This window comes from Musca autumnalis, unplaced genomic scaffold, assembly GCF_047663935.1.
Source record: "Musca autumnalis isolate F117 unplaced genomic scaffold, ASM4766393v1 scaffold_3, whole genome shotgun sequence".
In the NCBI taxonomy this organism is placed as follows: domain Eukaryota; kingdom Metazoa; phylum Arthropoda; class Insecta; order Diptera; family Muscidae; genus Musca; species Musca autumnalis.
Window position 1 is genome coordinate 256,164,774 of NW_027411866.1, and position 72,089 is coordinate 256,236,862.

A 72,089-nucleotide genomic window follows, 5' to 3' on the forward strand; every position below is an offset into this window, starting at 1 on the left:
AACTTTCAAAAGTGTGATGCGTTTAATATGAAAAGAAATATTGTTTTTTATGTGTTCAGTTGTTCTTGTAAGTGAATTTTCATTTATATTTTTCTCTGTAATGGAAGCATTCAATAGAAAATCTAGAGATGAGTGGAATGGCGGAGAATTGGCCAACGAAGCACCTCAAATTTAGAAAAAGGAAATCTTGTATCCTAACAGCTTGGAAGTACAAATTGAATTGCCCATAGTTTGCTGTAGAACTGCAAAAATTAAAGGTAAGTTAATGTTTAGAAAAACAGATAAATTACTTAAAATTTTTTGTTTTCCAATTTTGCTTTACAGATGACAACGCCCAAAAGGATAATTAACTTCGCTGAAAGTAAGTATGAAGTGTTTAATGTGAAATAAAAAAATCAAATATTGGTTAAACTATTTTTTATAGTTTTTATGTCTTCTTTTTTTTTTGTTTTTTTTTGTGTTTTTTTGGCGATAAAATGAATGAAATCTTACGTTACATCAATGAAATATGTCATTGATTTTGAACCAACGTATGGCTTCATTGCATAAATGAAAAAGTTTCATTACAACAATGAAAGTATTTCATTGCATTAATGAAAAAGTTTCAATGCATCAATGAAGGATTTTCATAGCATTAATGAAAAAAATTCATTGCATCAATGAAGGATTTTCATTGCATTAATGAAAAAGTTTCATTGCATTAACGAAAAAGTTTCATTGCATCAATGAAGGAGTTTCATTGCATCAATGAACAAATTTGTTAATTTTACTTCTATGAAACTCAATGAAACTTTTTTCATTTATTCAATGAAGCTCTACGTTGGCTCAAAATCAATGACAAATTTCATTGATACAACGTAGGACTTCATTCATATTACGTAGCTTTTTCTTTCAGTGTACATGTCTTTGTTTTTTGTGGCTTTTGGGTTTGTATTTGTTTGCACCTAAACATATAATTTGTTTGCACCCAAACATATAATTTGTTTGCAAACAAATATATGTTTGTTGCAAAATACGTTTGGGACATATGTTAGAGAGGCTTTTTTCTGTGTGTACAAAAATTTGCAAAATGATTAGTTTTATAGTACGGATTTTCCCTTTGCAATAAAAGTAGTAGGTACTTCTTATTTTAGTCCGTATTTGTTATAAATTGCAAAAAAACTTTGTATATTTTGACGGAATTTTGTTTTAAGGGCCAATAGCAAGAGATTTACGCAAAAATTCGTATGGTTTTAAGATAATTTGTTGCCTAGGAAAAAATATAAGAACCAATCTTGTAGATAACTTTCACAGCTATATGATTTCCTCTGGTCCCATTTCGATAAGACTTACCGTTTTCAAGCACATCGTGAAAACCTAACAAAAAACCTAAAAATTTTGCCTGAACTCCTATATCTCAAAAATGATAAAACCTAGTAACAAATCATAAAGGTCAATCCTCTAGAGACTTTTCGCAGCTACTACATTTTCTTGTTTTTGGATTTTTCTCATCTGTAAACATTGCTGTTTCAGAATCCGCAAAAACTTCCCAGGTGTAAGCGGTTTTTATTTAAAGTTAGTTAAGGCGCACCGTACATAACATTGTTTTATAAGGAGGCGATATAGTCAGTGAATTGTCCCTCTCTATCTCAAAAATGGTAAAACCTACGAAAATGTCATATGGGTCAGTCTTGTAGAGAATTTTCACATCTACAATATTTTCTCTAATCCCATTTCGATATTAATTGCGGTTTCCAAGCAAAATTGTGAAAGCCTAAAAATATCCTACAAATGTGAACTTTGACCGCGATTTATTTTAAAAGCGCTCCGGCGATTTTTTTGTTTTGTTTTGATTTTTCTCACCTATGAACATTATAGTCTCCGAATCCGCAAAAACTTCCAGCGTGTAAGTTTCTTTCATTTAAAATTGGCTCAAGAGCACTGTGAGACCCATATTGATGGTTTTTTGGCTAAGCATTTACTGAAAAAATCAGATCGATCCGACGATTGGAAATACTTTTGTCGCACCTTCCCATACAAATGGGACCACTGTGCATTCTATACCCCATACTTACCTTTATCTATACCACCCACCAAACAGACAATTTTAAAACAATTAAAAACATAATTTCATTACATTATTTAAATTCTTTTTTATTTAAATATTTTTGTCTTTATTAATAATAATCATAATAAAAAATCATCATTATAATTAGTATGTATATAATTTACATATATACGTAATACGTATTAACAAAATTGTCAGCATCTATTTATTTTTGTTTTATTTTTTCAATTATTAATTTTAAGCAAACATACATTTATATCATTTTTTGTCTTTGTTTTTTTGTTTGTATATTGTGTTTTTCGTCAACAAAGGACAATGACAACAGTTGTGTCCAACACTGGAACGTGGCTCAGCATCATCAGCAAAATATGCGCAAAGGAACGAATAAACGAATGGTTGGTCTATCGATGGTGATGGCAATGATGATGTTGTTGTTGTTGTTGTTTTGCAAAATATTACAAAAATATACGTTTTTAAACATTACAAAATATATATTTGTGTGTATGTATGTGTGGTATGTTTGAATTTTGTAATGTGTTGGTGTGTCACTGTGTATGTATGTCTGAATAAAATAAATGTATTTGTATTATAAAATGCAATTATATTTAAACTTAATTTAATTTATAAACTATATAATAAGTAAAAGATTGAAAAAGAAAATAAAAACAGTGTTTTTTTAATTTACATATTTATATATATTGAAAATGATTATAATGCCTGAACAAAAAGAAACAATTTAGTTTTACATAAAAAATACTTATAGAAATGCAATTCGGTATAAAAAATTATTTATAATAGCATAAAATATATTAAATATTATTTTTGGATTTTTTGTGTTTTTCTGTTTAATTTAAAAAAAAAACATATACAGGCTAAACCAAGCAAGTTGTGTGTGGGTATGTGTGGGTGTTTGAGTGTTCCATTGTAAGTTAGGTGCATTTATGTGAAAGGCTAATGAGTTATGATTTTTTGTTGTTCGTTGAGTGTAAATAGTAGCAGGCTTTGTTTTTCGGTTTCGTTTTTTATAAAATTTTGCACTTTTGCATAAAATACTATTTAATAGTAAGCTAAAAAATAATTTTCAATTTCTTTTTGTTGTTGTTTTTTTTTTTTCTCAAAAGATTTGTACACAAAAGCACAAGTATTGTTGTTTTAATTAATAATGATGACAATGATGAGTTTGGTTTTTTTTTTGTTTTGTTTTTCAAAATATTTCAACAAATTTTAAGACACTACATTCAAGGTAATTGCAGACATGCTTTGATCAGAAACTAAAGCCAAGTAAAAGCCCTGGAAAATCAAAATTTCCCAAAAGCCCCATCATGATTAAGGTAAAGCCCATATACATACATATATCGATACTTATAAGGTAAATGTTTTCTAAATACTATAAGGAGAAGGTTATACATTTTGGCTATCGTTTACATACTACTAAGTACTTAAAGATTTAAAGTTAGAAGATTTAAGTAGTAAGTGGGACTCTATATATACAGTTTCCAATTAAAGTTTTTGTTTCGAGTTTGTTTTTCTTTTTTGTTAAATTTAAAAATAAATCTTTTAAGGCTAGCAAACTAAATTTAATTGTGAATTACAAATTAATATTTTGTATTCAAGTTTGGTTTTCTGTCTTTAAAAAATAATAATCTAAAACAAGTTGTTCTTAGGTCTATCAGGTACTTTGGCTTATTTATTGTTAAGCTTAAAAGAAACATAAATCTAAAACTAATTTTAAAAACAAAAAAATACTATTTTCGAAAAGAAAATCCTCTAATAAATTGTTTCGTTTATCATTTCGTTTTTCTGTTCTGTTTTGTTCAATATTTTCTTCGTTTATCTAAGGCTAAAATTCAACATTTCGGAAAATTAATGGCGAGAGGAAGGAGAAAAAGAGCGGCAGTTTTTGTTCTATTTATTTCAGTTATTTTAACGGACCGGAAATGCCATCAAATTCTTGTTGTATGGCTTCTAAAGAGAGACATTGTTTCTTACAAAATTTCGAGTTTTAAGTCTTTGTTCAGTTTTTCGTTACAAATTTAGTTATATAGGATTGGTTGGTCATCATCGGGGCTTGGTAATGGATTTGAGCATGTGTTTTTTGGTGAGTTGGGAGATTTGAAAGGGAATTACCTTCTTTGGGCGTTATTAAATGTTTTGAATTAATATTAAATGTCATTACGACTAAAAGGTCAGATTTAATTACTTCAAGCAAAATCAACATTGACTCAAATGTCTTGAAAGAGATATCCCCTCTTTAGGCACCAGTTTTACTATGCCCCTGCACCTTTGTAAAATTCGTCATTCTAATCAATTGCCTTTGAATTAGCAGTCGAATCAAATAAAAATTATCTCAAAGCATATAAACGCTTGAGCTACTAGTTGGGCGCCATTTTGTTGCTATTGTAGTGCAGCTGATTTTTTTCATTTAATATACGTTTCTGAAGACATTGAGGTAGTTTCGAATTCTTTGGAATCAAAACTAAGCCAAATCGTGAATAAAAACCCGTATTTTAAAAGCTGTTTTTTGGGAGTGGAAAAAGTCAGCGGGGACTGAGTCCGGTGAATACGGTGGTTGAGGCACGATAAGGGTTTTTTTCCAAACACGAACGCACAACCATCGATTTGTGAGCAGGTGCAAAATACATTATTGGTTTTTCCACAATTCTGTGCCTTTTCGACAATCTAAACAACCTTGACTTTCAACAAAGACATACATTTCAAAGTCTAAATAATGTGGAGGTCACATTGGGCGCCATTTCTTCCCATATTCTTAGCATGCAAACTTCGGCAGTATTCAATGGCCCAAAAGTCTACTAACTTAGGCGTAGCGTTGGGTGCCAACGTAGATACATATATAAGATAAGATATAAGCTTTGTTCCAGAACTAAAAAGTTTTTATAATTTTTACGACTTTTACACATTTTACCCGAAAAACTGTTCCTGTACACAAAAAAGTTGTAAAATGTTCACTTCTCTTTAAACAAAATAGGCGCTGAATTACGCTCTCTTTAAAAACTTTTTACTCGACAAATTCGAGCGTGTAAAAAATAGTAACATGGTTGCCGGCGTCTGACTGGCTGGTACGCCGACTTTGACATTTGTTCCAGTTTTTTCCATTTTTCCGTTCCCGAACTATTTCAAAAAAGTTTTGTGTGAGAACAACTTTTTTACATTTCTCTCTTTTACTAGTTTTCTTATTAAAAATACGGGAACGAAGCTATAATTTTCAAGGTCAAAATAATGTGGAGGTTACGTTGGGCGCCATTTCTTTCCACATTATTACCATGCAAATTTCGCCAGTATTCAATAGCCCAAAAATCTACGTTGGGCGCCATTTATTCCTACATTCTTACCATGCACATTTCGCTTCGTGTTCTATGCTCTAAAACTCAACGTTGGTCGTCATTTCTTTACACATTCTTACCATGCAAATTTCGCCTGGTATTCAATGCCCTAAATCTCAACGTTGGGCGCCACATTAGGGCCTAAATTCCACTCCAACTCGGAGGTTGCTAATTACCAACAACTCAAACGCCAGTTAGGCTTTCACCACCTTCCTTCGAAGTTTTTCCCCTGGTCACCACAAAAAATGTCTCAATCAATCCAAGCATTCCAAAACCATGATGACATTTTGTTTGTCTACTTATGTCTGTAGTTATCGTTGATGGATGCACACGTGTATATATACAGAATTTCAGTCTTTGTTCTACACTTACTTTCAATTTGAGAAAATTAAATCATACATACATACAAACATAAATCCTAAATCTCTTCACCAATTTGGTGGCTTTTTACACAGCTGTGGGTGGTGGCAACAGCGATGAATTCGATGATCTTAAATATGGATTACCATAAATGGCACTAAAACGTGGATCAACAGCTGATGCTGGTGGTCCTCCTGCTGATGAGGTAACAACATGTGTTGCTGTACTTTGATTACTACAGCTGCCATTGGGCGATGAACTAACAACAGACGCCGTTGTCGACTGTAGGCTAGGAAGTCCATTATCTTGTCGTATATCACGTGAAGTAATTATGCTACCAGCTAAACTACTGCTACCATTAACATTTGTTAAAAATGTCATGGGCAATGTTTGTTGGTGTTGTTGTTGCTGCATTTGTTGTTGTAAATGATTTTGATGATTGTTTTGTATAATTGTAGAGCTACCATTCGATTTGGTGGAGCATGTTGTGAGGTATTGGGGCGGTGGAGAATAGTGTGTAGTATAATCACCATATGGTACATAGCCACCGGAAATATCAACTTTGAGATCACTATAGTTGGAGGTACGATCACCGGCTTCCATTTTGCAGGAGCCCACACCGCCATTCTTGGTAATTTGATGTTCGCTAATGACATCGGCAGGTGGCAATTTGGAACGTTTTTTACACTTGAAATAGACAATAACTAAGATTGTAATGATCATAAGCAGGGCCACAGCCGAGATGCCGCCAACAATGGTCATCAGGAGAGGGACGCTTTCTGTAATATAGAAGGAAAGAAGGAATAGAAAAAATTGAAATTAGTATTTTAAATGAATTATGGAAAAATAACTTTTAATAAACGTTTAAATCTAATGCTGCAGTATTCAAATGTTGCTAAACATTTGAAGTGAAGTGTCAACATTCAATATGTTGCCAAAACATGGAGAATGTTGAAGCACCATTACAAAATGCTGATGCAACATTGAAATTTTTTGATAAAAACGACGTTTTATTTTAAATTCGGAAAACTAAAAATTATTTCAAAATGTTTATTTGTTTTTTTCCTTTCATTTTTCTTTACTTACTTTGAGCTTGTAAATTAATTTCCGCCACATCATTGCCATAGTCATTCACCACTGTACAGTTGTATTTGCCATAATGATAGGATTGACTATCGCGTATAATCAAAGTTGATTTGACACCACCGGGAACGGCATCAACCAAAATGGAATAATCATGACCCATTTCAGAGCTAATTTCGTGGCCATTAAAAGTCCAAGAGACATGGCGGGCCCGAGGAACAGATGTTGCAAAGCACTCAATGCGGGCGGTGTCGCCCATTAAACCATACTGGGTGCGGGCCGAGGAGATGGAGGGAGATCCCTTCAAATAGACATAGGCATCGGCAGAAATTTCAGGATAACCGGGTACATTTGCCTTGCAATAATAACGACCAGCAGTTTCATTGCTAACGCTGAAGGTTAAATTTGAACTGGAGCCAACAACCTAAAAACAAAACAAAAAAGAAATATTTTAAAACTTCTGCATTTGAACAAGTTTCCATGTTTCCAACTTACCCTATCAATGGGATGTTGAATCCAAACAATATCTGGTGTGGGATTACCATCAACTTCACAGTTCAGTGTGACAATGCTGCCAATGTCGGCCTCAATTGATCTGGGTTTCTCTTTGAAGGTGGGGCCATCTATCAAAGAAACAATAAAATAATATTTTAGAAACTGCTTTCAGTTACCCTCTAAAAAATTGTAATACTTACAGCTAATATCCAATGTCTCGCTGTCCTCACTTTTGCCAATGGAATTTTGTACCTCACACTTGACAATGGCATCATGGAATTTCCTTGTAACATTTCGAATAATCATTTCGGTTTTTTGCCCTCCACTAATAGGCTCATCATTAATGTACCATTTGTAGCGCACATCACTGGGATTGGCTTCTGATTTACATTCCAAACGCACCTGAGAATGTTCCAAAATCCGACCATTACCCACAGCACCACCAATGACATTCACTGTAACCTTGGGGGCATATTTGACATCAATTCGTATCTTGGCCGAACGATATGTACGATCGGCGGTATTTTGAGCCTGACACGTGAAGGTGGTATTGTGATGCTCCTTTTTCGGTGTCAAACGTAATACAGATTTGGCAGTAAATCTACGCAAATCAGGCATGGGTATAATGGTATAGTCAATGTTATCAGTTATGACATTACCAAAACCATCTATCCAGGTTATTTCAGCTGCTGGTTTACCACCCACCGATATGCATTCAATGTCCACCTTGCGATCTTCTGTGGTGTAGATCACCTCACCTTGGACAATTTTGGGTGCTTCTGGCGGTACGAGAACGGTAATTTTGGCAAATGTGGAACGTACTGCCGGTTGGCCTTCAGGACCGGGACTAACTTGACACTGGTAACGGGCATCATCATCCAGCATGACGGGATAAATTTCCAGGGAATAATCACCCTCTTCATCACTGCCAATCATGCTGTATCTTTCAAAACCGGCCAAATCCCGAGAAGTACCCAAACCAAAATCATCTTTGGTCCACTGGAGGGTACCTTGTTTGTTTATAACGCGGCAAGGTAGTGTGACACGAGCACCCACCACAGCTGTTTGATCTTGAGGTTCCATGGCAAAACGTTGATTTTGAAAATGTGTAAAGAGATTTGAAGATTTACTTTCCGCCGAGCATAGCAGTAGCGAGATGAGGAGTAGAGAGTGTAGCAGCAACATGTTGAGAAAGTTTTGAGTGCGTGTAGAAGTCGAAGAAGAAGACATCTTGATAATGGGGTGGTGTGATAAAGATTGTTGTAGACTCAACTCCTGTTAGTAGAGGTGGAGATGAAAGTCCTCTGAAACAACGGGAGTTGACCTTTGTTGAAATAAAGTAACTGTAAAGAGAGAGAAAAATCAATTAGAGGAAAGGTTAACATTGGTTCAAAATAAGTGAAAAAAAATAAATTAAAAAAGGGGGGTACATTTAAAATTTGTCTATCTAAAATCTGGCTAAATTATTCAAAATGTCACAGTTATGGGCCATATAATTCGAAATTCATTTGTAAATTATAGCAACAAAATCGCAAATTCCTTTCAATTACCTCCATATATGGGGTCTGAAACAACACATGATCAATGCAATATATATATATGGGGTCTCATATATGGGGTCTGAAACAACACATGATCACATTTTGGAAAGCGAAAACGGGCTAAACCTTTTAAAGTATTTAAAATCTGGCGTTACAGATATATTTGATCTAAACAATATCAGAAAATGTTGAGGCAACCAATTTCAACATTGAAATTTGTTGTCTTAACATTAATCCAACATTTCGAATGTTGATTCAGCGCTGAATGTGTTGATTCAACATTAGGAAATGTTTATTCAACATCGGGTTTGTTTATAAAACATATACAAATACTGCTTCAGGGAAAACTAAGAGCCACTCGGAGGTTGTAAATTTTGACTAAAGGCACAAATCTAGAAAAAACTTAATAAAAAAAAAAAACATTTTTCCATGTTGAATCAACATGTTCCAACGTTGAGACAACATGTTCCAATGTTGAATCAACATTTTTCAATGTTTAATCAACATGTTTCAATCTTGATTCAACAGTTTTCAATGTTCGATTAACATTCCAGATATTTTTAATTCAAAGTTTAATAATGTCGATTTCACATTGAAAAATGTTGATTCAACAATGAGAAATGTTAATTCAATATTGAAAAATTTTGATTCAACATTGGATCACGTTGATTAAATATTGAAAAATGTTGACTCAACATTGGATCACGTTGATTAAACATTGAAAAATGTTGGCTCAACATTTAACACGTCCCAATGTTGGAACTTGTTGATTCATCATGGTGAAATGTTAATTCCAGATTTGTGGATCTGAAAACTTGGAGGTCGTATCGGTTGTAAATTTGACTAAAACCACACATTTATGGGATATATGCATGTTGATTCGACGTAGAAGTTTTCATTTAATATTTGGAGATGTAGATGCAACATTGGGAATGTTAATTCAACATTGGGAATGTTAATTCAACATTGAAAAATGTTGATTCCAGATTGAAACATGTTAGGTAAGCATTTAAAAATGTTGATTCAACATTGCAACATGTTGACTCACCTTTGAAACATGTTGACTTAACATGGAAAAATTTTGATTAAATATTGGAACATGTTGATTCAAGAGTTGTGGACCTGAAAATAGGGTTTTCAATAGCTAAACATGAAGGTTTAAAATTAACTGGAAAAAACTACCCAATTTATGAACTGCTTGCCGTTCAGAACATCACTAAACAAGATATATGTAAGCATAAATTAAGTGGAAGCCTTGAGGAACATTTTTTCAAAATTTGTTGTTTCCAACTTTGGCTATTTTTTGTCAAAAACTCCGCTTAGCTTGAAAATGGTTTATATTGTTCCCTAGTTTCGTGAGAATTGTTTGTTTCTTATTTTCTTATTACAAAATTATATCCAAAATACGCTTACAAAATATTAAGTTTTCTATGCCCTTCAAAACACCAAGAATTTTAAATTGTTTTTCTCTTGAAATAATCCAGTTCTATGTTCACATGGAAAAACTGTCTGAAAGCTCAAAAAATGATTACCTTGATATGTGTGAAGATATTCCCAGAGATTATGGCGACAGGTTTTTTAGCTGGCCACTTTTCCGCCAAACTGTTAACACACAGTTAGTTACACTGCACCTGATGATGGATGCATTCCTAGGCAGTTTCTTTGTTACCAAAAAAATAATAAAAACAAATAACTTCTTGTTGTTTTATTAAGGTGTCTTCCTTGGTTTTATGGCGGGTTTCCTGGTATGAAGGCACACACACATACACATCGAGAAAAACAATTACCCAGTCAGCATTTTTTTAAAATTTTAATCAAATTCGAGTCTTTTTTGATACGACTGCACGATTAAAAAGCTAGAATATGAGCTCATTTTCTGATCATAAATGACTCCTTTGTCGGTAGGAAAACATAACCTCAGGCGACTCTTCTAAACAAATCACAAATGAGTCTTTTTCGAGTCGTATTTCAATCACTTATTGGTGTTTTGTTGATTAATTTCGGACCCTTTTTCGAGTCTTTTTAGAGTCATGTTTATAATCATTTATGAGTCTTTAGCGAGTCATTTATGAGTCTTTTTGTTAGACGAAATAAATTAAAAAATTTTCGTTTTATTCTTCTTTGTTTCTTTCCTTTGTTTTATAGTCTTTTCTGCTTTGATATGTCTTTTAATTATCCTTTATGTTGCTTGGTGGTTAGTATACTGCTTCTTCATTTGACTTGGCAAAACCTGTTGTGTTGTGTTTGTCTGTACCTTTAATATTATACGTTACATTTATATCAAAATTTTGTAGAAAGTGTATATGAGAATTTTATTTTTTTATTTACAACCAAATAAAAATAAAACAAAGCAATCAGTTTTTAATCACCTAACTGTTCAAAATATGATCAGAGTATACATAATTATAATCACTTTTCAAACACCTGTATGACCCTTTTTTGATTAAGCATTTTTCAATCTTCCAGATGATCAAAATGTCACAATAAATAACAAAAAATTGTCACATTTTAAACACCTCAATGATTTATTTGTGATTGCTACACATTTGTTGTTGTATTTTCAATTGAACTCTTTTTAATCATTACAGGGAGTCACTTTCGAGTCCCTTTCTGATCACACAAGCGACTTAATCAATTTTTGATCACCAAAAGGACTCTAAAAAGACTCCTCAATGTGATTTTTGAAAAAACAGTCTTCTAAATGCTATCTGGGTAATGTTTATTAAATGTTATTACAATTACACACAAACACAGTGGGGTTTTGATTTTTCTTTTTGGCCCACTGACAGACAATAAGCCGGCAATCAAAGTTTCTGGAATTAATATGGCCAGCAGGGGGGCTACAATAAAAACTATTTTGCTTTCCACTTGTGGTGCGTATAATTGTAGTTTTAGTTATTATAATTGTTTTTTTTTTTTTGTTTTTATTCTTTTTTTTTTTGGAAGGAAATATTTATTTTTGAACTTGAATCCCCCCAACTTAAGGGGAGCTATCCAACAAACACACAGGTGTTTTGCTGAACATTTTTTCTCACGCACAACAACAATTTTTCTAGTTATACCACATTGTAACTATTCAAAGAAATTTTCTTGCTGGCAATCAAACAATAAGCTGTTTTTTTCTCAACATTTTTGCTCTAGGTTCTATTTCAAATGACCCCATGACTTCCGTGACAGCCAAACAGCCACCTAGAGTAGAGCGGTAGCAGTCAACAATACCAAGAAAATATAATAAATTACCTTAACTCAAAATCTTTTGCTCTGTTTTAATGTATCAATCACAGCTATCCATCCCAAGCATTCATGTATGTATGTATGTATGCGGGATTGCATCCCATAGCCATACCATCCATTTTCAATTCTTTCATTCATAGATTTGTTACGCCGGCAAGCTGATTCATACAAAACATTCCTTCTCATACCGGTTGGTTGGTTGGCCGGTCTTAAACGACAACGACAATAACTTGGTTTCGATTAAAAAGCCACATTATTAGTGGGCTTCCGTTTCAGGTTTTTTATTTTCTCTGTTGCTAGCTAGCTAGCTGTCGAAGTAGAAAAATCCAAAAGGAAACAACAATTCAATAAGGAAAACGCAACACAGCCTAGCAGCTACTAAGATGAAGCTGAGACTCCCTGGCTTAGCTGGTTGACGAACAATCTTGTTTTTGTTTTTTCTTATTTTCTTACTGAAAATTTGTTATTTCCGTTGGTGTTTGTCGAATTCCTATCACCAATGATGGCGGTGATGATGATGACGATAATGATTGTGGCTGAGAGTTTTCTTTTACTTTGAAGTTGTTGTTGTTGTTTGGTGGACCCATGCGATAACAACAATTACTTACTATTTTAAATGTGTCTCTACCTTTCTATTTGTCCACCTGTCTACTTTTGCCACACACTCTCAGCAACCAGTGAAGTTTTAGATAGGCATGTGGGGGCCCAACAACAACAACGAAACATAACTCTAAAGAAGAAGAAAACTTTCAGCATAAACAAAATAAGTGTTGAGAAGATAATTATGTCTTAATGTTGAATCTTTTGTAATGTTAAAAAAATTCCCAAATTTTTTTTTCACACAAAAGAAATTTGAACAAAGTTTAATTTTGTGTGTTTAATTGTCATTTACAGTAATACCCAGATAATGGCAACTAATTCTTGAAAACAATGAGGCAGACCTTGACTCACTACCCAGGGGGGAGGTAAACTTTTTTGTTTTCTGTGAATGAATGAACGACTAAACAGCCCACATATGAGGTGTTGGTAATTTAGGGCTGGACTAATGAAATATGGTGTTATTGTCGTCTTGGGGCACAGTGGCATTAAATCGTTTTCCGGTGTTTTGTGTTCAACAAATTATATTATTTAAACAAAAAAGAAATATGAAAAATACCTCTTGAAGAAAGTGTAACAAAAATCTAAACACTTATGGCCATCGACACGCATATCTCTTCTATGTGAGAATAAAAGAAGAAAGAGTGGGTAGATGATGACACAAATCCAACAATTAAATTTTGATTTTTTTTACTTGTTTCTTTGTTAAAGGAATTTTTTGGAAGTGTTAAAATTTTTATGAGTGCGTAATAATAATATTCCTTTGTTTTTGGTTTTTGTGGGTCACCTTCTTTAAACCTTTCTAAAAGAAAGCTTGACCATTAAACACCATGATATTTAATGTATGAAAGCAGAGAAAATTTGTGAAGTTGCCTAAAGCGGAAGTGTTTTGTCCAAGGAAATGAAAACCTGAATCACTTTTTAATGTCCTCCAAATAAAAGACAAATGCAGTTTAACGGAAATATGTGGTCCATAAAATGTTCAAAATAATTTTTAAGGTTTATTGAAAGCAATATTGTTTTATTGAAATTTAAATCGTTCATGCTGCGATTTTATGGTGTGAAAAAGTTAATGTTTCTTATGGCTTAACGGTTATTTTGCCTAAAGTGATTGGATTTGTAAGCGAGTTGAATCATCGCTGAATTGTATTAACACCACCAAACCCAAAATCAGTAAAACAAAAAAAAAAAAACAAAATAATAAAATAATAAAATAAATAAATAAAAACTATTCTATATAAATAAATATATGGACATTTCTAAGTGAAATCGGACACTTTTTCAATTTTTTTTATTTCCTTTATTGTTTGATGTGGTGATTAATCGAAGTTAAATACAAACAAATTTCAAGAAAATCGAAGAGTACAATTATTGATGAAAATTGATTTTAAATATTTAATCTATTTTTATGATGAAAAAATGTACAAGAAAATATTTTTTTCTATTTGTGCCAATAGTAAAGAAGTTATGAGTAGTTTTTACAGAATTATACTTTTTTAAGGCGTGATATCTCTGGAACCGCTAGTAAAAAAAAAACTCTGAAAATATACTGAAATGTTTTGCTGATGAACAGCATAGCAAAAAATAAAGGAAATCAAAAGCCCATTTTTGCAAAAGTGTTCGATTTCACTTAGAATTCCCCATATTTATAGTCTTTAAAACTAAAAATTCTAAAATAAGTTGGCCTTTTTTGATTAATTTCATAAATTCTTAACCCAGTTTGTTTAAAGAATGAAAGCTTTTAAAACTTTTGTTATAAGACTTTGCTCTATTTGGACTATTAATTTTCTGAACGAAAACCATCTGCACCAAATCATTTTGATGAAGTTCTCTTCTAACGGCAGCCTGTCATAAAATTTATAGCTCAAAACAAGCCATTGTAAGCATATCAAACAGAGATTTTGATAGGTCCATTAAAATTATCGCCTTTTGCCTTATATAATTCGTTGGTGCCTTTCTATATTTAGTATTATTATAATTTTTTTATATTTTTTTTTCGTTATATGCTGGTGCTTTGGCCAACCAATTATGGTGAAGATTAGGCGCCAGATCAAAAACGAAGACTTATTTATCGATAACAAATCAATAAAATATTAGACGTCTACGTCTCGCAATATTGTTTGGTGGTGAATAACATTTCACATTTCCTGGTAATCTGATTATTTATGGGCCAGCAAAATTAGGCATTTATACAAAAGACAAAAAACTAGTTTTACAAATGCCCTCTTTGTTTATGTTATATTATCAAATCGCCAAAATAAAAAACGATGATCAATTTTTACAAGAAAAAGGTTTCATTTGATTGAAGAAAAAAAAAAAACATAAGTGAAGTGTGTCACCTTGTGCTTGTGTGGCTCGTTAAAATGTAAATTAAATTCACACTTTGACCGAAGAACTAATGTCGACATTTAACAAAAAAATATCATGGCTCTACAATCATAATAATAAAAGAAAATGATAAGCAATGCTGTTAATTCATTCAACCTACGCTTAAATTGTGGTTAGCTTTTTTTAAGCTAGACAAACAACTAGCCAGCCATCCAAGTCAATGATGTTTAGTGGGCATCACATCAAAGTAACATGTTGCTCGACCTGTCTGCTGAGCTGATGGTGGTGGAGTCCTAAAATATTTGTGTGGGCGTTTTTCTTCTAGCAAAGCAACTAACATTGAATGGCTGCATATAATTTATGTTTATTGTATCTGTTTTCATTTTGATTTTTTTTCGAAAATTTGTTAATACAAAAATTAAAAATTAATGAACAAAAAAAATTCATAATAACTTGAAATGACACAAATGACATTGCTTGAGCAACGCCCTTAGCCAATGATCGTACATATTGACATTTCAGCAAGTTTTTTTAATTTTAATAAATTTCATATTAATAAAAATAAATTGTAACGTGGTTTATTCGAAAAATGTTTAAACTCTAGGTTTTGTTACACAAAAATTAATTTAACATTTAAAAGGAATTTAAATTTAAGCATACTAAAAAAATTAAAATTTCTGTATACCAAGGGTAAAATAGAAGGAAAAAAAGAAGAGGCAGGAGAGAATTGAACTGGCTGAAAAAACTTCAATATTGGGCAGGCTACCAGTATGAAAGAAGTGTGATTTTGGCTGCAAGAAGTAGAGATGTTCATGTCTGTATAATGCCTATAATATAAAATTAAATATTTCAAGACATTTATAAATTATTGTATAATCATAACGGATAACGGATTTGTAAATAAAGAAGATAAATAAAAAAAAATATTTTAAAAAATGGCAAATATAAATCTATCTTCCTGAAGTATACTAAATAAATTAATATGGAAATGGTTCCTACAAACTGATTATTACATTATTATAGAACATTATTGAATAAAATCCTTTGAAACAAAAATATACAGATTTCTAAAAAAATATATATTTTATATATATATTTATTTTAAATTTATATTTATTTATGTTAACCCAAAAAGCTGAATTTTCTTCTCCCCTAAAACACAAACTAAAACCGTTACTTTATATCCTTTAAATTATATTAGTGCATAACTTAAGGCTCCCCACTATTTTAAATTTATATTTATGTATGTTAACCCAAAAAGCCGAATTTTCTTTCCCCCTAAACACAAACTAAGACCGTTACTTTATATCCTTTAAATTATATGAGTGCATAACTTAAGGCTCCCCACTAATTGGTAATACAAGAAATCTACCGAAAAGATCTTTACAATCCCTTTATGCAATTTGATCATCTTTCAAAATCATAAAAAACCCAAATGTCCAGTCTTTTATTTTTTCTTTTTATATTGAAGCTAAGAAACAGCAACCTACATGTTTCTTTTTATTAAAATAACATCAAAACAGGACCAGGACAGACATACATACATATTGAAAATAACATTGAGAGAGACCCCTTACATTGGATGGTGATGACCCTTTCCTTTATGGATGGTAAAATAATATTTTAAAACTTGTTTTGCTAGTATTAATGTAATAAAATCATGCATACAACAAATCCTGGCCACACAAGGACCTGTTTTAAAAATCTCCCCTAATTTTTTGATTTTCTTAAGATGAAATATTTATTCTCGCCTTTTGGCTTAAGGAAGAAATAAAAAACCATAATAATTAATCCTTTAATGATATATGGTAGACTATGGCCAGCTAGGCTACCTTACAGACACCACAGTCAAAGCAACAACAACACCACCACAACCATCAACTTCATAACCACTACCAATAAATACATTATTGTTATTATTATCATAAATGCCACAAGTACTTCGTACCTCGAGAGAAAAAAAGGGGAGAAATCCTTGTTTTAATGACTTCCAAACACAACCACAAGAAACAAAATATAAAACAACAGCAACAACAACAAAACCCAGTCACTGGCGGCGCGACAAAAAACAATAACTACCTTCAAGAAAGAAGACCTAAAATTAAAACTAAAAAACACCAATCTCTTTAAAGTGAATAAAAATCAAGTTTTGTTGAACACCTGAACACAATAAAACAACAACAACTAACTTTTAACAACTACAACTTGAAGAACAGAAAAAAAACTAAAACAATCCTCATCATCATTGCCGTCAGTGACTTAAAAAAAGCAAAGATCGTCGTACAAAACTGATTGATATATGTACGACATATAGGACGAATGCGTACAAATTCAACATTTTACTACTAAATACACGCACCAAATACACATGTACATACATATGTACATCCACTTGTTCACGTATAGTGGCGGTGGCGGCGACAAGCGAACGCATTACCCACCATTATCATCATCGTCGTCGTCATTCACTCACTGACAATTCATGTTCGATAATTTATTTCAAAAACTGTTGAAGGGGAGAAGTTAAGGCTAAAAGGTAAAGTGAGTAAAAAAACTACGTTACGACGTAGACACACAAAAAAACTCCAACAGCTCCAAACGTCAGCCGCCAGTTGGTAGTAGTAACTGAGGCAAAAAAAAAAAATCAATGAAATGAAAATGAATACTTCTTTCTTACTGGTGCATTCAACGCTGCCGCCGTGGTCATTGATTGCATATTTTTACACACAACTGAACTGAACTCAACTTGTATGTCCAAATGTGTGTATGTATTAATTCGAAGAAAGCAAACCTCACAACTACTTGTAATTGTTAAAGCTTTAAGAGTTAGTGTTGCCAAGCATAAAAAGGATTCTAGGATTCAAAGGTCGCAAAATTTACAAAATATGTCTCCAAAAGCAGCAGCAGTAAACGTCATCTACTGTAGCTAGGAAACCCAAAATGGTCGCACTGCACCGCAGACCACACTTGCGTAGATGAAAATATCCATAATTTACTCGAGAGAAGATGTTTGTGGTCTATTTTAGAGTAGACAAATATATTGGCTACTGTAGCTAGGTAACTCAAAATGGGCGCACTGCACCGCAGACCACACTTGCGTAGATGTAAATATCCGTCATTTACTAAAGAGTAGATGTTAATATTTGTGATCTAACTTTAGAGTAGATGTTCATATAGATTATCTGCTGTGTAGAAGTCATCTACTGTAGAGTAGATGTCCATATTGCTCATCTACTGTAGAGTAGATGTTCATATTGGTCATATACTGTAGAGTAGATGTCCTTATTGGTCATCTACTGTAGAGTAGATGTCCATAATAGTCATCTACTGTAGAGTAGATGTCCATATTGGTCATCTACTGTAGAGTAGATGTCCATATTAGTCATCTGCTGTGGAGTAGATGTCCTTATTTTTCATCTACTGTAGAGTAGAAGACCTCAATGGTCCTCTGCTGAATGAGTAGATGTCCTTATTGGTCATCATCTTTGGAGTAGATGTCCTTATTGGTTATCTTCTGTAGAGTAGATGTCCTTGTTGGTCAACTACTGTAGAGTAGATGTCCATAGGGTAATCTACTGTAGAGTAAATCTGGTCATCAAATGTAGAGTATATGTCCTTATTGATAATCTACTGTAGAGTAGATGACTTCAATGACCATCTATTTTAGATTAAATATCGTTATTGACCATCTTATCTAGATTAGATGTCCTTATTAGTCATCTACTGTGTAGTATATGGCCTTATTCCTCATCTACACTAGAGTATATGTCTTTATCAGTCATCTACGATATATTAGATGTATATTTTGTTCATCTTCTGTACAGTAGTAAATTATATGTAATAATTGTTCATCTACCTTGATATAGATTCATAACATTGTTTATCTACATTATAGTAGCACTCCACATTATTGATCAATGGTAGAGTAGATGTCCATATAAGTCATCTATCACAGAGCAGGCAACCATCTACGATTTAAAAATTTTTAAAGAATATTTTCTGTTAAAAAAATCACTGGAAAGGTTCCTACTACCTTTTTTCGTAGCTCGGAAACTTTTCTTCCACATCTACTTGGCAACTCTAGGCTGTTAATAGCTTACATAAATACGCACACACACCTAACTAAAAGATGATTAAAAGCAAGTAGTGGTGGCAAAGAAAGAAGACAACAGCGCAACAAAACAAATTTTAACAACAAGAAAGAAAAAAAGGGTTCTTTGCTGTATATAACTTGTATTAAATTACGGTAACAAAATAAGGTCGTAACAGCGCCAGCAACAACAACTACAACAATGAACCGTAAAACTTCCTTTTTTCATGCTCTTAACACTTTGCAAACTAAAAATGAAATTACCCTAATATTGGGGAAACATCTATGAACGACTTCTGCTACTTCTTGGGTTTCTTTTTGTTCTTTTTTTTTGAGGATTTCTTATCTGGGGCAATGCAAAACAAAAGAAATCGACCGCTTTAGCTGGAAGACTTGAATATCCTTAAACAACAACAGCAACAACACCAAAGAAAAAGGAGCCCTAGCCCACAAAAATTTAAATTATCAAAAGGGAGCCTTCTTTTGTGTTGTGCACTTTGAGGCAATGAATGGTATGAGCCACTAATTTGTGGTAATATTAATAAAAATATATATTTTCTCCCGTCATGGCAATAATGTGTTACACTGGCTTGATATGTTCATGCATGCAACACAACAACAGCCAACAACAAACGACTTCAGAAACTTAATTTGTGGTCATTTTAATCAAAGGGTTATGTTCAAGGGTGTTTCGCCGGCTTCCCCTGTTTTTTTTTTTCTTTAGAATTCCAACATTTATTGGTAATTCTATTTGTCCAAGGGCGTCAAATTGTATTGTATGAAGAAAGGATATCCGGCAAAAGGATAATAAATATAATGGGCATTTTCGAGAGTAATTAAATGAGATTTTTCTTGGACTATGTGAAGGGAAATCGAAGAAAGGGGTGGTTAAAACAATTTTTTATATAAAATTTTAATGAAATATGAATGTTTTACAAAAAAGTTTCTATTATTTCCGGCAACGGAAAATCTAGCATTTCTGGAATATTTATTATTAAATAAATTTATTTATTATTAAATAAATTATTAAATAAATTTATTTTTATTTTTTTTATTTTTTTATTTTTTTAAATTTATTTTTATTTTTTTAAGATATTTTTATAATTTGTTTTCTAAGAATCAAACATTTATAAAATATTTATATTTATATTTTTTTAACAAATATTTTTTATTTTTGTAATTTATTTACTATTATTTTAAATAAATGTTCCTATTTTTAAATTTTTTATTTAATTAAATTTATTTTTATTTTTGAAATATTTATTAATATTAAAAATCATAATAAAAAATTATAAAAAAATCACTAGCAACTAGGGCTATCGGCCTTATTTAATTAAATATTTTAATTGTTTAAGAGAAAATTTTTAAAATTTATTGTTTTATGATTTATAAATGCATATTTTCATAATTTTATATTTTGTATTATAATAAAAAATTACTATAAAATTATTTAACATATAGCACCTAATACTATCGGCTAATTGTCAATAAATTTTATTTTTTTTGTTTTTTATTTAATAAAATATTTGTTCTAAGAAATAAGGCATATTTTTTATGTCCTTTTAACTTTTTTTATAACTCATTTTTTATTATTTATAAATAATTTTTAATGCTTTTTATGCTTTAATTGATATATTTTTTTAGAAAGGCACCTTTTTAAGATTTTGTTTTATTTTCTGTTATTTAAAATAAAATTGTAGAAGTTTTTCCCATGTTTTAATTATGCACTATTTTGTTTTTTTAAGAAATATTTTTTATAATCTATTTTTTTATGATTTATAAAGGGATATATTTATAAAGTCATAAATTAAGAAAAATAGATAGTCCTAAGGTCAACAAAAATTACATTAAACATTGTCATATTTTTTATAATTTATTTTCTGTGGTTTTAAATACATTTTATCAATCTTTGCAATTTTTTTTTTGTTTAATAAAATATTTTATTTTTTAAGAATTGAATTAGAAAGTAAAATTTTTAAAGTACATTTCTTATATTTTATATTCTATTATTTATCAATAAATTTTATCTTTTTCAATATTTTTTATTTTATATTCCTTTTAAGAAATAGTTTTTGTACTTTATTTTTTTTCGATTTATAAAGGCATATTTTTTTATAAATTATTGATAACTTTTTAGTTAATTTATTTTTATTTCATGACTTTTTGACTTATTTTTACGAGATATTCTCTACAATTAGAAAAGCACATTTTGCAAGATATTTTTTTACAAATTATATTATTTATTATAAAATTTTATATAAATTTTAATTTTTTATTTAATACAATATTTTATTTTGTAAGAAATATTTTCTATAGTTTATTTTTTAAGATTTATAAAGTGATATTTTTATTTAATAAAATATTTTAATTTTTAATAAATATTTCTTTATAACTTATTTTCTATGATTTATTAAGACATATTTTTCTTTTTTAAAAAGTTTATTTTATATTTTTTCCACTATATATTTATCTCAATTTTTTATTTAATAAAATGAAAACAAATTTTATTAAATAAAAATAAAAAACCTAATTAATATTTAAAAAAATCATTTACCTCTCAATCCCCCGGACAATCATTAAGCACTTTTGTTTTTCATAAGACTCTTTTTCGAATTTGTAATGACACATTTTTCCATTAAAATTAATGATTTCTTCTTTTTAACTTAAAGCCAAAAAGGTTTCCCCTTCGCTCCGCTACGTAAGTTTGGTTAAGAAAAATCAATCACCCACTTTGACCAATCGGTTCAAAGAGTCATTTGAATCAGGTTGTCTTGTCGTGTATCCAATAACCTACGTACTAAAGAAGACAAAGAGCTTTGTCTTTATTTCCCTTTTTTGTCTTCGTTTGTTGTTTCTTCAATTGTACATTTGGTGCCAAATCCGATTATAACTAATTATGATACGAGTACGCTTTAAGTCACCTGTACCTATAGTACATAAAACCAAATAGAAGACAAGCAGATAAATATGTATATACATACATATGTATGTACAATTGTGGTAAGTTGATACATCATGATGTGTAAGTTTACACATGTCCGTATGTAGCAATGTACGTCTCAGACTGTAAAGGGACCAGCCATAGAGAAGTCATATGAGGTCACCAGTGTTATTATGTTGGAGTATGTAGTTGGGCGGTCGAAGGGTTACATTTGTGGGACAACATTATTCACAAAATTAAGGTGACTATTTGTTATGGAAGGTATGTACAAAACAAATGAGTTAATAGTGAAACAGTTGGGCAGCAGTTGTTGCTTTCAAATGAAATGAAAATGTCCCCAAATTAAGAAAATATTTCAAAATAAGGGACAAAATTTCTTCAAGAGTCTGGAATAATTCTTCTTAAATTTGTCTTCAATAAATATTGCTTTTGTTGTTGTCCTTGTTTTTTTATGTCTAATTGCTTATGGATACTTTATTGCTGTTGTTTACTTTACCATAATTAAAATTATTAAAATTTATGAGTTTTGATAGCTTTCAGTGGTGGCAATTTTAAGTACCTTAACGTGTTTTTGTTTTAATATTACATTTTTATTGTGATATATATAGTCATGGTTTTGTTGTTGTTATTATTGTGGATATTTTAGTTGTAGTTGTTATCGATTTCTTGTTTGCAGTTTGCTTTTCAAAACATAAAAATATATTTTTTTCGAAAATTTAAATACTTTCTTGGAATGAGAGGGAGAGAGTGAGACAGGTGGAGAATAAGAGAATGAGCGCAAGGAACCATAAAATAAAATTAAGCGTCGATTTATGTTAGGTGTATGCGAACTTTCACGGGGAATGTACAGTGGGCCTTTTTAAAAACAGAAGGCAATACAAGGGTCTTCTCTATACTTAGAAGACATTCTGAAGGTATTTTATACAACTAGATTACAAGGTCGACTTTCCAAAGATATTCTATAAACCTCTGGTAACAGCTCCTTAGTGACATTTGTTAGGAGCTCACCTCCCTTTTAATTAAAATTTATAATGTCTCATTTTTGTTTATTCTTATGTTAGCAAACGTCCCACTGTTTATGCATAGTTTTGCCATGGCATTTCATTTCACTAAATAAATGTTCTTGTTTGTTTTCCATAAATGTCTGGTTAGTCTGCTGCCGCTGCTGCTGCTTTTTCCAATAAATACTAAAACTCTTTTAGTGTGCCCCACCATCATCACACTAGGCGCCAGGCGGGGAACAAATAACAAACAAACGTTATAAACAAAACATGTCATATAACCAGAGCTGTACGCTTTCTAGGTTGGCGGCTTGGTTGGTGGTTTGCTTGGCTGGGGGCGGTGGGAAGGATATAAGCATATCAATGCCACCCCCAAGGCAAGCAGTCAGCCAAGCACACAAGGAATCCACTTACCCACAATATCCAAAACAAAAAGCGGAAAAATGAATAACTGTAACTGCTTTTATGATTTAAGTAACGAAGAGGCAGGGGGTTGAGAGGGGTTCTTAGCATACATAAATGGATGGATTGGGTGGTAAATGTTTTAAAATAGTGACCCCAACTGTCTTTTAGCACAAGTGATGTTGATGGAGGTGGTGGTGGTGGTGATTTTACTACAAGACACTTTTTTTATCAAACTATGTCTGGCAATTATGATGGTGGTGGCCTCAATGGAGACAGACCTTGTGGGTGGTGGGCCCATAACTTATGACTCATACTTGACAAAAAATTGATTGAGAAAACATGATTTCTTAGACACAAGACAACAGAGCATAACAAAGAAGAACAAGAAGACGGAGAATTCAAACAGAAATTCAATACCAGCATTTGTTTTCAAATCGACTTGCAAACAAAATTGCTTAGCAAAAGACAAAAAATGTTAAGAAAGTCAGCTGCTAAAATTCACACACAATAACAACAAGGGCTTAAGCAAAAATTTTATTTTCTACTGTAACGCCGTTATGGTGTCGCCCCCCTTTCCCATTGTAATCAGTCTACAAGGGAGGACGACATTTTTATCAATAAAATATAATTAAAATATTATTTCAATGAATATCATTTGTAATGGTTGAGTTATTATGAATAGGATAAACAAATAATATACATACACACATTTGAGGGAGTTTTCATATTTCGTAATTAAAATTATAAGGATTACAATTTGAAAGTATTTCAAAGTGGCGAAGAGAGAAGAGTTTCTTTAAAACTGCTTACACTAATAGGAATATCTACATATTTAATAGAATAATATATTTCTAGTTTATTATAATAGTGAGAGTGTACTCGACAAAAATTTGGTTAAGGGGGGAAGGGCTGGCATCAAACTTCAAGCGAGCATAGGTTTTGGGGCCTACTTATAGCACATTTTTAGATGGACTATGTATGACGATATCACAATATTTTTTAAGCCCATTTTTGTGTACGAAATTGAAGACCTAAAGCTCTTTTATAGAGAGATGACCAAAAGCTGTTGTTTACTTAGAAGTCCTAAAGCTCTTCTGTAGATAGAAAACCTAAAGCTCTTCTATAGATATAAGACCTAAAGCTCTTCTATAGATAGAAGACCTAAAGCTCTTCTATAGATAGAAGACTTAAAGCTCTTCTATAGACTTAAAGCTCTTCTATTGATAGAAGACTTAAAGCTCTTCTATAGATAGAAGACCTAAAGCTCTTCTATAGATAGAAGACCTAAAGCTCTTCTATAGATAGAAGACCTAAAGCTCTTCTATAGATAGAAGACCTAAAACTCTTCTATAGATAGAAGACCTAAAGCTCTTCTATAGATAGAAGACCTAAAGCTCTTCTATAGATAGAAGACCTAAAGCTCTTCTATAGATAGAAGACCTAAAGCTCTTCTATTACATAGAAGACCTAAAGCTCTTCTATTACATAGAAGACATAAAGCTCTTCTATTACATAGAAGACCTAAAGCTCTTCTATTACATAGAAGACCTAAAGCTCTTCTATAGATAAAAGACCTAAAGCTCTTCTATTACACAGAAGACCTAAAGTTCTTCTATAGATAGAAGACCTAAAGCTCTTCTATTACATAGAAGACCTAAAGCTCTTCTATTACATAGAAGACCTAAAGCTCTTCTATAGATAGAAGACCAAAAGCTCTTCTATAGATAGAAGACCTAAAGCTCTTCTATAGATAGAAGACCCAAAGCTCTTCTATAGACTTAAAGCTCTTCTATTGATAGAAGACTTAAAGCTCTTCTATAGATAGAAGACCTAAAGCTCTTCTATAGATAGAAGACCTAAAGCTCTTCTATAGATAGAAGACCTAAAACTCTTCTATAGATAGAAGACCTAAAGCTCTTCTATAGATAGAAGACCTAAAGCTCTTCTATAGATAAAAGACCTAAAGCTCTTCTATTACACAGAAGACCTAAAGTTCTTCTATAGATAGAAGACCTAAAGCTCTTCTATTACATAGAAGACCTAAAGCTCTTCTATTACATAGAAGACCTAAAGCTCTTCTATAGATAGAAGACCAAAAGCTCTTCTATAGATAGAAGACCTAAAGCTCTTCTATAGATAGAAGACTTAAAGCTCTTCTATAGACTTAAAGCTCTTCTATTGATAGAAGACTTAAAGCTCTTCTATAGATAGAAGACCTAAAGCTCTTCTATAGATAGAAGACCTAAAGCTCTTCTATAGATAGAAGACCTAAAACTCTTCTATAGATAGAAGACCTAAAGCTCTTCTATAGATAGAAGACCTAAAGCTCTTCTATAGATAAAAGACCTAAAGCTCTTCTATTACACAGAAGACCTAAAGTTCTTCTATAGATAGAAGACCCAAAGTTCTTCTATAGATAGAAGACCCAAAGTTCTTCTATAGATAGAAGACCTAAAGCTCTTCTATAGATAGAAGACCTAAAGCTCTTCTATAGATAGAAGACCTAAAGCTCTTCTATTACATCGAAGACCTAAAGCTCTTCTATTACATAGAAGACCTAAAGCTCTTCCATTACATAGAAGACCTAAAGCTCTTCTATTACATAGAAGACCTAAAGCTCTTCTATTACATAGAAGACCTAAAGCTCTTCTATTACATAGAAGACCTAAAGCTCTTCTATAGATAAAAGACCTAAAGCTCTTCTATAGATAGAAGACCTAAAGCTCTTCTATAGAGAGAGAATCTAAAGCTCTTCTATAGATAGAAGACCAAAAGCTCTTCTATAGATAGAAGACCTAAAGCTCTTCTATAGATAGAAGACCCAAAGCTCTTCTATAGATAGAATACCTAAAGCTCTTCTATAGATAGAAGACCTAAAGCTCTTCTATAGAGAGAGAATCTAAAGCTCTTCTATAGATAGAAGACCTAAAGCTCTTCTATAGATAGAAGACCTAAAGCTCTTCTATAGATAGAAGACCTAAAGCTCTTCTATAGATAGAAGACTTAAAGCTCTTCTATAGACTTAAAGCTCTTCTATTGATAGAAGACCTAAAGCTCTTCTATTACATAGAAGACCTAAAGCTCTTCTATTACATAGAAGACCTAAAGCTCTTCTATTACATAGAAGACCTAAAGCTCTTCTATAGATAGAAGACCAAAAGCTCTTCTATAGATAGAAGACCTAAAGCTCTTCTATAGATAGAAGACCCAAAGCTCTTCTATAGATAGAATACCTAAAGCTCTTCTATAGATAGAAGACCTAAAGCTCTTCTATAGAGAGAGAATCTAAAGCTCTTCTATAGATAGAAGACCTAAAGCTCTTCTATAGATAGAAGACCTAAAGCTCTTCTATAGATAGAAGACTTAAAGCTCTTCTATAGATAGAAGACCTAAAGCTCTTCTATAGATAGAAGACCTAAAGCTCTTCTATAGATAGAAGACCTAAAGCTCTTCTATAGATAGAAGACCTAAAACTCTTCTATAGATAGAAGACCTAAAGCTCTTCTATAGATAGAAGACCTAAAGCTCTTCTATAGATAGAAGACCTAAAGCTCTTCTATTACATAGAAGACCTAAAGCTCTTCTATTACATAGAAGACCTAAAGCTCTTCTATTACATAGAAGACCTAAAGCTCTTCTATTACATAGAAGACCTAAAGCTCTTCTATTACATAGAAGACCTAAAGCTCTTCTATTACATAGAAGACCTAAAGCTCTTCTATAGATAGAAGACCAAAAGCTCTTCTATAGATAGAAGACCTAAAGCTCTTCTATAGATAGAAGACCCAAAGCTCTTCTATAGATAGAATACCTAAAGCTCTTCTATAGATAGAAGACCTAAAGCTCTTCTATAGAGAGAGAATCTAAAGCTCTTCTATAGATAGAAGACCTAAAGCTCTTCTATAGATAGAAGACCTAAAGCTCTTCTATAGATAGAAGACTTAAAGCTCTTCTATAGATAGAAGACCTAAAGCTCTTCTATAGATAGAAGACCTAAAGCTCTTCTATAGATAGAAGACCTAAAGCTCTTCTATAGATAGAAGACCTAAAGCTCTTCTATAGATAGAAGACCTAAAGCTCTTCTATAGATAGAAGACCTAAAGCTCTTCTATTACATAGAAGACCTAAAGCTCTTCTATTACATAGAAGACCTAAAGCTCTTCTATTACATAGAAGACCTAAAGCTCTTCTATAGATAAAAGACCTAAAGCTCTTCTATTACACAGAAGACCTAAAGCTCTTCTATTACATAGAAGACCTAAAGCTCTTCTATTACATAGAAGACCTAAAGCTCTTCTATTACATAGAAGACCTAAAGCTCTTCTATTACATAGAAGACCTAAAGCTCTTCTATAGATAGAAGACCAAAAGCTCTTCTATAGATAGAAGACCTAAAGCTCTTCTATAGATAGAAGACCCAAAGCTCTTCTATAGATAGAAGACCCAAAGCTCTTCTATAGATAGAATACCTAAAGCTCTTCTATAGATAGAAGACCTAAAGCTCTTCTATAGAGAGAGAATCTAAAGCTCTTCTATAGATAGAAGACCTAAAGCTCTTCTATAGATAGAAGACTTAAAGCTCTTCTATTGATAGAAGACTTAAAGCTCTTCTATAGATAGAAGACCTAAAGCTCTTCTATAGATAGAAGACCTAAAGCTCTTCTATAGATAGAAGCCCTAAAACTCTTCTATAGATAGAAGACCTAAAGCTCTTCTATAGATTGAAGACCTAAAGCTCTTCTATAGATAGAAGACCTAAAGCTCTTCTATAGATAGAAGACCTAAAGCTCTTCTATAGATAGAAGACCTAAAGCTCTTCTATTACATCGAAGACCTAAAGCTCTTCTATTACATAGAAGACCTAAAGCTCTTCCATTACATAGAAGACCTAAAGCTCTTCTATTACATAGAAGACCTAAAGCTCTTCTATTACATAGAAGACCTAAAGCTCTTCTATTACATAGAAGACCTAAAGCTCTTCTATAGATAAAAGACCTAAAGCTCTTCTATAGATAGAAGACCTAAAGCTCTTCTATAGAGAGAGAATCTAAAGCTCTTCTATAGATAGAAGACCAAAAGCTCTTCTATAGATAGAAGACCTAAAGCTCTTCTATAGATAGAAGACCCAAAGCTCTTCTATAGATAGAATACCTAAAGCTCTTCTATAGATAGAAGACCTAAAGCTCTTCTATAGAGAGAGAATCTAAAGCTCTTCTATAGATAGAAGACCTAAAGCTCTTCTATAGATAGAAGACCTAAAGCTCTTCTATAGATAGAAGACCTAAAGCTCTTCTATAGATAGAAGACTTAAAGCTCTTCTATAGACTTAAAGCTCTTCTATTGATAGAAGACCTAAAGCTCTTCTATTACATAGAAGACCTAAAGCTCTTCTATTACATAGAAGACCTAAAGCTCTTCTATTACATAGAAGACCTAAAGCTCTTCTATAGATAGAAGACCAAAAGCTCTTCTATAGATAGAAGACCTAAAGCTCTTCTATAGATAGAAGACCCAAAGCTCTTCTATAGATAGAATACCTAAAGCTCTTCTATAGATAGAAGACCTAAAGCTCTTCTATAGAGAGAGAATCTAAAGCTCTTCTATAGATAGAAGACCTAAAGCTCTTCTATAGATAGAAGACCTAAAGCTCTTCTATAGATAGAAGACTTAAAGCTCTTCTATAGATAGAAGACCTAAAGCTCTTCTATAGATAGAAGACCTAAAGCTCTTCTATAGATAGAAGACCTAAAGCTCTTCTATAGATAGAAGACCTAAAACTCTTCTATAGATAGAAGACCTAAAGCTCTTCTATAGATAGAAGACCTAAAGCTCTTCTATAGATAGAAGACCTAAAGCTCTTCTATTACATAGAAGACCTAAAGCTCTTCTATTACATAGAAGACCTAAAGCTCTTCTATTACATAGAAGACCTAAAGCTCTTCTATTACATAGAAGACCTAAAGCTCTTCTATTACATAGAAGACCTAAAGCTCTTCTATTACATAGAAGACCTAAAGCTCTTCTATTACATAGAAGACCTAAAGCTCTTCTATTACATAGAAGACCTAAAGCTCTTCTATTACATAGAAGACCTAAAGCTCTTCTATTACATAGAAGACCTAAAGCTCTTCTATTACATAGAAGACCTAAAGCTCTTCTATAGATAAAAGACCTAAAGCTCTTCTATTACACAGAAGACCTAAAGCTCTTCTATTACATAGAAGACCTAAAGCTCTTCTATTACATAGAAGACCTAAAGCTCTTCTATTACATAGAAGACCTAAAGCTCTTCTATAGATAGAAGACCAAAAGCTCTTCTATAGATAGAAGACCTAAAGCTCTTCTATAGATAGAAGACCCAAAGCTCTTCTATAGATAGAAGACCCAAAGCTCTTCTATAGATAGAATACCTAAAGCTCTTCTATAGATAGAAGACCTAAAGCTCTTCTATAGAGAGAGAATCTAAAGCTCTTCTATAGATAGAAGACCTAAAGCTCTTCTATAGATAGAAGACTTAAAGCTCTTCTATTGATAGAAGACTTAAAGCTCTTCTATAGATAGAAGACCTAAAGCTCTTCTATAGATAGAAGACCTAAAGCTCTTCTATAGATAGAAGACCTAAAACTCTTCTATAGATAGAAGACCTAAAGCTCTTCTATAGATAGAAGACCTAAAGCTCTTCTATAGATAGAAGACCTAAAGCTCTTCTATAGATAGAAGACCTAAAGCTCTTCTATTACATAGAAGACCTAAAGCTCTTCTATTACATAGAAGACCTAAAGCTCTTCTATTACATAGAAGACCTAAAGCTCTTCTATTACATAGAAGACCTAAAGCTCTTCTATTACATAGAAGACCTAAAGCTCTTCTATTACACAGAAGACCTAAAGTTCTTCTATAGATAGAAGACCTAAAGTTCTTCTATAGATAGAAGACCTAAAGTTCTTCTATAGATAGAAGACCTAAAGCTCTTCTATAGATAGAAGACCAAAAGCTCTTCTATAGATAGAAGACCTAAAGCTCTTCTATAGATAGAAGACCCAAAGCTCTTCTATAGATAGAATACCTAAAGCTCTTCTATAGATAGAAGACCTAAAGCTCTTCTATAGATAGAAGACTTAAAGCTCTTCTATAGACTTAAAGCTCTTCTATTGATAGAAGACCTAAAGCTCTTCTATTACATAGAAGACCTAAAGCTCTTCTATTACATAGAAGACCTAAAGCTCTTCTATTACATAGAAGACCTAAAGCTCTTCTATTACATAGAAGACCTAAAGCTCTTCTATTACATAGAAGACCTAAAGCTCTTCTATTACATAGAAGACCTAAAGCTCTTCTATTACATAGAAGACCTAAAGCTCTTCTATGACATAGGAGACCTAAAACTCTTCTATTACATAGAAGACCTAAAGCTCTTCTATTACATAGAAGACCTAAAGCTCTTCTATACATAGAAGACATACTATAGATAAAAGTCCTAAAGCTCTTCCTGAATTATAAAAGAGAATCGTATTTTCAAAGTACTGTACCTCATGTTAATAAAAAAAGAAACTTGTTTATAATCAAACAGCCAATTATGAAATTTTCCAATCATCTATAATAAATGATGTATATATAGGTTAGCAGAACACTACTCCTACGAACTACCTTCTACTACTACAATACTCCATACAGCCAGCTCCTTGCAAACCTAACAACAAAATAAAATATAAATTGATAGCTTTGGCTACAAAAACCACCAATATTGGAATAGCAAATAGGAATTGTGTTTGGATGGATGTAGTCCATATTTCCAGCATGACTTGTCAGTTGGGTTACAAAAAGACACATACATATACATACGTGTGTTAGTGTGACTTTTAGAGGGTAAGGCATTCTTTCTTCTTCTTTTTTGGTGATAAACTTATTATTTAACACCCCATCGCTCTAATATCCTTTCCCCCCATCAAAGCCATTGCATGGATGGATGGATAGATGCTTTTGTATGGAGACCAACCCACATGCTATCGTTAGCAAACGTTATGTGCAATAATTTTAATCCCTCCGAAAAAAATTGATATATATTTGAAAATAAATTATTTTTATGGTAATAGGAAGAAGACGAAAAAAGGAAGCAAAAAAAACTATTGCTATTTGAAATGCAGCAGCACTTGACACTGGGAAATAAGGGTGGATGGATGGTTGGATGGATAGCTGATACAGTAGATGGATGTTGGAATGATGGTGTTGTTTTTGATGATGACAATGGCCCTGGTATTTTAACACCAACCAAAAAAGCTTAACTAGGCCAGTGTTTTGTTATTGATTTGAGACAATTTTGTGTTGCTTAGAGAAATCACAAGTGATGATGGTGGTTGCCACTTTTCCTCATTTCCATTTTATATAGCCCATGACGAAAAATTCTCAATGCTCATTGTTGTTATTGTGTTCTTATTTTGCTCATTGTGTGTGTTTCTTGGTTAGTTTGCTGGCTTGCTTGCCTCTATATAACATGACACAAACAGTTGCTTATGAAAATGTTTTACAATATCCTTTTAATGTTATTACAAGTGTGTCCTTGTCGCCAGCTTTGTCAATGTCTGTGAAAGTAAAGACAAGCTATGAACTAACCAGCCATCCCAGCAACTCAACAATCCAATGAAGCAACTAAACGAAACGACATTATTTCCGCTGATGACGATGACAATGATGCTGGCTGCCTGCTTGCCTGCCTGCCTAGAGTTACAAGCCATCCTAGCCAAGCAACCAACCACTCAGTCAGCCACTCAGCTCGATTACGATGACAACAAAATTTGTTGACAGCAAAAGGCATTTAAAGTTTAGACCCGGAGCTTATGGGTGATGATGTCGTAGTGGTAGGTAGTGAGTGGTGTTAACACATCCCACCCCACCAATAACATCATCATTATCAACACCCTTCTCATAAATTTTGTTTAAATCTTCTTCCCCTTAAGCTGTTCCAAATTGGAACGCAGCAAAAAAATTGTTCCAAAAAAATAAAATTACAAATAAAATAGAAAAGTTATGACGACATTTACACCTCCTTCCTTGTACTTGTTGGCCCGGTCTATGGCCAAGTATTAAATCATGTATTCCTTACTCTCGTACTGGCTTTTTTCCTGCTTATTGTAAGGAAGATTGTGGCACATTTTACTTGTTTTAGCTGGTTTGGTTGGTCTTTTGTTATAAGTGAAATATATCTAAACCATTTTCCAAACAATTTATGTGTAGAATATGTCTTAGGAATATTTCATTTCAGTTGTTAACACCGGGAGAGGAAGACAGGTATCTACTACATAGTTGTTATTTGGTATAAAGGTAATGTAATCCAGGGATTTAAGAGGAGAAAATATTGAATTTGAAGTGAAATATTGAAATGAATCTAAACTCTATCAGAGAATGTTACGAGTTTCTGTTGAGGCTTCTTCCTTAAATTTCAGAGTATAATACTGATGTTAGAAGGGACGTTCTTGATGGCATATTTCTGGTTATATGGTTAGGAATTGATGAATTGTCTCATTTAGAACTGCTGAACCTTATAAATCAAAGTCATACATATTTTTATATATAGGATATGGGTTTGTGAACCCTTATTTCCTCTTTAAAATACCCAAGAATTTTTCACTCTCCGAATTGGCATCCCTATTTTGCTGTGAATTTGTTTCTGTGTTAAAGAAAATATGACCGGCCGGGTGTATGTTATGAAATATACGAGTGTGTGTTAATGTTGTTGTTATTGTAACGGTATTATATGAATTCTTGAATATTAAAAAGTAATGAGAGATGATTTTATTTTTGACGTATATTTGTTATTATAATATTTTATTTTTATACGTTTCTTTCTTCTGTTCTCTGTTCTGTTGTATGTTTAATTTTTTACTAGCCAGCAGGGTAAAGGTCATAATGATAAATTATTGTTTAAAATATTTCATTCGAAAGACAATTTGGGAAAAAAGTTAGAATTGTCTGAACAAAAAAAAAATCATTAGTTGACAAATAAATAATAATGGAGGTCATTGGCGAGTGATGTACTACAGTTCGGGATGTTCAAACACACCCAGGTCATGAAATGTTTATGTCCAATATTCATCATAACAGGGATGTTAATTACAATGCTCCCTCAAAAGGGACACAGGGGTTTACATCAATGTCAACTATGCAGAGGTAAGTACAATGACAAAATCGAGGCGATGAATGTCCTGGGAGTGTTATTCTGTGTTATTTATTTGGACGAAGAGGAGGCGATGTTAAGAACATACGTGGATGATACAAATTCGAGTAAAATGAAGTTGGAATCCTAAGGAAGAGGTAACATATATATGAACTACAATTAGAAACCTATTTTTCCTATCTCAATACAATCATGGGTTACAATATAATCAGTTTTTGAGGGACTTTTAAAAAATTATCAGAGCCACAACCTTGGATACAAAAAAAATCTGAAGGACTGTTTGATATGTGACACAATGGAGGACTATATAAGAATAAACTTTGTGCTTTCTTAATATTTTTTGATATTTATTATAATATTATTATTTTTAGTACTTTTCTTTAAATATTCCCCACCTGTTTCAATTTGCATTTCAGGCAATTCCCTAACTTCCCAACACGTAGCGAATACTACAAATGTGTTAAGTTTAAAAAATAATTAAGAAACCAAATGCTGGCCATTACAAATAAAATTAAACAAAACGTTTTGCATGTTGTTTTCCATTTAGAAATTCATACAAAAACACAATAAAAAAAGGAAAGGAGTAAATAATACACATAACACACGCATACACGATTTCCTTATACATCAAGTCTTTTGTCTTTATGTTTGAGATGTATGGGGTTTTTTTGCTGGTATTTCTTCTCAGCTCAGCGCTACTGTACAAGAAATATTCAGATATGCATATTTCCAGTTAAATCAAACACATGTCACACGCCACATGACTTCCATAATGAGATTCATCACTAACTGAATGACGGACTGAGTGACTGTTTGGCTGTGTGACTAGCTGGCTGGCTTGGCTGGTTGAATGATGGAATGGATGGATGGATGAATGGATGGTCTGCATGTGTGATTCAAACCGAATGGGCGTAAAAAGGATAATATGGTGTTGGAGTAGTAAGTGGTATGTGTCATACCAAGATGTGCTATTACAAAACGTTTTTGTTTTTTCTCTGCTGTTTTTGTCGTTTTTTTTCAGTGTGTAAGTATTAGTACATGACCAAATGTATGTAAGTCGATAAATGTACGTATATAAATTGTTTGACAGGGGAGACAAAGAAGGGGGGACACTTGAAAATCGGGAGCGAGAAAAACAAAAGGAAAGACCGATGAAAAACAACTAACACAAAAAGAACAACCATTTTTTACTGGAAAGGTAATAGTGTTTGATTCTATGAACAAGTTCATAATCTTTATGAAACTTTTTCATAGATCTTCTAATGTTGCCTTTTGAATGTAATTTTCTTGTAAGAAGCTAACATCAAACGTCAATATACAAGATTATGATATACCAAGCTCAGAAACAAAAATATTCTCTTCTATGAACAAATTCATAAACTCTAGGAATAGATTTTGTCAATTAAAAATAGAAAGGACCTCCAAGAACAAACTAAAGGCTTCGACACATAAGAAGCATGGCATTCTTGCTGAAGTCATATCTGATAAAAGACTAAAGATCAAGTTCGACCTAATAAAAAGATTTCAGAATCACATTTGAATTAGGTCGATCTTGGACTTTAGTCATTTACCAGATATGACTTAAGCAAGAATGCCATGTTTCTTATCTGTCGAGGCCTTTACTCCAAAATAGGAATAATTTTTACGGGAAAGAAGGTGAAATGCCAATAATGTTTGCTTTTGGGAACAAATTCATAAAGTCTATGGGGTCTTTTACGAATCATTTTCATGGATCTTCAAAGTTCACCTTTTGAATTAAAGTTTCGTTGTATGAGACCAATTTCAAACACTAAGTTAAGAGACGAAGATATGTTAAGTCCCGATAAAAGAATATTCACATCTATGAACAAATTCATAAACTTCTAGGAACAAGATCATAAACTCTATGAGCTCTTTAAAGAAGCATTTTCATAGAACTTCTAATATTACCTTTCAAAGACAATTTTTGTTGTAAAAAGCTCCCTCAACATATTAGGATGTGAGATGATGATATCCGAAGCTTCGATAAAATTATATTCACTTCTATGAAAAAGTTCATAATTTATAGGAACTTTTTAGTTTAACTATTCATTTCATAGCTCTTTATACTTTGCCTTTTAAAGAAAGTTTTCTTAAATAAGTATACCCTACACCACTATGTGGGGAGGGTATTATAAGTTGGTTTTGGCCAAAAAGTTTGTAACGCATCGAAATAATGGTCGTAGACCCATACTTATATATACAAAAATGAATGTCTCGACGAGCTTAGTCGATCTGGCTATGTGTGTCCGTCCGTCAGTCCGTCCGTCCGTCCGTCTGTCCGTCTGTCCGTCTGTCCATCTAAACCTTGTAATCACGCTACAGGTCGCAATTTTGATCGGATCGTCACGAAATTTTGGATGTTGATGGGGGTCTCGGAGGGGAAGAAGCCTATTGATTTTGGTGATGGTCGGATAATATTTAGGGGTCGGAAAGGGCAAAAAACTTAGGTGGATAAAAAGACAAGGTTTTTTCCAAAGCGAATATCTCAGCTTCTGTACGGGGTATACCAAAAGCAAAACCTGACAATGAAAGTAGAAAATATCACCTTTCCAGTGATGTAAAGTTAGTGCTCGTAGGTGATCAAACAACGAAGATATCACAATACTAGCAAATAAACCCCCAATTTTCATTTTTGCGATTTTAATTATAATGACGAATATCACAGCTTTGGTTGGAAACTTTCCAAAAGCAAAGCCTGACTATGAAAGTTTAAGATCCCGTCTTTACAATGATGCAAACTAGGTCGACGTAGGTAACCAAATAACGGAGATATTGCAATAGTCGATAATACATCCCATTTATCCATTTTTTTGGAAATCACGCTACAGGTCCCAATTTTGATCGAATCGTCACGAAATTTTGAGGGTTAATGGGGGTCTCACAGAGGAAAAAGCCTATTGATTTTGGTGATGGTCGGATAATATTTAGGGGTCGGAATGGGCAAAAAACTTATTTGGAGAAAAATCAACATTTTATTTCAAAGCCAATATCTCTGTTTTTTTAAGAGGTATATCAAAAGCAAAACCTGGCAAGGAAAGAAGAAAATATCACCTTTACAACGATATAAAGTAGGTTGTCGTAAGTGGTCAAATAGCAGAGATATGGCAATAGTCGATAATGCATCCTATTTTCCGATATTTTTGTAATCACGCTACAGATCGCAATTTTGATCGGATCGTCACGAAATTTTGGGGGTTAATGGGGGTCCCACTGAGGAAGAACCCTACTGACTTTAATGATGGTCGGATAATATTCAGGGATCGGAATGGGCAAACACTTATCTAGAGAATGGTCAACGTTTTATTTCAAAGCCAATATCTCTGTTTCTTTAAGAGGTGTATCAAAAGCAAAACCTGGCAAGGAAGGTAGAAAATATCACCTTTACAATGATGTAAAGTAGGTTGTCGTAGCTGCTCAAACAACAGAGATATCGCAATAGTCGGTAATGCATCCCATTTTCCGATTTTTTTGTAATCACGCTACAGGTCGCAATTTTGATCGGATCGTCACGAATTTTTTGGTAGTTGATGCGGGTCCCACAGAGGAAGAAGCCTATTGATTTTGGTGATGGTCGGATAATATTTAGGGGTCGGAATAAGCGAAAAGCTTATGTGGAGAACAGTCAACGTTTTTTTCTTATGCGAATATTTCCGCTTCTAGTAGGAGTCTCCCAAAAGGAAAGCCCGCCAATGGAAGAAGAAAAGATGTCCTTTATATTGACGCAAAGTATGTTGGCGTAAGTGGGCAAAAAACCGAGATATCGCAAAATATATTATAAATATAATTTTTACATTTTTTGTAATCACGCTACAGGTTGGAATTTTGATCGGATAGTCACGATGTTTTGTGAGTTGATGGGGACCCCACAGAGGAAGATGCCTATTGATTTTGGTGATAGTCGGATAATATTTAGGGGTCGGAATGGGGAAAAACTCATGTGGAGACAAATTCAAAATTTTATTCTTTGTGAATATATCGATTTCTAGTAGGGTTATTTCAACGGCAAAGCCTGTCAATGGAAGAAGAAAATATTCCCTGTACATTGGTGTAAAGTAGGTTGGCGAAGGTGGTCAAACACGGGATATACCACAATAGTCGGATGGTCACGAAATTTTGGTTGCTTATGGGGGTTCCATGGAGAAAGAGGAATATTTTTTTTTTTTTTTGTTTTTTGATTAAAAACCAAAATATGTTTGGTGGTAGTCGGATTATGTTCCCTAAAATAAATGTTTACCAGTGAAAAGCTTATGCACAGGGGTAGTGGTGTAGGGTATCACATGGTCGGTCCCGTCCCGACTGTAGCCTTTGCTCACTTGTTTATTAAAGAAAGAAGTCGTTAAGCTAAAGGCCTGGGTACATACATAAGTTGCTTCGCCTGCTTCACTTCTGACATAACAAAAATAAAAGAATAAAGAAGAAAAGGGCAACAGTTTGAATTCACCTCGGCCTTCTTTATTCTTTTATTTTTATTATGTCAGCAAGCAGGCGAGGCTGCTTATTTGCCCAGGCCTTAAAGATGAGGAGCAATTATATTTACTTTAGGAATCGGTGCATAAACTTTATGTTTTATGAACATTGTTCATGTCTATTTAAATGATTATATTGTAAAACAAGAATAATTTGATGGTGTTACAAGTTCCAAAACAAATATATTTCTTTCCAGCAAAAAGTTCATAAATTCTAGGATTTTTATTGTATTTTAAAAACTTTTTTCATAGAGCTTCCATTGGTGGTTTTTGAAGACAAGTTTTCTGTGAGAAGCAAATGCCGTTATTAGGAAAGTTACTAAATTTATAAGAAGCAAATTACAAGGAAACTGCCTGTGGGGAGATGTGCAAGAAAACATAAAAACTATAATAATTGTTTTTAGGAAAATGTTCGTAAACTCTACGAACACATTTATTTTAAGAAAACTTTTCATAATTCCTTAAATGTTGCCCTTTGAATGAACGTTTTGTTGTGAATTTAGATTCAATAAAAAAATCAGGAACAAGTTCATAAATTGTATAACCATTTTATTTTAACTCTCTTCATAGAGATTGGATTTTTTTGTATTTATGTATATGAAAGTTTCTCCTGATTTCTATTTAAAGGAAGCTACTCACGCAAATGTTTGAGTAAATGAGTTCATGTTTATACCTTAAGGCCTAAACTGTGGTATAGTTGCTTTTAGGGACATGTCCATCAACTCTATGAACAGTTTTATTTTAAGAACATTCTTCATAGCGACACCACCCTAATTGCCTTTCAGAAACATGTTCATAAATTCTACGAACAATTTTATTTAAAGAACTCTTTTCATAAATTATCTTAATTCTAGGAATTATTGTATTTATGTATATGAAAGTTTTTCCTGACTTCCATTTAAAGGACGCATGTTCTGCCTAAAGTCACTCAATCAAAAGGTAAAGTAAATGAGTTCATTTTTATACCCTAAGGCCTAAACTGTGGCCTTGTTAACTCAAATTTCCGCATGTCTCTCATTTGTCAAGCATTTGCATTTGGTAATGCGTGCCCAAGTGTTCTGAGCACACCACATCATAGAAAAAATTTCAAGTGGATTTTTTGAATTTGCTGTCTTTTTTTGCATTCGATATGAACAACGATTGAGATTTATTGTTCAATATGGGTGATTCCATGCGAAGAAAAATATGTTGGCAATAATTGTAATGCGAAAGAATACCTTAAAATTGTAAACAGAATTAAATGATTGAAAATTGGTTTTTATAATATTTTACAAAATGTGAATTTTTGGTAGAATTAGAAAATCTAAAACTTAAGATGATTAAGTTAATTTGACTTCAGCACCCATTCGCGGTTGGCAGAAGCTCATCAGACATATCGGCTGTCGAGTGGCTTCTGTGTCATCGAACTTTTCATTTCTCACATGCAATGTTTTTTTTACACTGATGAGCCTTCGGAAGTTATGAGTTTGGCTCTGAACGCTAACACGTGGTAATAACACTTTTTCATATGTTTTTGATCTTCGCCATAATATGCAAAATTTTCAAAAAAATATATTATCTTAACGACAAAACTTTGTATGGAATATCCCATATATGTAAATCGATGCTCTCATTCTATCTATCTTTAATATTTGTGTGCTTAAATAATTTGACAACATATTAAATATTTAAACAAGACAAAAAAGACACATAAAATTGGTAGCAAAAAGAAGCAAAAAACTACAACCAAAATTGATACTGATTGACATTCTGTTTGAATGGCAGCCATACATATAACGCTAAGCTTAACATAAGGCCAAATTTAAATGATTTTAAATTATACAGACAAATTGTGGTAATCGAAATGGGATTTTAAAAAATTATGTTTTGATGTGTGTGTGTCTGCCCTTAGGATAAATTTTGAAACAATTTCATTTTGGCAGCAACAGTCAACAAAAATATGCTAAAGTATTCAAAACAAAGTGATTGTCATGGGTTCAGCTTCCAGGTTTTTGGCTCTTCTGCTCATTCTTTGTTACCAAGGTGACAAGTAACAAAGCAGCCAGCCAGACTGTCAGTCACTCACCTATGGCAAGCAAGTAAAGATGCCAAGAAAAAAACTAGAAACTATAAACCAAAAACCCTTAGGGAGTTGAATAAAAAACTTCATGTCTGGTGCTATGACAGCGTAACTATTTTACAAAAGCCATGGCACAAAGAAGTGAAAAAAGGATATAACCAATATTTCCATTATTCCAGTTTTTTTTGTTAAGGATTTTTCTTCTTTTTTCCATTTTTGATTCATCATTTTCTTGTACCTCATCATGTAGTTAAGCTGGCAAATTGTTGCATGTTCTACAACTGCTGGCAACAATATTTTGTCAAACACTGTAGAAATTTTGGCCAAAACATACATGCTGTCAACCAGCCAGCCATGCCAGATGGGGTGATATCTACTTGTCGTATTTCATGTTAAGATATTTTGTGAACATGCATGCAGTATTTATTTAGGAATGTTCATGGCATGTTCTTGTTGTAACATTGCAGGATACTATATATTCATGTTATTTTGTTGCTGTAGTTGTTATAGATTCTCTGGTACTAAAAAGTAAAAGTTTTGTTGGTCTTGATTGATATGTGGTGTTCTTTCTATGCAAGAGTGTGTGTATGTTTTTTTGATTCCAAAGAACAAGAAAAAATCACTTTAGGCCAAAAATAAGTTTTTTCTCTAATAGTTTCAAATTTACAGGTTACTGGTGCTAGTAACAAGAAAAATATTTCAACAAAGTTTTAATGGGAATTGAAATTGTGGTATATGATAAAGTAAATTTCAGGGAAAAAATTTAAGAAAATTTAGAAATTGAAAAGTTTAGAAATTCTGTGGTGTGGTGGTCTTATCAATAAAAAATGCATTTAAAAAGAAGTCTATAAAATTGATGGCAGTGTAACACATACTTGGCATTGGAAAAAGTTTAAATCTCCAAGACAATTGTAAAGGTTGTGTAGACAAATATCAGGTGAAATTTTCCAAACCACATTCAAACTTGTTTTAATGAAAAATTTTTAACTTAACTTCACATTTTTGTTTTACAAAATCACCTGATAGAACTGTGCCCGCACCTCTTATTGTCTTAAAAAAATTTTTGTTTTTTTAATTCCTAAATGTCTTTTCATTGATTTTAAATGAAACTTTTTTTGAAATATTGATATAATTTATATTTTTCTTGGAATCAATGAGAATTCAATCACACACCTTAATACAGCAAGTGCAGTCAAGCCAACCAACAAAGTACACACACACACATAGAAAGATAACCATTTGAATGCTTCGTATATCATTTTGAGGTTTTTTGGTTTATATCTCAAAAAGATTTTAAGGGCCTCCAAGAGCGAGTAGTGAAAGACAATGTTATTTTTATGTTTTTTTCTTTTCTCATGGCGTCGATAATTCTATCAACAAAAGATATTATTAATTTAATTAATTATTTTTTAGTAAATAAAACTAAAAATAGAGTATTGGAAAAATAGAAGGAAACACAATGTGATTTTTTGTATAAATATTTAGGTTATGTTCCAAGGGCAATTGTGGCGTAAGTTTAGAAATTGTCATTCAAATGTTTGGATAAATAAGGAAATATTCATTTATAAACAAAAAATAGGGTATTAATGACTTCAATGCAATCAAATTATTTCAATTACACTCATTCTGCCTTTGAAAAAGTTGAGAATTTGTTGTTTTTTTTTTTTTTTTTTTTGACAAATGTTCTTGTCTTTTAATGGTTTTTGTTTAACTTATTGACCTCGTTGTAGTTTTAGGAAATTAAACAAATGACTGTATTGATTTCTTCTGGTGACGTCTTCAGCCTAATGAACAAATACAGAATTATAAGGCAAATTTACAACATACAATATTGGATTTAAGAAGTGTTACCTCAACTTTATATTAAAAACAAAATAAAAAAAAAACATAAAACAACTTAAAACTAAAGTTATTGCAACTCCATATCTTAAACTGGTATTATCGGCGTCCTCTTTCAAATTCATTTTGTTGTATTCTTAAGATCTCACTAATTAATCTCATTTCCTAATTCCTTAATTTCTCTAATATTATGCACTGAATTTCAGTTGTGGGTTAAAATGATCCTCGGTGTCCTCTTTCAAATTCATTGTTCTCTTTATATTTTGTTGTATTCCTAATATCTCAATATCTAATCTCTTTTCCTAATTCCTCAATTTATCTAATATTATGACATTGAATTTCAGTTGTGGGTTAAAATGGGCCAAAATTTTTATATTTTAAAATTTCCAAATCCAATAAATTGGAATACAAAATCTCCCTTGAAAATACCCTCCAACAGCACTTGATCAGGAAGAACATCTTCTACCGTATTGAAACAAATTTTACCAAACATTTGAATATTTTTTTTCTTCAATTTTCTGTTTAATTTATTTTAATTCCGACTTTTTTGTGTTTTCTTCTCGGCCATATGAAGGCCATGTGTTTTGTGTATTTTTTCCATTTTATTGTAACAATCACTAAGTAATTGTTTTAATAATCTGCTGGAGTGCTGCTGCACGGTTGCTTGCTACTAAGCAGGCTGGCTGGTTGCTACGCATCTTTACGCATCTCATGTTACTTTCCTTTGTTTGCCATGCCATACCATACGGCAGCACTTGTTGGCCTTTTTTGCTTGTTATACTCTAACCATACAAAATATTTACAAACATGTGTTTCCTGTTTATTTGGGAAAATTGAATTGAAAATCAAGAGTCAATGAATGAATGAAGGTACAGAAACTTGTCTTTCAAAATCTTGCGTTAATGTAAATTAATTTGGATTCGAAGGAAATCACAGGGAGCCGAGTGTAAATTCTAACGATTTTTTTTCATCTGGGTTATTAGGAAAAACATCAAGTTAAAGACAAAATGTCAAAGAAGTGAAGTGAAGTGATTCTCGTATTGAGAAACTAAAATATCAATTACATTATGTCACTTGTATTTCAGTGATTTGTGGTGTTAATAATGGGCTAACATCATCGGTGATATTTCCAAGGTGTAAAAAGGGACAAATTCACTTAAAATAAAACTTAAATAAATAATCCTTAATTATTTATCTTAGAAAAGCCCAAACATTAGTAAGTCTGAAGTGATTTTTATTTTGACAGGACAAAATAATTTGTTAGGAAAAAAATTGAAATTTGTTTATTTTAGCGGATCGATTCAAAGTTCTAAACTATAAAAAGAAAAAGATTTAACTGCCGCCTTAGTTAATTGAACTTTACACTTACTACTAACTACAAATTTAAAAGCTGAAAACTGTGAAAACACTATATATCGACGCCTCCAAACAATAGTATGCTAAGTCGACTTGGCATGTTTTCAAGTTCTTTACATTTTTATATTTAACGTCCTTTAACTTAAATTCTGTCAAATTTTGGTAATGATCGGACAATCCGACCAGAAGTTATAAACAAATATTTACTTAGCATAGTACTTAAGGTCAAAGAAATTTCCAAACTTTTAGAGATTGTACTGCAAAACTCGCTTTTCAGAATTAGCAAACTATTATTTGGAGGTGTCGAACATCATTTAACTTAAATTCTGTCTAATTTTGGTAATGATCGGTCAATCCGAACACAAGTTATAAACAAATATTGACTTAGCATGGTACTGAAGTTCAAAAAAATTTCCAAACTTTGAGAGCTTCTCCTGCAAAACTCACTTTTTAGACTTAGCATACTATTATTTGGAGGTGTCGATATGCAACACAAATAAATGTACAAATTCAGTTTTTAAAATTATATATTTTTTTAAATATTTGAATTACATACTTAAAATATAAATTTTACCTGAGTTTAATCAACGGTCCACAGAATGCGCAAGATACAAATATAAAAGCTCATAACTGTGAAACCACCACATATAGAACACAGGAAAAGGTTTTCACAGTTTTCAGCTTTTGCTTTTTCTAATTTGAATTTTATTTAACTATATTCAACTGAACTATGCATCGGACGGATATCAGTTTTATTTTTAACATTAACGATAAATGTATCTTTTAATCATTAAACATGTATAAAATGCAGCATATTTCACTTTGTTTTTTATTGAGAATCTGCTTTATCAAGTTTTAATCTTTGAAATTCCATAGAAAATAAATCTAAATCTCCCTCAATTAATGTTTCCGTTATGATATGAAATTCTTAAATATTTATTTGTATTTAATTCTATGTTTCATATTCTCGACATGGGATTTATAATAAAAAAAATTGTTTTCTGCTACTTCAAAACTGAAATGAAGATTAATGATTTATTACGTTTGGTCATAATTAAGGCAATATATCAAAGAGTATATAAATCTGGTATATATACACATACTTATATATACCAGATTTATGCTGAGTTAATCATTAACAAATTAGTAGCACAAATGTTTAGTCATGGGCAGATTGGTGTTATCGATGATGATGAATTTGGGCTACTGCCGTGGTAACATCCCCCACAAAAATAAAGCAAAAAAACGAGGGATTTATATCAACAAAAATTAGCTAAAAATTCCTTTTTCTTCAATCTAAATATTTTTCTTTATTGATTTCTAATCACTTTGCTTTTATTCCAAATTCTCAATGGTCTGTGTAATTTTTTGCTACTCATTTCTAATTCACAAAGAACAAAACACAAAAAAATACAGGCCCACACTTTCCCATCATTTTATTTTAAATCATATAAAACAACAACCAGTGAAACTCATGTCTGTAAATTATACCCATGTCGAAGGACGATGTTTTAACCCACCATCAAGAATAAATTTCATAACTCTCTGGAGTATTTGCATATAAATTTAGCGATATTGCTTTCAATTTTCATTTAAAAAACATTTCTTTCTTAAGAAGCAGCAGAAGAATGAAAAAAATACGCCAGCCTCTGTATTGATGATGATTGGCGCTGCCGTTTTTTTGTTCCCTTTAATTTTCTTCGTTTTCATTTCTTTTGAATTGAAAATATTCCTTTTTTCCTCTCTCTGATCTCTGGGGATTTTTATTTGGCACTTTCAAATCGCTCGTTAAGTTCAATGTTGTTATTTTCTGTTCATTTATCAATGTTTGGCTAATTTTCAAGTTAAAAAATTCAGACCTATATTTTTGAAGAAGAAAAAGGAATTGCACGTTTTTCTTTAGTGTCAAGAAAACTTCAGCTTAAAGCCTCTAAGGATTTTGTTTTTTTTTTTTTTTTTTGGAGAATCTTTTTTTGCATTTTAAGTGATGCCAACTTTTCAATGGAAAATCACTTGGTGCCATTAAGGTTTTTTTTAAGGCAAATAAATGGATTTCCATGTAAGTCAATGGAAATTTATAATTTATATATTATTAATAATAAATTTATAATTATTAATAAACTATTTAATAATGTTTGATGAAGTAACAAAATAGTACTAAATACGAAAAAATCCATGAATTTATCCAAAGGTTTAATGATAACTTTTTGTTCAGAATTGAAAATTCTTCTTATGAAATAATAAGAGAATGTGGAGAAACAGCATATTTATCAATGTAATAGTAATTCACCAAATAGAAAATAGTGTATATATGTAAGTTACTTGTATTAGTAACATTACACTATATGCACAACATTTTCAGTAAATTGTAATTGTAATTTTTTTCAAATAAAGGGTTTTCCTATTTTACCTTTACATTTATTAACAAATAAGTACAAATTATTTTAATAATAGAAATATATTTTAATCGATGTAGTATATGTACGAATAAAACAACTGTAAGTAAAGATGAAATCATAAATTGGAAAAAAACAAACAAAATATAAGGGACACACTAACAATAAAATAATTATAATTTATCAAAGTTTTGGTTAGTTCCAGAATGACGCCAATTGAGTAAGGACCTTCATTGCATATCCATTAATAGACTTCCAATTGTATGATTTACAGAGCTTTCAATTTAATATTACAGAAAAAGGTAAAATCATTGTTAAAAGGACACAAAGATTAATTTTTGTAATAAAAATGTGTTTTTTTGTTGCTATCTACTCTATAGGCCGTAGTAATAGTTTCCAGTTCCTTAAAAATGCTTAATCCATTACATAGTATTCAAAAACATAAATATGCATTAAAACTTTAATCCTATTAATTTGTAGTTCACTTTTTATATATAAATTTAAAATCTAAAAACTGTGAAAATGTGTATGCTGTATATGCGAAGGTTTTCGCAGATTTCAGCTTTTAAAATTTTACCTTAAGGTTTATGTGAACTAGAGAATAAAATGAGAACATCACGAATTTAAATGGACTCTCTAATAGTACATTTACATTTACGAAATCTAGTGGATTTCAAATGTCAAATCCTTTGTGTATACGTCAAGTGAAATCCCTGAAATCGATTGGATTTTATTTGACGTTTAAGCAATAAAACGAAATCGACTAGAATATTGATAATAAAACAGACTTTTTAAGAAAAACTAAGGAATAGAACTTGTCCACAAACCAAATTCTAAAATTAATTTTGAGAAATGTGTACCGATTTTTTGTTTTTGTATGAATTATTACTAACAATATTGAATTATAATAATATAATTGTTTTGTTATTGATTGGATTTTTCAAACAGACTATAGCGCTTAACTTCTTGTTCTAGACAAGAAAAATGGAATTGGCAATCTAAAGCGAAAACGCAGTGGAGAAAAAAAACTGTCGATACATTACTAATAACTTTGAAGACATTAAGAGTGGCATCATAGCATTTTTTTTTTTTTGCCGAAAGAGTAGGCAAAATAATAATAATAAAATAATTGGAGTTTTTTACAGTGGATGGAGTTGAGCACTATGTATCATTTGTTAATCAAAAGTGGAAATTTAAAAATTTTGAATTACATACAACACTTTTGTTGAACAGGTGCGATATGTTTTTATGCAATTTCAATGGTAAACGACCGGGTTGGGCATTACCCGGTCGTTTACCATTGATTACAACTGCCTGCTGGGTTGTTAAAATATTAGAAATTATGGAGGAAAATATTTTTTATACCCTCCACCATAGGATGGAGGTATATTAAGTTTGTCATTCCGTTTGTAACTACTCGAAATAATCATTGTAGACCCCACAAACTATATACGTATATTCTTGACCACCCTGCAATTCTACATCGATATAGCGATGTCCGTCCGTCTGTCCGTCTATCCGTATGTGGAAATCACTCTAGCGTCCGAACAGATTGACGTAGGTGGATGAAATTTTGGGAGAATCTATTATTTGTATATGTTATATGTAAAGTCCTAAACTTTTGGTGTTGAAAGCGGGCTATGTAGGTCCACGCTTTCGTATAGCCCCCACACAAAATGATGCGTCGTCGTTTTAAGGACTTTTAAAGATATTTCTCCCAATTTACCACCGAATTGGTTGTAATTTGGTATTTTGTATCTCCAGAGGCCAAAAAATATTCCTACCAAAGTTGGTTTATATAGGTCCACGTTTTGGTATACCCCCCCCCCCCCCCCCATATAACGCCCCATACAAAGTACGCGTCATTTTAAAATATTTTGAATGTATTAGTCCCATTTGACAATAGAATCGGTTGTAACTTTGTATTTAGGGTTTCCAGAGGCTAAGAAACATTTCTACCATAAAATTTGTATATAGGTCAACGTTTTGATATAGCCCCCATAAGACGATATCTCCCGATTTTAGGTATTTTGATGCTTTTGGCCTCATAGTACCTTCCGAATTTCGGTATTTTGAAGGTTGTGACCACATTAATCCACCGAACTGGCTGAAATGTGTGGTGGAGGGTATATAAAGTTCGGCCCGGCCGAACTTAACGCATTTCTTACTTGTTATAGCCTACAGATGTCTATATTGAATATCCAATTATATGATCCAATTCAAAATGTAAAAGATCTGAAACACCTATTTAAACCAGTAAAGAAATGTTATTTTTCCTAATAAATATTTTGAAAAAAAAAAACAACAACAAATATTTAACTCATAGGACAACCTATTAGTGCACTTCCCTGATCTCAACTCAATTCTGAAATTATGTGCGATATTGTACAGATGTCATGGAAAATAACAAAGAGCGGCAGAAAATGTGAGCCAACTTCAGTATGGAGTAAAACCAGCTTTACACTGGTAACTAAAGCAAATAATAGCTTTGTTTCGTACTACAAAAACTAGAAAACTTGAACTTCTCTTTAAAAAATTATACTCCCTTCGGAAACATTTTACACGAAAAATTTGGCCGAGTAACAAGTAGCAACACATCCCAGCATCGCAGCAATTGACTGTCGTACCTACTTATTTATAATTAGTTAAATACGTAGGTACGATGTACAATAATGGTTTTGTAAGGGGTTTTGTAATGAGTACTTTTGCTTGGATAGGCTTCTTATTGATTTTGACATTTCATTGGGTGTAAATATTGCCCTGATGTTTTCTTTAGTATTGCAATCATTGTATATTCTTTGTTCCGTAGCTTAGAGCGATGTTGTCTACATATAGGGGGTTATTCTGAACGAAAGTTCACCGAGAGTTTTGTCTTTTCGCCGTTTCAAATTAAAGGAGAGAGAGTGAGAAAACTCGCCGGGAATTTTCGTTCAGAACAACCTCATAATATCTATGAAAAAATCACCGGAAACTTTTACATTTCTGCAGTATTTTGTGGCAAGTGATATTCAATTAAATTTTGATTGATATTTTGCCGATAAACGAATTGTCATATTTACAAAAGTGTTTATCAAACATTTTCAGTTTTTTAATTTTTTTTTTGTTCACGTAGTAATATTTTGAAAATATAATAACATTATAATACAAAATTTGATAAAGCTATTTATCAGAAAAGTTTTTTGTGTTTGTGCCAGTTTGAAGAAGGATCGTAGATAAGAAGCTCTTAACTATCAATCTTTGATTATGCTTTCTGGTAGATACATCAGGGCAGTAATCTTGGCTGTATGGCTTGACGACACTGTAGTTTTTAGGGAAATAAGTATTTTTGTTGTTGTTGGAATAATTAAAGACATTTAAGGCACTCCGGATATATTATTTGTTGTATTTAAAGAGTCTTCTCTTTGTATTCAATATCGGAAAAGGTAAATATATTTTTTTATTTTAAAACTTTAAGTTTTTAAGACAAGTTTTCCTTTTACTTGTAAATTTCCTAAGTAATGTTTAGCAACTTTTTAATTATACATTTGTAAAAATTTGAATTAAAAGAAAATATTAGTAACATTTTGTAATAATTATTAAAAATAACGAGAACACAGATATTATTTATTTTTTGACAAGTTTCTATAGGTAAAATGTCATAATTCCAAAAATATTAAACAGTTGTAGGTTGTTTTCTTCTGCTTTTCAATATTGACAAATTATTATTTTGTATTGACAGGTATAAAAAACAACTAAATTTGCCCCTTGTTAACTAATATTGACACATTTCCCGTTACTATTTGCCTTTGATAAACGACATAACATTTGACATTTTCCCTTATTGATTTCAAATTGCTAACCCGTTTATTTAAGTTGTCAACGACTATTTCCGAAAAAATATAAAGTCAATACTTACATTCAAATTTGATCAAAGAATTGTTATCCAAAAATTTGCAACATTTTGCATTGATCCAGAATACGTAAGATTGTATTGGTTGATGGTGATGATGATGACGACGATGATATCAAAGTAGAAGATGAATGACAGTGCTGTGTAGCTGATGAGTGAACAGCAATATGTCAAATGACGTTTTTTTTTGTTTGCCTCTGCAACTATGTCTTGATGATAGATGCCGAAAAAATATCCGTTAGAATGATAAATAAATCCTTTCAACAACACACAATGGTAGTAAACAGATGATTTTGCGAAACACACACACAGACACTATGAAACACATACACCCCCACTTTTACTTTTGTTAGAAGTAGGCTTGAATGTTGTAGCTCTTGTTGTTGTGTTTTGTTATTTGGCAATACTTTTGCTCTTTTGCAGATGTGGGGTAATATTTTTTCGGGTTATTTAACTGGTTTTTCAAGTGTTTTCATAACTTGTCACTTGTTTCTTATTTTTCTTTTTTTTTTGGGTATTGATTTTATTTTATAGATAAATGCAATTTTTTATGTTGAAATAATATTTTTGTATTTCTTTTAACAATTGGTTTTTGTTTTTTCTTGTGGTTGTCACTTCAATTTATTAAAAAAATATAAACATGTATTTGTTATATTTTGTTTTTAAACACAAACAGTAATCCGTTATTTTCTTGAGGCGTTCTTTTGCATTTTTATTCATTCAATACTTAATTGTTGTTAATCCAAATCAAATCCACGTTCCTTTCTTTTTTTGTTTATACAAAAAAATTAAATATTCATTATTGACTATTATTTTGTTTCTTTTTTTGTTTTCATTTTTAACATCAATAGATTTTTTTAGAACACAATTTGTTGTTGTTTTTTATTTTTGAATAATTCTTATAAAACAAAAATATAATTTAAAACTCGTTTATATTCTTCATTGGCAGTTAGTTCAAAATGTGCGCGATGATTTTTTTCTAGAGCGAACACACGACGGCTGTTTCTTTTTGTCGTTTTTATTTCTTGTCGCCTAACACAGTGAGTTCAGTTCGACAGTTCGAAACGTTATGAATGCTCATTCCCAAACCATGGACTCTTCAGGCTGCTTGTTTTGTGTGTTCGCTTAGTTAGTTAGTTGGGTGTTGAGCTAAGCACGACTGACTGATTCTTGTGCACCCCACGAGATACTCTGTACAAGTACACACAGAGGCAGCAAGTAAAATAAAAATACCTACCACATGCAGGCACAAGTACCACCGCAGCAACAACAACAACATCACACCACAATCTCTGCAAAGAGAGCGAAGGAGCGAGAGATATATAGTTGGTCAATAAGAAATCTGTAAATATTACAGATACAATATAACGGGTCTGTCCGGCTGCATGTTACAAAAAGTATCTTATGGATACAAAAAGAGATTTTTGTTTCTCTCTTTTGGAAGAGAAATTTAAAGAAAGTGAATCTCTTGAACACCGAATATACAATGAATATAACGGTGCATATGCTACCCAGGCTATTTTATGGATAAAACAACTAACAACACAAAGTATATTATGGATGCAGAAACTAATAAATCCATATCTTGTTCTCTTTATAAAGAGAACGACCAACAAACTTTGCAGACGAAGAAATCTCAAAATCTCTTAAAATTTTATGACTTCCATTTTGGCAGTGACCAAATATTGAAATATTGGTTGCAGTAGTAATGTTGTTTATTTATTTGTTGGTTTGTTCATTGGCTGGCTCTACCGGCAGCCAGACAGACAAATCGACAGACAGGCAATAAAACAAATGTCATTTTATGCCGTTGTCCACTTTGCTAGCCATTTTTTGGGCATTTTTTCCTGTTTCTATGTTTCTTCTGGGTATCCCATGATTTCATTGAAATTTATAAAAATCTGTTAGCCAGTCCAGTCCGCCTGTCTGCTGCACATGAATGGGTCAAAATTACAGTTGATTTTTCTAAGATTACCTTTTATTTAACCAACCAACAGCTGTTTTACTTTCCGTGGCGGCAGCGTTGATTTCGTTTGCACAATTTGTTGATACTGTTTGCGCCTGATTTAATGTGTTGCTGATGTAGTTGTTGTTGCTGGCATTCTTCAATTTGCATGAAAATTTAAATAAAAAGTTAATAATGAAGACCACAAGTAAGAATGCAATTAAAAGTAAAGCATCACGAAATTCGTAAGCGTTACCAACTGTCGCACCGCAATCTGAATTTGAATCCCTTCAACAATGTTCCATAATTGATTTGTGAACCATATGGCGTTTGAGATTGAAATGTAATTGTATTTGGCGATTTTAATATTATGAACGAAAAAAGGTCAGCAACATAATTGCAAAACTCGTGAAGAAGAATTAATAAAAGGCAATATTGGGTGTTAGATTGCTATAATTATTTACAAAAAATCTTTCGGGATAAAAGAAAACCTAACTATATAGGAGGAATATAAATAAGACTTTCTTCTACGATTTCAATAATGACAGTGTGAAGTTCTTTGAGGGCGGAATAGGCAACAAGTTCTGTAAGGGAAAAGTTACCCAAAAAAAAATTAAGAACAGCAATAAAAATAGAACACCTCACGTTAAGAACTAGGCGGTCAAACAACATATATGGAAAACTTAATTTTCATAACTGTATGCGGAAACATTTTTGACCGCGGGGAACCCAAAATATCTCATTATACCCTCAGACTTTAGGCTACAAGGGTATATTCCCAGCAAAATGTTCGATGCCTAAGATGCCATTCAATCATGGGTGCAAGTGATCTGGCATGTCATCTTTTTAGCATCTTCATCGATGAGTTTTATATGAGCGTGGACCCCAAAAGATGCTATTCATTTTCAGATCCAAAGCATGTCATTTTCACCAATGCTTTGGCATGTCATTTCCACCAATGCTTTGGAATGTCATTTTCACCAACCCTTTGCAAAGACATTATCATTACGACGAGAGTTTTAACAACGCCGGTGGTGATTTCGAGTCTTCGACAACATCAAGCCTATTGTAAATAATTAATCTTACATAATTAGGAAAATTTGTGTTTAAACTTCGTTCAACAATTTATAATATGATGAATTGTAATATCCAACTCTGTAAAATAATGTAAATTTGGAATCATTGTAGACTTAGTTCTTTGTTCCTTTTCTCATTGTCAAATAATTGTAAATGTCAAATATAAACGAATAAAATGCGGCCTTTTTTACTCACGGCCATCAAAGGAACCACATCTTCGCTCTGAAGGGAAGTAAAACTTTAAATTAAACCTTACTTGGTATCTCTTGTAGGTAATCAATAGTCATTTAGATGGGCTATTGTAGCAGCTTTTGGAGGTTGCGCGTCGACTCCCGCTAAGGCAATCAGCAGCATTTGGATGGCTGCTGTAGCAATCGTCCTATTAGGGGACATTGCGTGCCTGTCAAGGTTTGAAGGTTTTCACACCAGAAAGTGCCCTGTCATTTTTCTTCAATTTGTATAAACACAAAATTCATCTCTATTGGATCGATGGAATGGGTTCAAATCCTGAAGAAAAGATCGGATCTTTCACGACTTCCTTTGCATGGGTTCAAATGCCGATGAAAAGATCCGATCTTTCACGACTTCCTTTGCATTGGTTCAATTGCTAATGAAAGATCGGATTTTTCACGACTTCGTTTGAACCAATGCAAAAGATGCCATGAAAGCACGTCATCGCATTGAACCCCTTCCTTCAAATTTTGCTGGGTACACTTGATACGAAAAATGTCCCCCACAAAAGTTCAAACATTTTCTGTAAAAAGGTCTAAACGATAACTGTCGAAGGGAGCAATCGATTTGGTCAAAACTTTGCACATCGTATTATACCTTCCAGATATAAATCTGGATGGAATATGAACTATATCTGTCCACTTCTTCGGGTACCTCCCACACAAAATTCGGGTAAAGTGAAGTTTAAGGGCTCCTCTCGGATGGTTTTGCAATTTTTTTCAGTAAGTTTTCCTTGTGGCTCCTTTTACGACTGTACAATATTTTTTTGCGGAAGTCCATACTTCCTGAGGTATTGGCCTAAAAGCTCCAAGAAACCCTACGGCACCAACCAAAATAGCAAATCCGCAAGATAATCCTCGCAGGGAATTTCTGATTGGTGCAGGCTTTGCACATCGTATTATTTCATCCAGTCATGTATCAGGTTGGAATATGGATTGTATCGGTCCACTCCTTCCGGTACCTCCCACACAAAATTCGGATAATGTGCAATTTAAGAGCTCCTCACGGATCGTTTTGAAATTTTTTCAGTAAGTTTTTTTGGGGCTCGCTTTACGACGGTACATTTTTTCTGACGGCACCAACCAAATGGCAAATCTGCAAGATAATCCTCGCAGGGAGTTTTTGATTAATGCAGGCTTTGCACATCGTATTATTTCATCCAGTCCAGTATGGGATTGAAATATAGACTATATCGGTCCACTCCTTCGGGTACCTCTCACACAAAATTCGGATAAAGTGAAGTTTAGGAGCTCCTCTCGCATCGTTTTGACTCTTTTTCAGTAGATTGTTGTATCGGCCGCATTTACAATGGTACATTTTGTTCCGGAGTAAGTTAATACTTCCTAAGATAATGGCCCAAAAGCTTCAAAACCCTGTCGGATATTGTGCAAGATAACTCTAAAACTGTTTCAAACATTTCTTTCAAACTTATTTTAACATAATTTAATATTTTGAGTCCTTTATGAGGAAGTGTGGTTGCCAAAAATGTTTGGTATATGTCAATGATTTGGTATAAGCCCACGTTACGGTACCTACAGATTTTAAAGCAAACTCGTGGTATAAAATCAATATATTTTATATACGGCATAATTATTGTACGGCATATTATTTGTCTTGGTCAGTGGCTGAGGGTATTTCTCCATCAGCACAGCTGACTGATACGTCCTTACTTGTTATAGTTAATTCGGTCAGCTAAAAACGGGGGTGTTGTTATATGGGGACTATACCAAAACGTGACCAATGTCCAATAGAAATGTTTTTAACAACTGGGAACCATAAATGCCAAAGGACATCCAGTCTTGCCCGAAAATGTAGATAACAACTAAAAAACCTGAAATCGGTACTACCGTTTTATGGGCCCAACTTTGACCTATATTGACAATTTTCGATTGCTTGAGTGGAGTATTCCCCCATTGGCTCAACTTCATTTATTGCCCTCTATTACAGAGAGTAATGTTTTTCAAAACGAACTGACAGTGTTGCAAAATTTTACTGATCGCTACCAATATCATGATTTCATCCCGGCGAAGGGAATTATCAATTGGCTTCTCAGTTTTGAAATGATGCCTTTTTAGCGAAAAACCGAACTCTTTAAGTGTCTAGTATTCTCATATGAATGAGAATCACACTCACTTTTCGGCTTTTCCAAAGAAACACCAAAATCAAAATATTTTGCAACATGTCAAAATGAATAATGATAAATGAAGTTGAGCCAATGGGGAAATACTCCACTCAAGCAATCGAAAATGAGATTGAATCTTCAACAATAAACAAAACAAACTATATTGACATTTTTTGTTGGAGAAGTGGCAATCTCAAATGTCAAATTACTGGTAGTTCGGTCAAAAATTTAGCAAAAATTATCAAAATACGTAAAAATTGGAGGGGCTATACCAAAAGTTTGCTGACCACTGAGAACCTTAAGTATTAAATTACAGGAAGTTCGGTCAAATATGCAGTAAAATCCTTCAAAATACGTAATTCCGGAGTCACCGTAACATGGGGGCTATACCAAACCGTGGACAGATGTTGACAATTTTTTCTGCAGAAGTGTTGCGTCTACTAGGAAATGCCAAATTAAAGCTATTTCGGTAGAAATAGTAGCTAAAATTCTCAAAATATAGAAAATGGGAGGTACCGTTATAAGGGGGGAGCTAAAGGCCTCTAAACTTCGAAAATCGGGGGCTATACTTAAACATGGACCTTTGAACTTGACCTTTAGAACTTGCCTATGGAAGAAGATACTCGGGTAGCGCTCCAGCTCAAGCTTTGTAGACGATAAAGTGATAACAACAGACGGACATGGCTAGACCGACACATAATTCCACGCTGATCAAAAATATATGGTGAAATCGGACACTTTTTCAAAAAGTGGTTTTTGATTTCCTTTATTTTTGTTGTGGTGATGCTGCTCATCAGCAAAACATTTCAATATGTATTTTCAGATTTGCTTTTTTTTTACTAAATGTTCCATAGATATCGCGCCTTGGAAATTGCTAATCCATTTTCAAAATCGAAAAATGACGAAGGTTTTGGAATGTTTTAGATAAATTCCTAAGTAAAACAACATAACAAGTGCTAAAAATGTAATGTTTGCTTTCTTCGGTGAAAGAACAAATGTTTCACATTGTTATAAAAGAACAAGTAAAACGTCGTTAAGTTCGGCCGGGCCGAACTTTTTATACCCTCCACCATAAAATAGTCTTAATTAAAATGGAATAATTAGTGTCCTTTCACAATTTTAGGTGGAACAATTTTTCGACCATGGATAGATACACCAACTGTCTTAGTTATTAAATCTAATCTAAAAAATGTGTTCAGCCAGGTGAAAGGTACCATCTACGGGACTATATCAAAGTGTCAACCTATCTTTATAATTTTTGGGGGAAAAGTTTTGTAACTGCAGAGAACCTCAAAAGTCAAATTAGATTGAGGGTAGTTCCATCAAACAATGTAGACCCTCAAAATGCAGAAAATCGGGAGGTACCGTAATATAGGAGTTATACGAAAAGATGGACCTTTGTTGACGAATTTTAGTGAAGAAGTTTCGTGATCACTGAAAATTCAAATGTTAAATTATAACTAGTTCGATTAAAAATTGTTGCTAAAATTCTCAAAATACCGATATATGTGGGCTTCACCAAACCATGGACCTATGTTGACGATGTTTGGTAGAGAAGTTTGATGACCACTGAGAACCTCAAATGTCAATTTACAGCTAGTTCGGTTGAAAATTCTAGCTAAAATTCTCAAAATACCGAAAATCGGGAGGTACCGTTATATGGGGGCTATACCAAAACATGGACCTATGCCCAAAGCCTTTGGCATATAAGTTTGTTGATCACTAGGAACCCTAAATGTCAAATTATAACTAATTCGGTTTGAAAATGTGACTAAAAACTTCAAAATACCTCAAATCGGGAGGTACCGTTATATGGGGGCTATACCAAAACGTGGACCGATATAGCCCATCATCGAACATGACTTGCCTGCAAACAAAGGACGCATCTTTCCAAAGTTTCAGATTCCTATCTCCATTTTTGTGGATGCTAGAGTGATTACCACAGACGGAAGGACGGATGGACATGATCGACTCAGAATTTTACGCTGATCAAGAATATATATACTTTATAGGGTCGCAAATGATTATTTCAATGCGTTACAAACGGAAAAACAAACTTAATATACCCTCCATACTATGGAGGAGGGTATAAAAATTGTGTTGACAAATTAAAAAAAAAGAAAAAAATAGTAATTTATCGAAACCCACTTCCAAATAGGAACTCACGTTTTTGTAATTAATCGCAGTTTTATACCAAAAAAAAGTTCAAGAAATCGAACAGTACGAACATTGTTAAAAAATTATTTTAAATATTAAGCGAATAAGATAGCACATAAAAAAATTAAAATCCACTTTTTGAAACATGAAACAAATATAGTGGTCAAAAATCTTCTCCACCAAAAATCGTTGACATAGGTTCACTTTTTGGAATTTTTTACTTGTCGTTTTTGGCATCCGACGGTAATGTTTCCTGCACTTTGGACGGAATTTGCTATTCTTTGCCCGTGCTATCTGTTACATTTGCAGCTTCTCCACATCTATCATAAGGGCTGTGCTAGTTCCCCCTTATGCCGCAAGAGTAGGACGTGTGCGTACCTTGGCTGTTACAAGGAAATGGTTCGAATCGATATTCGCACCTCAGACGAGCTGACATCTAACACACTGAAAGACACTCTTTCATTCATTCGTATATTAAAATATTATCACTCTGATGTCTGGTATTGCCATCTGAGGACTTTCACGTGGCCTTACGTATGGTACCATTGACCGGATTCGACACGTTTTGCTTCAAAATGTTCCCATATCGACACTGTTAAAGTCTCTGTCAAATATAATTTTTGGTAAAATATTATAAAAAACTAATGTCGTTCAAAAACGGCGTTTATGTCAAAAAACATTGATGACTTTCGTGAAGAGATAATACCAAAATCGTCCTATGACATACCGTGCGATAGAGGCATGCTTCTGAATCTCTTTCACCATCATTCGATATTGCATAAACACCTGTCCATAAAAAATGGTTGTTCTTGTCGGCTTTGCGCAATTTGACAATCGCTCGAAAAAGGTTCGTGCCTATTGTTGCAAAAATTGGTTGAGCGCATGCAGACGTATATGATGCTGGAGGATACTTTACAAAATAATAAAACGATTTTCGATGATATTGTTCGTGTTTCCAATATTAGCATAGACATTTTTCTATTAGCCCTCGTAATGAAAAGCACCAAATTAGCAACATTCAAATCGGTTAAGCATAGAAGTAAATTGTGAAAGACCAAAACAAAATCCCACCACCGGAAATGCATTATATATTTGTCAATTTCCTTTTTTCTGGAATCAGTCCTTTGTCCCAATAAAATCGCAGGGAAACCTTAAAATCCATTTTCAGTTGTGTGAAATGTAATAATAAAATTATTTTCAAAATATCATTCAATGATATTCAAGAAGGTTAATCTAAAATTCTTAATATTTTTACACCATATTGTTTTTTTAGAAACAAAATCTTTGACTTTTTAGTTTGATTCACATTTCGTTACACTTAATCTCCCATTACAGCCCATCATTACTTCTTCGCAAGAAACTGACCCTTTTTCCACGTAGAAGATCCTTGACGACTGTTAAAGACAAGGAGATCAAAATAACATTCGATACTTAAAGGTATCAATTTTTCCACTTGTCCAAAGAAAAGAAAAAAACACGAGAAAAAAACTGCTGGTCCACATTGTTTTGAAACACATAAATGACTACTCAAATTACACCATTTTTCAAGTGGCTGCAGTTTTTTACTTTGAATAAAATATCACTACTCAAACTAAAAAAGTTGATACTCTGAAAATAATACTTAAAGAATGAACGTAAGTGACATTTTTGGAAAATATGAATGAATGGCCATTTTCAAATATGCGTTGTTGTAACATTTTTCATTATGAAAGAAGATATGAGCATAGTTTGGTTTATGTGCGCTCAGTTTGGTTTATGTAGAATTCTTCTAGTATCCAACTTCTTTACCTGCATTCGTCATTCGTGTTCATATTTAATTATATTTAAGTTCATTGATTAGACCCTACATCATAAACACTACAACACACTTTGTCGGTAATTTAAGAAGGTTTAAGAAAATTCAGACGTGTTGTTGTAAGTCGTATTTTTTGTTGTTGCAATATATCATCATGATGCACTCATGATGACTCCAAAAGTGTGAATTAAGTTTTTTTTTAATCAATTTTATAAACAAAATTTAACTGAAAAATTAGAAAAATCTATTAGATCTCGAGGTGATTTCAAATTATTGGAAATTTCTTTTGATCTTAACGTTTGAAATTATTTTTCCGTAAGAATATTTCTTCAGAGTGTACAGATCATCGACTTCGTCAAAGAGGCCAGACAATGGCTGAGAAGAATATGCCAATATGGGCGAGAACTGTGGAAAACTCTCTGTCTGTTGATCTGTATTAAGTTCAAATTCTAAAATATGACCTTTTTTGCAATAATCCAAAGTGCAATGTGGACTGGTTCTTTCACGGCATGTTTTGATGCGGTTCAAACGGAGTCGTGAAAAAGGCACTCCATTCCTAAAAGAGATAAGCGTGTTAACATTTCCAAAAGTTTGTTAATATAAAATAAAAAAAATATTTAATTTCACTGTGTGTAATTTTTTGAGTCATGTTTTATTAACCATATTCTGACTCCACAGTGTGATAGAATACAAAAAAATAGAAGACACGTGTCTCGCCGTTTTTCCCTATCTCATCAACTTTCGCGGTTATAGGCCTCCAAAGGTTTGAGGCTTTGATTTAAAAAAGGGGTGATTTTTCAAGACTATATCTTCCAAACCGTTAGGAATTTTGAATTTATCTCAGAGGCAAAGTTGTAGATCTTGTCTTAAGGAACAAAAAATGTGAACACATATAACCCATCAAACTTCATCTGCAAGGTAAAAATCGCCAAGGTCAAATTTCTTTTAAAAATTGTCTCGGGGTTTGGTCTGCATTTGAAGCAAACAAATTTGAAGCAAACAACCAACTACAATAATGTACCTGAGATCCCGATGAACATCTTTCTAGAACATACGATCTCTGTATAGGCGGTTCTTAAATGTCAAAATAACAAAGCACATGGAATTTTTATCCTGTTTCCTCTGGTTCTGGTCCACAGATACTAAACCGTTCAATATTGAAGAAAACAGCCAACTGCAATAATGTAGCAAATCCATCAATGAAAACCTTTCTGGAACATGCAAAATGTCTATGAACGGTTCTTAAAGGTGAAAATAGCAAAAAAAACTTTTGACAATAATAAATTTTTACAATTTTTTCTCCGATTCTGGTCCAAAGATAGCCAACCGTCCAAGAATTAAGGATACCGCCAACTGCAAAAATGTACCTAAGATTTCAGTAAACCACTTTCTAGAACATATGGCGATTCTAGGAATGATTCTTCAAGCTCAAAATTCGATTATTTTAGATCAGGTCCGTAAATACCAAACTCTTCAAATTTACTTGAGTTTTTAACAGTTTGTTATTTCCAAACCTGAGCAGGGGGAATGTTAAAAATAATATAATTGTTCGTGAATTTGATCTTGGCGATTTTTACCTTGCAGATGAAGTTTGATGGATTATATGTTCACAATTTTTGTTCCTTAAGACAAGATCTACAACTTTGCCTCTGAGATAAATTCAAACTTCCTCACGCTTTGGAAGATATAGTCTTGAAAAATGACCCCTTTTTACATCAAAGCCTTAAACCTTTGGAGGCCTACAACCGCGTCTTCTATATTTGGTCTTCTATCACACTGCGGTGTCAGAATATGGTTAATAATTTTCGTGTTGCACAGTGTTTGCGAACATTTTTTCGGTAACATACGAGAAGAAAATTTCCCAATGGTTCAAACAGTTCAGCTTGGATTAAATGGAGAGCGGAGGAAACACGCATGGTTGCGATTGAATTCCGCAGAATGCCTGTATCAAAACACGTGCTTTGGACTGCATCCTATTCTACCCCAAAGGGTTAGTTAAAATGCAGTGTCAGTTAAAATGCAATGCAATGGAGTGTCTCTTTCCGGGGTCACGCTCTTGTAAAAAGAATGAGTGAAAATACATAATTTGATGCGCTTCTAAATAACTTGTACATATGATTTAGCTGCCTCCAAAGAGGCAAACTTTTTGCTGGGTCTCTATATTAGAGGTCTTTAAAAGATTTCCTTTCTGCCGCACCGAACCTTTTCCCAACTTTACTTTTTATATTCTCTTTGTGTATTTCCCCCTTGAAATTAGGTTTATAAAATATATATTTTTGGCAATATTAACTAAAATAATTAAGTTATAAAATCTTTTTACTTTTACCAAATATTTATATTCACCAAACAAAGGAACTAAGTAAACGACAGGAACATTGTTGAGTAATGAACATGAACAAAAAAAATCAGTCGGAAGAACAATTAGCTGTTGTCGTTGGTTGTTACTGCTCCTGTCAATATTAACATAAAAAACTGTGTACTTCATAGATGAGGGGGAAGTAGTTATGTCCCTGATCGTCGACATTACTTTACCTATTCTCCCCCTAAGAAGACAAAAAAAGAAAAAAAAACTACAAACTTCATCTATTTTTGCCATCTTTATTCTCAATGCCATTATCGTCATTTCCACCAAAAACACAAATTAAAAACTTTTCAAATTCACTTTTCAAGAAAACGGAATTTTATACCAACAGATCCCAACAATGTCGTCGTTGCATGTTGCTGTTTGTTGGTGTAAGAAAAAAAAGAAGCGGATGTTTGTAATTGGAAGGATGGAAGTAAGAACTTAAACTGTCTGCTGCAATTTTTTTTGCTTCGTGTGATGTTGTTAAGGGTGTTCAAGAAGGAGACATGAACGAAGAAGAGCGGTCTCTGAACCGCAAGAACATGAACTGTGGGGCGACAATGACGACGATGATGATGATGGTTGTTGTGGTGGTGGCCAACAACCTCCAACAATTTAATATTTTTCTTTATCATTTTCTTCTTGTTGTTGTTGTTTCCAGTGAATTTTCATTTGGAGTTCAAGGCAACGACATTTTGCATATAAAATTGTCGGAGAAACACAAACACACACAAAAACACAATTCCGAAATAAGCGCACATTTTGTTTATTTTAGCTGCAGCAACTGTTGCACATTGTATTACATTAATGTTGGTTGGTTGCTATGTTGCCGTCTCCATGTAAATCTAAATTTAAAACACTGCTTTGACGTTGGTATCGTCTTCGTCATCATCACCAGCATCCTCATATACAGACAGCATGGACTTTGCCTTTCCGCGTCTTTTTATTAATTTTTAATGCATATGGGGTGATAGCTGCCAGCTCTCACATACCAGCAATGCGCCCCTTTATTTGCCATTCCATACTCTTGGCTGCTTAGCACCCGGGCCTGACTGCTTGCTGCCTGGACTCCTACCCCGAAATGACTCTGAAGGTCCATGAATCGTCTATTGGTTTATTAAGACGCCATGTAATTATTGTTGGCCAAAAAAGAGACAACAGCAGCAACAACAACAACGAATTAACATCATAGCCTATAACAAAGTAAACAACCCAACGAATGAACCAACAACGAACGAACAACCTACATACATACATACAATAAACACATTCTATCCCGAACGAGGCATGACTTATCAATTTGGTATAACACTCAGATGTTAATTAATTATTCTTTTGATTTTAGAAAAAAAAGGTTTCCAAAAAATGGAATATCTGTGTTACAATTCTAAGTGACAACATTAGCATTAATATAATCTGGATGATAATTTGTTAAAAAGAAGTGACAGGTTCACAAAAATTTTGTGAAGTTTGGAAGAGTCGTAAAAAATTCACTCCATATAACAAGTGATTGGCCTGTCTTTATGAAAATAAAAGTCAATCATCACCACCATGAGTTGTTGTAAGAAACATCGTCAAATAACATCAAATCAACGAACATACATATGTACATATGTATATTAAAATTGTATTTTTTAAGACTACTCCAAATTCTTTCAAGTTTCCGAAGTTTTCTTCGCATAGTTTGTGACGGTTACCAAAGAAGTGTACGATATGTGTAAGGTATTCATCAAACGGCATCGGCTGAGCGGCTTTAACATGGCAAAGCCCAGGATTTATGTTCGTCCCTCTTTCACCTCAAGTGGACAGTAACCTCCCCATGGTGTCACCTGGGGAACTGCCTTTAACATCTGTTAAAGGTAGTGAGCTAACATGTGCCCCGTGTTCACCTTAAACATCTGGATTGGGCGTCGGGCTAGGAAAATAATTTTGTCTTTTCCTAACCCTCTAACGTTGACAACCCCCGCAAACCTTTTATGGACCATGATCTGCGAATCTGCACCTGGAATATTCGCACGCTTTATAGAGAATGAGTAGTTTACGCGTGGGCAGATGTGCTTGAAAAGTACAAGGCCGACATTACTGCCATACAGGAAATACGATGGATTGGGAAAGGCGTCACCAGATCACCTGAAGGTGACGCACTGTATTATAGCTGCAATGACATAAGACATGAGTAAGGTTGCGTATTTGTAGCTGGTCGGAGGTTAAAACATCTGGTCTCCAGCTTCACCACAGTGAATGAAAGACTTGCTACAATACGAATAAAAAACAAAACTCTTCAACATGAGCTTTATTTGCGCTCATGCTTCCACTGAAGACAAGGACGAACAATCCAAAGATATATTTTACAAGCGTTTAGAAGAAATATATGACAATTGCTCTGCCCATGACATTACAATTATTCTAGGCGATTTTAATGCCAAAATTGGAAAGGAGAATATCTTTGGTCCAACAGTCGGGAAATTCAGCCCGCACCATTAAACATCTGACTATGGTATGAGACTGATAGACTTCGCAGCGGCATAAACATGGTGGTAAGCAGCACCAGATTTAAGCATCTCGACATTCATATGGGGACCTGGCTGTCTCCAGATCAGAAAACAAGAAATCAACTTGATCCCGTTGTGATATGTGGAAGACATTCATCGAGCGTGTTGGATGTACATATGTTCGTTCCGAGGAGCAAATATAGAGTCGGACCACCAACTTGTTGCAGTCAGAGATGGTCTGTCTACAATGATGACGTATATGACATACATTTCTGACGTATGTTACATACGTCGGAAGCGTCGTAAACCTAGCAAAACAAACAAGGTTTTTGACAGAATAAACAAACGAATTTTATATACTAAAAATCTATGTTTTTCCATAATAATTGCTTTGTTCCAGAACCTGCAAGAGGCTACTATTTTTTACTACGATAGCATTTTTTCCTTTATGTTATCGGAAAAAATAGTAAAAATTAGTAGATTCTTGCAGTTCTGGAACAGACCATACAAAACACATTTTATTATTTTTTGAGATCCTATTTTATTACAAAACAGGCATAAAAAGATTTCACTCAAAAATGTACATTTTATATATATTTTTTATGTTATATGGACATTATACATATATTTGTTTATTCACCGGCAAATTCTTTGAATCTACGTAAAGTAGTGGTAGTGTTCGGAATATATTGTAGATGGCGTGCTAAGTGGGTAATCCAATTTATTGTTCAATTATTTCAGTTATTTTAAAAATTAAAATATTAATAAAAATATGTTGTTATTATTAAAAAAAGGTACGGACTCTCTTCAATAACAAAGACAGGCTTGCAGAATTAATATTAAGTGAAAAATATGATGGCAACATACATTTTGTGAGGTTTATAACATTTACTACTTTTTATACGTTTTCTACGGGTATATGACGTTTTCGACGTTTACAACTTTCTTACAGTCGAAAACCTAAAAAATCATCATACAGACCATCTCTGGTTGCAGTAAGGGTACAAACGGAAAAGTGCTAACAGGCACAACTCGAAAGTTAGACATCGGTAAGCTGCAATCACTCGTCGTCCCGATAACATATCAGCACAATGGCAAAGTATTGCCACTCTATACAAACAGCCGCAAAATCCATACTTGGCTACCAGGGACATCCACCAAGGAAACCATGTCATGACCAGGAGTGTCGTGCTGCTACCGAAGAGAAAAATGCGGCATATAGGGCTACTCTACAATCTCGCGTTGCGCACGAGAGAGATATCGGTAGAAAAGGATAGAAGAGAAACGTCTTTTCCGAAGGAAAAAGAGAGATATGGAAAGGCGGGAGTGTGAAAAAATCGAGATGTACAGGAGCCAGAATGAAGTCCGAAATTTCTACCAAAGAGTGAAACATCAATTTAGAAACTTACACAGATAGTGTGCTCAGGATATGGAAATAACGGTTTTCCAAACTGTTGGTATCAAATACTAGCGAAGGCGACTAAGATACCACAGATCCAATCCCAGAAGATTGCATCGAATGTATACCGCCGGCCGAGACGAGGTAAAGACAGCAATAAACCGGATGAAGAGCTTGTTATTGCTATTGCTTAAAATATAGGGTTAGCGATATTTTGGGAACGACTAAAGTCTATGGTCAACGAAAGAATTGGGCCATACCAATGCGGCTTTATACCTGGCAAATCCACCATTGACCAAATATTTACTCTGCGGTAAATCCTGGAGAAGACCCAAGAGATGCAGATCGACACCTAAAATTTTTTGTCTGTTATAAAACAACCTTTGACAGGCCCCTTCGTTCAAAGGCATTCCAAACCATGTTTCAATTTGGTATCAACTTTATTAACAAGTTGTCCAAGAAATATTATATTTTTTGAGAGAAACTTCCAGTAAAATCAGAATTACTTTCCATGTCATTTCATTATCAAATAATAAAGGGTCGCGGAATTCTGTAATGAATATAAAGGTCTTGATGTCTTAAACCTATTCTGTATTCTAAAAATTACGAATTCAACATCGTGCGGATTAGAACTGGATGAAATGGCATGTCTACTGGACAAAATGTACGATATATTAAGGATTTTCCGTGGAGTATATCTCGAAAACCAATTTGAAAATTGTTTTACTGCTTTAATCTTAATTTTATAATACTATTTTAGATAAATTAGTTTCTAAATAGTAGGAGAAAAATTATAGTTGTGCATCATAAAGTGCTAATGTCTGCTTTAATAGGCATACTCACCTGAATTTCTTATCCTTAACAAAATGTAGCTGAAAGCAACGGTAAACGAAATTAATGCTCAAACATTGGTTATGTGGTATTCAAATCTGCTGGAATTTGTACTGGATATTGTACCCTCAGCCTTTTAGCAAACTATACAAATATACTTCATAGAAGTAATGGTCTTAGACTTCTCATATGTTTTTACGAAATCCACTTCAAATAATTTGGAGTCGATTAAGCTCAGTTTGTCCGTCTAGCGCATGATAACTCTCGGACGGATCATCCGATTTGGTCCAAGTTTTGGATCTCGCAATATTTTGTCCAAACTATAATCATTTCGATCCACTCCATCGGACATCTTCCCCACAAGACTTAAAAATTTTAAAATGGTGCGCACAAAAACTCTCGAAGGTCCAAATCCGATCACTCATTCAGGTACCTCCCACACAAAATTGTAAATATCCGATTTCACCGAAGATCCTAAAATTACTTACAGGCGCTCTATAATAAGAGGGTCTATATGCGATAACATTTTCGGATACCTCCCCCACAAAAGTTCAACATAAGTGCAGTTTAAGGGCTGTTCGAGGGTCTATTGGACATTTTGACCATTGGTACTCCTTTCGGTTTTGTTTACAATGATATATTTTTCGTGGGTAAGTCCATGCTTTCTGGTCCAACAGCTCTAAATCTTACGGTGACCAACTAAAATGACGGCTTGACTCGATAACTATGAAAAGGAATGCCTACCAAAACTAGGTCTATTTCCAAAAGTACAAAACTTTTGCACTTTTACGAAGTCAAATTTATTAGCACAACATAAGCATTTATTCGCAACGCCCACAATCGTCAAGTTATATACCCCAAATGTTTCGATATTTTATGGTTTTACGTCCAAAAAAAGCCACGAACTTCTGAAACTCCCTGACTACACAATTTTTAGGAAAAAGATTTGGTTATGTGTATATCTTCGTCGGCAAACCCGACAGATACATTTGTTTTCCAGAAAACAAAAGTTATGAATTTTTATATGTTCGACTCCGTACCGACAGAAGTGGGTATAGTTCTTGGAAAGTTTTTAATGTTCAGATGGAGTTTTTTGTCAGGACTTAGCTAAAATTTTGTAGAGGTTTTTACAGAGAGATTTTTTCTACCATGTTTTTGCAAAGCCCAAATAGGGGCTTCGTTGTCTCAAACAGTACTGCGAGTAGGATTCGATGTTTATTAGTCGTGGTTTGTATCGTCCGACTCCTGATAAATATGTTTTCTTTTTTCCTAATGTAATTTTCTGAATTTTTTAGTTGGCTTGCACGAACTGTATCACTTCTGGTAATATAGCAAAGTTTTGGTGTTTTTATACCCTCAGCATTTATGCTAACGAGGGAATATACACTTTCTTACGGGCAAAATGTTCCTCATCGAAATAATGGTTTTAGACCCCAAGCATGTTTGGACCAAATCCGTTTCAGACAATTTGGAGTTGATTTAGCCATGTCCGTGCGTCTGTCTGTCTGGCTGGAGCGCACGATAACTCTCGAACGGATCACCCGATTCGGTCCAAAATTTGGCTTTCGCAATATTTTGTTCAAACTTAGTCTAAGTTCGAAGATGGGTTATATCGGTCCACTCCTTCCGATACCTCCTTCACAAAGTCGAAAATGTTCGGAAATTTTGTGCGCACTATAAATTTCTATCAGACTTAAATAAGGTTCCAATATGGGATCATTCGGTTGATTTCTTGGGGTATTTCCCACACAAAATTTCGGAAAAGTTCAGTTTAGGACCTGCTCTCTAATCGCTTTGATTGCTGTAACAACTTTTATTCACTGCCCCCATACGGCGGTACAAGTTTCATCAGGAGCAAGTCCATATATAATATATAATTGTTCCACAAACATCTCATAAGGGCCAAGGGAGACTTCTCTCATATCAACGAGTGCACCCCGATTTACATTAGCTCAATGATATGGGACCTACAGTTTATCGCCGAGTCCGAACGGCGTTTCTAAGACACCACTTTTGTAGAGAAGTTTTACATGGCTGAAATACTCAGGAAATGTTGCCAACATTACTGAGGAGTATTTTGCCACCGTTGATCGAACCCAAGACCTTATGTGTGCAAGGCGGGTGTGCATACCATTGCCTTACGGTGGAGCGCAAAATAACTCTCGAGCGGTTTTGTCGATTTGGTCCAAAATTTGGCCCTCGTAATATTTGGTTCAAACTTAGTTTAAGTTCGAAGATAAGCCATATCGGTCCACTCCTTCAGGTACATCCCCCATAAAAGTTCAAAAATGTTCGGAAAAATTGTGGCCAAGATAACTCTTGAAGCAAGTGACCGATTTGGTCCATACTCTACACATCCTAATATATTTACCAGATATAGATCAGATTTGAATATGGACTATATTTGTCCACTCCTTCGGGTACCTCCAACACAAAATTTCGGATAAGTTCACTGTAAGACCTGCTCTCGAATCACTTGGTTTTTTCTTGAAGCAACTTGAATTTGCTGCCTCAATTACGATGTTAAACTTTTTTCAGAGGCAAGTCCATACTTCTTTAGAAAACAGTCCGCAAGGGGTAAAAACCCCATATGGCACCATATGTAGTGGATGGAGAGCACGATAACTATCTAACCGATCAACCAATTTGGTCCAAACTTCCTAATATTTTGTCCAAATTTAGTTTAACTTCTAAAATGGCCCATACAGACCCTCTTCTTAGGGTACCTCTTCCACTAAAGTTCAACGTTTGTGCCTAAGTGCAGTTAAGGCTCTGTTCGAAGTTTGTAAATGTATACCGATGGTGTTCGTTGTGGTCCTGTTTAGAACGATGTTATGTTATCCGTGGACAAGTCCATGCTTCATGACATACTGGTCAAAAATGTATAAGATGACCCACTGAAATGACTTGTGGGCGCGATATCTATCGAAAAAAAACCGGATGAGCGTTTTAAGCACCTAATAATCTTGTCTTTAAGCGAAACAGAATTTAAAAAAAAATCTATTTAAAAGTATTGTGAGCTATCAACCTCAAAATTTCGATTTTAACGAAAAAAAAATTCAAAAATTGGACAAAAATGTTTAAAAAAAATCTGTCTCGCTTAAAGACAAGTTTTTTTTGTATTTAATAAGTTCACCACACCATATGCAGATCGGTCAATTCGATTTCGAGCTATCGTTGGCACCTACTTCAAAAATGTAATTTCGAGAAACACGCGTCTTCCAACGTTCAGTCAATTTTGCTCCGATACAACATTTTTAATGTTTATGAGGGTCTAAAACCAATTTCAAAGAACCACATTTCTGATAGCTACAAAGTGTATATAGCCTCATGAGGAAGGACGTTCATCTGCGATATTAAAAACAATCAAATTCTACTTTTACACCAAAAATCAAAAATCTAATATTTTTTTGGTTCTGATTTGTTGCCTTTTCAAACTAACCCCGGAATGTTGCAAGAGCAAGTGAAATTTGCTAACGGGAATTTGCATCGTTGTTATTTTTAGCGACAAGTGCGCGCCGGCATTGCATGGCATTGCCTTCCATCCGTGGTGTAAGTATGCATGTACGTTGGTGGTGATGCAGTTTTGTTGCTTTGAATTGCTAGCTGGCTAAAAAGATGGATGGATGGGTGTTCATAAGAAGCGGCGTTATATCTATGCGGGCTAAAAGATATGTAGCTGGCTAAACAAATTGATGGAATGAGTTTAAAAAGAATCTATGGATGGTTGGTTGATTCGTCGCTTGGCTGGCTGGCTGCTTGCTTGCTTAGCAGGGTTTGTTAGTTGTTTGGCTGTCTTGTCTGTCATCCTAGGCGAAATGTTAAGTACATTCACTATAATCGAGCTGGTGAATGTGTGAATATTTTCTCGCTGTGGATATGTCGCTCACTATTTTAGCCATCTCGGGCGCTATATGGATGTGTACCCGTGTGTGTGTGTTTCTGCATAAAATGTTCATAGTGTTTGTATAGCAGACAATATGGCTTTTGGCTTACTTCATCCTTGTCTTTGGGGATTTTCGTCGTCTATCTTCCGTTCTATTTTTATTTCCACATTTTTTTTTTGTTTCGTTTTGTCTTTTCATTGAATAGTTTTCATTTTCGCTTGTTTTGTTGGAAGTGACTTTGAAAATGTTAATAAAATTCCCGTTTATTTACATCAGTTAGAGTAGAGTAACTAGGATGTTGTCAATGTATGTGTATGCGAGTGAGTGAGCCAGCAGCGGTGTTTATGTGTCAAAGCCAACTATATGCCAGTTAACTACTACAGCTATAGTTTGATAAGCACACACACACTTACATTCATGTAAACATTGTTATGTTGTAGTATAGACGAAATTTCATTATATCCTTTGTAAGAAAAGGATGTTTTTGTTGTTAATGTTGAATAAATTTGGAACAAAACAACAAGAAAAAAATGAGCAAAAACTTGCGATAAGCAAGCTTAAAAAACTATTTGATGTAGTTAACATTATCTTGCAAATATGTATAGCTTTCTCGTGCTGATAATGATGTGTATGAGAGGGCTGTTATCCTTGTAGAGTTGCCAAGGAATATAAATAGTTTGACTGAGAAGCAATCATGGGTCAGTTATTTACATTAACACACACACAGTGTTTAGTTTACATGATTTTGGTATTTTAGAACTTGTAAAGATGTACAGTTAGGTAACAAATGTATACCAAAAACCAAAATTAAAAAAAAAAAAAATGCACATTAATTATTCGTTTATGGCAACAAATTTTGTAAAAACTGTGCGGTTTTTTGCACAAATCTCTTGGTATTAGTCCTCAAAACAATGTTCCGTCAAAATATGCAAAGTTTATTTGCGATTAATAATAAATACGGTCAAAAATAAGAATTAACTACTAATTCGAGGTGTCAATAAAAGTTTTGCATAAAATACCAAATCTATGGTTTCTTGGAGAATTACCAAAGTTGTGTTCCTTAATGAGTTATCTATCCACTTTCGACACTCATTGGAGCTTTAATGAACTTAGTTAACCCAAAACTAAGGCTCTGCATGTTATACTCCAAGGGTACTGCTCGCCTTATTTTCAGTAAATCTTGATCTTTCGTTGGAGGATCTTTTTCGAGATTTTTTTTGTAATGGACCTAAACATTTCATAAGGGTTGATATCAGTATTTTGGCCCGAGGTATTTATCAGTTTATTGTTGTTATTTACATCAGAAATTTACTCAAATAAGATGATCTGGCCTTGGAATGGTGGTAGTTGAACTTGTTTGAGCTTTCTGGATCCCATTTACTACTCCAGTAAGAGTATTTTATGGGTTTTATTGGATGTGGCACACTTTTTCGAATTTATTATAACACTGTGCAACATTTTTGAGCTAATCGCCTGCAAACAACTTCTGTCGAGAATTTTTTGAAAGTAGAGGACCAATAGGCAAAAACCATATTTGGGTTTTGTATTCTTAGATCGGGTTCGGATTTTATGGCCTCATCTAAACATGGTTAAATATCGACTTTTTAACGCAAATCGCGGCTGTATCTCAGAAACCAATACGAATCTTGTTTTGACCACTGCAGCAAACTCGTAGATAAGAGCAGGAAGAAAATATTTGGAGGAATAAACAACTCGAAAAACTGCATTTATTGCCTCAAATTTTATAATATATCTAAAAATTACATCATTTGTATATATTTCGCAGCGTATCTCCAAAACTGTTAAATTTTTCTTAATGTTATCTTTGGGAAAAATATTCGCTGAAATGTAATACACAACTCTTCAAAACATTTCATTGTTGTAAAATGCTTCTATTGCGTTCTTTCTTGCATAGTTTACAACTACAATTTGATAAATATTTCAACAATACATTGAAATCTCAAATATGAGAATAAACTGGTTGTGTGAACATTGTTTGAAATATGTTTTGTAGAAGGTATGTTATTAAATACCGCGTAAACAACGTGAAATAATCATTTTAGAGTTTCAGAATGTTCTAAAGAATTGGTGGGCACATTATTTGAAATATTTTGCGAAAGGTTACTTGGTTCAACTCCCAACACTTTAG

General features: G+C 33.2%; 1 protein-coding gene across 2 annotated transcripts; it reads right to left on the reverse strand.

Annotated features, from left to right (window-relative positions):
• Positions 1-3,077: 3,077 nt before the first annotated feature.
• Positions 3,078-50,863, reverse strand: rst (irregular chiasm C-roughest). Of its 2 annotated transcripts, none has more exons than XM_073978055.1 (5): positions 49,667-50,863; positions 7,527-8,669; positions 7,327-7,454; positions 6,835-7,255; positions 3,078-6,527 (listed from the first exon to the last, which is right to left on the reverse strand). In XM_073978055.1, the coding sequence occupies exons 2-5, from the start codon at positions 8,554-8,556 to the stop codon at positions 5,836-5,838; spliced, it is 2,271 nt and encodes a 756-aa protein (XP_073834156.1). In that variant the 5' UTR covers positions 8,557-8,669; positions 49,667-50,863; the 3' UTR covers positions 3,078-5,835. The 2 variants fall into 2 exon arrangements, with proteins under 2 accessions (XP_073834156.1, XP_073834157.1); XM_073978056.1 differs by lacking the exon at positions 49,667-50,863 and adding an exon at positions 10,400-10,620.
• Positions 50,864-72,089: the final 21,226 nt, after the last annotated feature.

Excerpts from the sequence above, each read along its gene's own strand:
- rst (XM_073978055.1), bottom strand. The coding sequence starts at position 8,556 with ATGTCTTCTTCTTCGACTTCTACACGCACTCAAAACTTTCTCAACATG. Across the intron at positions 7,256-7,326 it reads TTCAACATCCCATTGATAGG|GTTGTTGGCTCCAGTTCAAA; the intron begins GTAAGTTGGAAA and ends TTTTGTTTTTAG. Across the intron at positions 6,528-6,834 it reads AATTAATTTACAAGCTCAAA|AAAGCGTCCCTCTCCTGATG; the intron begins GTAAGTAAAGAA and ends TCTATATTACAG.